Source organism: Eurosta solidaginis, chromosome 3, assembly GCF_040869045.1.
Source record: "Eurosta solidaginis isolate ZX-2024a chromosome 3, ASM4086904v1, whole genome shotgun sequence".
Lineage (NCBI taxonomy): Eukaryota > Metazoa > Arthropoda > Insecta > Diptera > Tephritidae > Eurosta > Eurosta solidaginis.
The window spans coordinates 80,383,443-80,444,733 of NC_090321.1; the positions used below are offsets into that span (position 1 = coordinate 80,383,443).

The 61,291-nt window shown below is 40.0% G+C and overlaps 1 protein-coding gene across 9 annotated transcripts; it reads left to right on the forward strand.

Moving 5' to 3' along the window:
* The first annotated feature begins 14,190 nt into the window (after positions 1-14,190).
* On the forward strand, positions 14,191-60,580 carry LOC137244066 (serine/arginine repetitive matrix protein 1). Of its 9 annotated transcripts, XM_067772570.1 has the most exons (8): positions 14,191-14,332; positions 15,417-15,719; positions 15,900-16,591; positions 57,988-58,079; positions 58,147-58,528; positions 58,599-59,009; positions 60,076-60,178; positions 60,249-60,580. In XM_067772570.1, exons 2-8 carry the CDS (start codon positions 15,638-15,640, stop codon positions 60,251-60,253), a joined length of 1,767 nt encoding a protein of 588 aa, XP_067628671.1. In that variant the 5' UTR covers positions 14,191-14,332; positions 15,417-15,637; the 3' UTR covers positions 60,254-60,580. The 9 variants fall into 9 exon arrangements, with proteins under 9 accessions (XP_067628671.1, XP_067628664.1, XP_067628669.1 ...); XM_067772563.1 differs by having other exon boundaries at positions 60,076-60,580; XM_067772568.1 differs by having other exon boundaries at positions 15,918-16,591; positions 60,076-60,580.
* The last annotated feature ends 711 nt before the right edge of the window (positions 60,581-61,291 follow it).

The window sequence follows — 61,291 nt, forward strand, 5'->3', positions numbered from 1 at the left end:
GATGGGAATGTCTAGATACAGAGTACCGATTTTGCGATTTCGCGTATTTTTTCTTTCGCATCGCAATACAGAGTAGGCCCACTGGACTTATTTGGTTCAAGACGTTGTTGCATCTACATGCAAAATTATTTATCTGGGTCTGGATCTTTGGGATCTACGGCTTCTATTTTAGTTGAAACCATGGTACAATTATTGGTAATGGTACAAATAATGGTAATTGTATCATGGTTGAAACGGTGCAAAATGGTTCCGTCAGATGAGTTATAGATAATTTGTTCTCTGAAGGAAGAGTTGAGCCAAATGAAAGAAAAAGATTTCCGCGAATAACTTTTAAACGAGATAAAAAATATAGTTTCTGCTTTCGGATTCTGAATCTTGACGCAAATACGCGTCTTTTGATACCGCTATCGACATGTGCGACCCGAATTTTAAGTGCAGGACTTAAGTTGAAATTTTACTAAATTTGGAAATTAAAGAGCTTATATTTCATAAACTAAGGGTTTCCTAGAGTTGCGGACGATAATGTTGTGAATTTTAGGACCCCCTCCACCACTCGAAAAAAAAGTTGGAAAATCGTGGCACCCCTGCAAAAATTGTTGGATTACGTGTTCCATTTTCTTGTTGGAGTACTCTAACAATACTCCTTTGCAATGCGTTTGCGGACCACCATCAGCCGATCATTGCTCGTTTTTTAATGATAATGATCACGACACGATAACGATCGAACAGAGTTGCCAAAAGTAAAATATTGCATGCAAATAACTAATGTTACGGGTTTTAATAAATGTATCCCTAGATTGCCAAACGAATAAATCGTAAATAAAATTTATGTAAGAAAAATTGATTCTTTATTAACGAACGAATTCAAAAACTAAACTAATTAATTTTCACAATGACATATATTTCAAAGTTCAGTTTCCAAAAATATTTTCGTCACATTACCCTCCTCCTAAGTCTGATCGCCCCGATCAGACTCATTATTCACTCCCAATGGTGCCAGTCTTTCTAAATGGACCACTTTCATTTTAGTTCTGGTTCCTCCAAGTTTCTTAATTCTATACACTACGTCGTTTATTGCTTTTATAATTTTATAAGGCCCTTCCCAATTGGACTGTAGCTTGGGCGATAACCCCTTCCTACGCTGAGGATTGTAGAGCAGGACCAAATCACCTTGCCCAAATCCTTCCGGATTGATTGCTTTCATTTTTTCGCTCATGATTTTTGTTCGTTTTCTCACTTGATCGTGGATTTCATTCATTGTTTCTCTTAGCTTTTTAACATAATCATTGCTGTCATTGCTCGGTATGACACTTGAACCAAATTTTAAATCCGAAGGTAAACGAAGATCACTGCCAAAGATCACCGTGGCTGGAGTCTGACCGGTGGTCTCATGTACTGCAGAACGATATGCCCACTGCAGAATGATATACGCTCGCTGTTCTTTTCCACCACTTTCCTCAAATGCTCTTCCAGTGTCCTATTAAATCTTTCCACCATGCCATCGGATTGAGGATGAAGGGCTGTTGTACGAGTCCATAACCACAAGCACATACTTATTACCAGAGCTACTGGTTGGAAACGGTCCGGCTACATCCATGGCGATTCGGTCAAAAGGAGCTCCTGAATTAAATTGCTTCATCTGTCCACGACTTCTATGCTTCGGGCCCTTAGCTGCCATACATTCACTGCAATTACCAATCCATTCATCAACGGATGAATGACAGTCAACCCAAAAAAATCTCTGCTTAATTTTGGCTAATGTTTTAGTGATTCCCAGTAATTCCTGAAGAACGTCTGGTATTCGCACTTTTGGGACAACAATTAACGATTTGGAGCTTTGGCCGTCTTCGCTTTCCCATATTCGATAAAGGCAGCCAGATACCATCCTTAAACTACTCCACTGCGCCCAATATGCTTTTGCAATAGAATTTTCCGATAGCATCTCCTCTTTTGTTGGCCGTTTGTTTATGTCCATGCCCTTCATTAACGAAGCCAAATCAACGTCTTCTTGTTGGGATTTACGCAAATTCGTCGCATTCCATTCTTCAGTTGCTTCGATACTCATTAACCGCACATCAATAACATCTTCTTTAACTTCGGCTCTCGAACAATGTTTACATTCCAGATTGCATGGTCGACGGGACATTGCATCCGCATTCCCATGTGAGCTACCCGCACGGTTTTCTATGGAAAAGTCATAAGTTTGCAGTCTTTCAAGCCATCTCGCTAATTGTCCCTCGGGGTTTTTGAACTGAAGTAGCCACTTTAATGCTGCATGATCGGTCCGTACATGGAAACGTTGTTTATAAAGATACTTGTGAAAATGTTTAATAGATTCGACTAAAGCAAGTAATTATCTGCGCGTAACACAGTAATTTCTCTCGGGCTTTCCTATAGTTGTGCTATAATAAGCAATAACTCTTTCCTGCCCACTTTTCACTTGCGACAAGACTCCTCCAATACCATAACCACTCGCATCAGTGTCTAATATAAACCTCTCTCCAGGAATAGGGTATGCCAACATTGGTGCAGTACATAATCGCTCCTTCAAGGTCTGAAAGGCAACTTCCTGATCTTCTCCCCACTTGAAGTGCTGGTTCTTCTTAGTCAGATCATGAAGACTACTAGCTACATCCGCGAAGTTTGGAACAAATCGACGATAATACGTGCACAATCCAAGGAAGCTTCTTAGATCATGCAGATTCGCTGGCCTGGGCCATTCCTTTACCACTTTGATTTTATCATCGTCATTAAATACTCCTTCTGCCGTTACCTTATGTGCTAAATAGTTTACCTCTCTCTTGAAAAACGAACACTTGTCTGGATTTCACTTTAAGCTATTCTTTGCAATACATCTTCCAAATTCTTTAGATGATCATCAAAGCTTTTCCCTAGGACGATTATATCATCGAGGTAAACCAAGCAAGTTTTCCAGTGAAGTCCTTTAAGAACGTGCTCCATAAGCCTCTCAAAAGTGGCACGGGCATTGCATAAGCCGAAAGGCATAACTGAAAATTGCCACAAACCCTCGCCTACACTAAATGCTGTCTTTTCCCTATCTGCCTCGTCAACCTCTACTTGCCAATAGCCACTCTTTAAATCAAGAGTTGAAAACCATTCCGTTCCAGTTAGTGAATCCAGTGTATCATCTATTCTCGGCAAAGGGTAACTATCTTTCTTGGTCACATCATTGAGTTTACGGTAGTCGACGCAGAACCTAATTTGTCCATCTTTTTTTTTACGAGTACTACGGGTGAGCACCAAGGACTGGCTGATGGTTCGATAACACCATTCCCACTCATATCACTAATTATTTGGCTGACAACTTCACGTTTCGCTAAGGGTATGCTTCGCAGAGGCTGTCGAATTGGTCTTGCGTCACCGGTATCAATACGATGTTTTACGATATTAGTTCTACCTGGATTAGTACCCTTATCAAATATACTACAATATTTGCGTAGGAGTTGTTTGGCTTTACTAACGTCTAGCAACTCTAACCCTTTTGCCCAATTGCTTATCTCTTTACACATTTTACTTTCAGAAACATTTACATTTTTTGGGATTCCATCACAATTGACTATAACCTCGACTTCGTGACATTCCGCCAACAAAGCTCCTTTCAAAAGATTTTTAGGTGATTTAAATTCATTCAGAACTCTTACCGGAATTAGTCCGTCGTTATTTGAATTTACTAAAGTTTTAGCAACCAATACGTTTGGTGTAGAATTTTGTACAGCTTCAATCATCCATAACTTGTTTCCGCCTAAATTCCCATTAATTTTCGCCCAAATAACTGCCTCAGATACGGCTGGAATCTCTTGACTATCAACCACATGTACTTGCTGAACTCTGTGAGATCTGTCGTAACCGTAATCTAGCTTCACTTCGATATTGTTATACTTCATCATCATACTTCCCAAATCGATCTTGATCCCATGAGCCATCAAGAAATCGACGCCAATTATAATTTCGTCAGCAATATCCGCCACAATGAAATCATGTAAAGCTGTCATATTCCCAATCGTCACATCACAAGTAAGTTCACCTATTAAAAATGATTCCTCACCAGTGGCAGTACGCAGTTTTGCTCCAATAAGTGGCTTCACATTCTTTTTAACTAACCTGTTATGGATTCGCATCTATGATGGAAGCAGTAAGGAAGGCGGTCGGCATGATGTGTTAGTGCACAGTGGCTAGTCATTGTCGGCTGGGGCGGGTCCTTGCCAACCTTACTGTTCCTGCGCCATAATCAGAGAAAAGTTCCTATCATGCCTATCAAAAAACTCAGCTGTCAGATTCAAAAAAAACTGACAGAAGCGCAGAGACCGACTCAAAACGATTATCAATACAAATTAAAACGACATCCGGTCGAACCGGATGCCACGGACAGACCGTTAAATTCAATTCAAAATTCAAAAAAAACTAACCGCAAAAAAATTACCGAACCGGACATGACCGGTTACTAGCTCTAAGGTCAAAATTCAAAAAAAACTGCTGAAAAATAAAATTGCAAAAAAAAAAGCTGAAAATTAAAATGAAAAAAAAAACAAAAACGGCCGAATATAAATTGGGGCGCCGCGGGTGCTGTTGCGACGCCCGGTGCATATACCCACCCTCAAAATCCATGGCCACCGACGCACCTGAATTTCGGTGGCCCCTTACCTGGTAACCCTACGTGCCTTCTAAATAAATGGCGACGCCAGTATTCCCATTTTAATTACAATTTTATTGACAATTCATTTTAATAAACACTTATTCCGTACTTATGGCTAATATAGGTTATAATACTAAACATTATTCAAACAAATATAAGGGAGACCCTAAGCAAAAAAATTCAAGGTTAGGCTAATCTCATGTTCCTTTCAAGAAGAAATTTTAGTTCCAAAGTTAGCGGAAGGCCATAGATATAATTAAGTATGGGGGCGGAAGTAAAAAAAAACAATTGCTGTAATTTAGCTTATTTCGTTGTATCCTATTCTATTATAGTTTATTTTATTGTACTTTATTTTATTTGTATGTTTTTCTTATTTTAGTCTATCTCATTTTGTTTTATTGTATTTTATGCTTTCTCTTGAAGAATTAGTTTAACTTTACTGTGTCTTTTTCTTTTATTTTTATTATTATTATTTATAAACTTTATTATTTTATTATAATTTATTTTATTTTTGGTATATTTAATTTAATTTAATTGAGCTGTATTTTATTCTATCCGCGAAAAAAAAAAATTGTTTCTGAACATATACGACTAATTTATTTAGATTGTAATATCTATTTGTATCGGTGTTTGACAGTTTCAGAAACTGTCTTTGATTTGCCTACTTTTAATATTATGTATCATAAGGTTTGCATGTCTGTGAACATATGCACTTTATGTATGTCATTTCAGGTATGTATGCCTATTCGTATTCTTGCGAACAGCGCAAGTGCTATAGATTCTAAGCTTATTAACGTTTCTTACGCTTTTCAAAACCATTTAAGCACTCCTTTTATGTATAATCTACGTTTAAAGTTCGTATGTATTTACGTAGTAATAGGCTTATCATACTTCAGCCGCTGACATTAATTCTTTAACTATGTTAACCTTAGCTTAAAAGTGAATAATCCAAGATTTCAAATTGGGTATACCGTAACTATTTACGCTTCTATAATGACCCTAGTTCACGCCTCTAAATTTTATACATGAAAAATCTTAAATGGAGTTCATACCCACCCAGCATCTGGATGACGAATTTACCTCCGTATCAATAAGCTTTGATTACTCCTTGCGACTAAATACCGATTTTTGTTAAACAGTTGAACCAACTTTCCATTGAAAATCCGATTGCCTTCCTATGCTCACACTTCTCGATAAATAAATTCACAAAAAAAAATTATGACTACATAAAAATGTGGTCGAGACCTAAGGAAATGTGTATGCTGTCCCTAGACTACGATGTCCGATAGCATTTCTGCCGAAACGTCAAAAAAAAAACCAGGTTACAGTGTAAGAACCCGTTGTTCGGAAGCTCCGATGTGTTGAACCGCTGGTAATAATAGGTTTATAATATAGTATTGAATTACGCACTAAATAGGATGGAAAAATGAATCGTAATCGTGTTCACAAATGATTCCAAAACATTATTCCATATGAGGGATAATCGTTTTTAAATATGATAAAAAAAAAATGATGGTGGAAGCGAATCAAATGTAATATCGAAAATGATGATAAAGCGAATAAAAAGGGAAAGAAAATATGACTTACAAATGATTATTCGAGAATAATCCCGTCCAGGGTACACCCTTCTCCCGACGACACATTGATTTTCAAATACAAATAATACTTTTAAATTTGAGCGTTTTCAATCAACTTTCAGATACGACTTCCCAAAATGCTGGCTGGGTATAACTACAAGTATCCTCTCCCCCCCCCCCCCCCCTTTTTACAGCTCATCTATATACATAATTTTAAGCATATTTTAAATAGTATTATTTTATGAATCTAACATAAGTTTATCAAATTAATGGTAGGTACAAAAAATTGGTTCTCCGTTTCCGAAACGAACTCACCGCCTTCGTGCTGGTCTTAGTGTCACGGCTGGATCTGTTGGTTGTTGTTGCTGCAGTTGATGTTGCTGAGTTCAATTGAATCATTTAGTTGAATAGTCGGCCCCCCTTTTTACTGTTCCATACACCGAAATCCAAAGTAATGTAACGAAGAGCAAACAAGCTGCCGAAAAAATAGCAGGTGATTAGCAATGAGGATACAAAATGGAGCCACTTGGTTATAGTTGTTGATGAAGTTATAGTGGATAATTTGCTAACTGCTGCTGTCGTTGTTGTTGTTATAAAGACGACTGGCGGTAACGAGTTTGAGCTAGTGTCTCTTGCCAACTATTGGTGGGCGTTATAGCGCTGCTCATGGTTTACCAATATATTATCTGTTGTATAGATTTGTGGTTTGCTGACAGGCGCATTCATCGACAAATTGTGAAGTTAACGACGACGAGGTGCTGGCTGCTGTATTCAATAATTTCTTTAATATTTTGCTGCTCGAAATGTGGGTGCGGTGCTACTTCTCGTTGTTATTTTTCGGTGCGTCACACGATTTGGTTAACATGATGATTTGCCCGAGCTGTTGTGGTTATTGCCAAAATGCCAAGTAGCTCTTCGCATACGAAATTGCAACCATTTTCATGCTTTTTTAAATTTTTCTCTAAGCACAAATGTGGGGTGTGTATATGAGTAATTACAACCACTGGCTGGCGTCCTGTTTCCAATTCCAAAATTCAACCACATATGCGCCCTGCTCTGCTGCTGCTGGCGCTTAATGACTTTGCGTTCGAAAATAAGTCCTGATTTGTCCAAAAATATAATCAATTGACAAAGAGGTAGTTCGCAAGTAAATTGTTTTGTTTTTTTGTTTGGCGAAATATTAACGCAGAATTTATTAATCTGTTGAAAATCCAGTTTAAGAATTTCCTCGCTAATAAAATTCTCTCTCCCTTCGCCAAATTTTTTCCGGAAACTCGTGGCAATTTTCGCTAGTAATCGCCTAATTTTTATTTCTTTGTTTCGATACTTTTGTATCGCAACTTTCGCCCCATCACTAGGTGTGCTCGCGCGAACACGCTCCCAAGTGGACCGTAACCGTAGACCGTAGCAGCAGACCGTAACAAACCCTGCCTTTATTATGGAATGTGATGCTCCTGTGTCCAACGTCAGCATACGTTCTTCTCCGTCTATATATCCTCTCACCGTTATGTTACTGGATTCTCTACCTATTTGCGAAATTGTGATAATGGGGTACCCAAATGAGGGAACCAGCTTGACCCCCCTGCAGCTGGTTCGATTTAGTTTAACGAAATGTCTGCTGTGCTGTCAGTGCATGCTCTGTTTTGCTGTGGATTCGATAGCTCTTTTCCTACAACAAAACAACTTCGAGCCATATGTCCTTTCCTGCCACACTTAAAACAATTACCTTCAAACTTCCTCTGAGCCCCCGACGTTGGTAGAACAGATTTTAGAGCATTGCAAACTGTCTGCAACTCGTTTTCCTCAACATCTACCCGACGTGCGCGATACGAAGGTCTGCTCAAAAGTGTGGCTGTTTCTTGAGTCAATGCATGTGCAACTGTCTCCGCAAACGTTTTCTTTGGCATAGCATACGTTGCGCGCTTAGTTTCAATGTCCCGAATGCCATTCATGAACGCTTGAATTTTAGTACGTTCAATAAACTCACTGGAAGCATCCTCGTTTGCTAAATGAGTCTACCGTTCAATTTCTGCGGCTAAATCCTGTAACGTCTCCCCTTGCTTCTGCCACCGATTCAACAATTCCATTTGAAAAATCTGTTTCCGGTGTCCACGGCCGAATTTCCTCTCGAGTGCATTCATTATGGCCGTAAAACTGCGCTGTTCCCCCGTAGGTACTATGTTCAAAACCTCTGTTGCAGAGCCTTTTAACGAACGGATCAAATCCGTTGCTTTATCAGCGTCACCCCAGTTATTACTCTTTGCTGCCGACTCAAACTGCTTCTCAAAAGTCTTAAAAGGAATAGTCCCATCATAAGGAGGAAATTTAAATTTCATTCCACCAGAAACCATCGTTGTCGCTGCCCGAGTATTATCACGGATATGGTTTTCTAAACAACCAACTCTTTCTTCAATAGATTGAACCTTCTCGACGACTCTTTCCTCAACAGATTTGACCTGCTCATCAATTGCTGAAACTTTCTCACCAATTTCCGCTATATGTTTGTTGAAAGAAGCTAACATTTTCGATAAACTCTCAGATAACCTTTCAGCCAGCCGAGTTTCCAGGCTTTCAACCATTTCCTTAGAGTTTTCAGCCAAATGGCCTTGAATATCCATGAGCAAATCGTCGAAGTTTGTACTTACTGAAGGCGACGTTCCTTCTGCCCTCTCAGGTTTGGTGGTTAAATCTGAAACGTGAAAATTAAAAGCGTCCACATCCAAACCATCGGCTTCTACAGCTCCCCTTAACTGTGTCTGTAGCTCTGGTTTATTTCCGTTTGTTGGAAAACCACGAATTTCGAGTTCTGCTTTAAGCTGTTGAATTCGCAATTCTTCGAATTTTACCATCTTGCAATTCTTATTCTTTTAGCAATCTCACTTCCGACACCAATTGTTACGGGTTTTAATAAATGTATCCCTAGATTGCCAATCGAATAAATCGTAAACAAAATTTATGTAAGAAAAATTGATTCTTTATTAACGAACGAATTCAAAATTTTATTCACGCAAATGCTAAATAACATAAGAATATTCGTAGTATAAAATATAAAAGTTGTATTGCCCCCTTCATTTACTTTCATTTTAAATTAAATTCACTTCGATAATTCTTTCCGACACAATTCCTTTTTAGTACTTTGGCATATGATCCTCTGTGGGTGCTCCATGTAGTACTACAGTGAAAATACTTTGGAAAGGACTCTCACGTTTGTACTCTATGGAATACTCACAAACAAAACGAGAGTGAGATCACCTACTCCTCTCCTAGGACATCGTAATGTTAATTGGAGCACATTTTTTATATGAATACAGATTAGACTTGGAGCAGTCCTACACTCCCAAAGGAGTATTCCTTACATTTTATAGAGTACTCGCGTTTGACCTTATTCAAAATATTCCCCCTCCACGATTACTCAACATTTGTGGTTGCTGAAAGCGCCTAATGAAGGGAGGAATGTGTATATGTTGTTGTTGTTGTTGTTGTTGTTGTTGTAGCAATGCTCGCCCCACCTAATAGCCGTGACCGATCACAAATTGTCATCAATATCCTATAACGGGAGTCCAAGGAAACTTGCCGTTTCCACAGGGGTGGACCATAAGGAAAGGGGTGTTAGAGGTGTTGGTTCCACATTACAATTGAAGAGATGGTTGGTGTCATGTGGGGACACATTGCAAGCGGGGCATACATTTTGTATGTCAGGGTTGATTATGGATAGGTAAGAGTTTAACCTGTTACAGTATCCAGATCGAAGTTGAGCAAGAGTGACACGCGTTTCCCTGGGGAGTAGGCGTTCATCTTCCGCAAGTTTTGGATAATTTTCGTTAAGTATTGGATTCACCGGGCAATTCCCGGCATAAAGGTCCGACGCCTGTCTATGGAGTTCACCAAGGACCTGCTTGTGTTTTTTCACTTCATACGGCTGGGTTCTCAGGTGCCGCACTTCCTCAAAATGCCCACGGAGATGACTCCTTAAGCCCCTAGGCGGTGCTGGTTCATCAATCAGATGTCTGTTGGGATGCCCAGGTTTCTGGGTATTCAACAGGAACTGTTTGGTCAGCATCTCATTTCTCTCCCTGATGGGGAGTATTCTCGCCTCATTATGCAGATGGTGTTCTGGGGACATAAGAAGACAGCCCGTGGCGATTCTGAGAGCAGTATTTTGGCAGGCCTGTAGTTTCTTCCAGTGGGTGATTTTTAGACTTGGCGACCATATGGGTGATGCGCAGCACGTAATCGGCTGGCTAATTGCTTTGTATGTAGTCATGAGCGTTTCTTTATCTTTTCCCCAAGTACTGCCAGCGAGGGATTTGAGGATTTTGTAACGCTCTGAATTCTCGGAACAATTGCGGCTGCGTGCTCACCAAAATGTAGATCCTGATCAAACGTCACACCCAAGATTTTGGGGTGTCGGACAGTCGGTAGCGTAGTGCCACCGTCGTGGATGTTCAAAATGGTCGACATTTGGGGCGTCCATGTTGTAAATAAGGTCGCGGAAGATTTAGTCGGTGACAATGCCAGGTTTCGCGAGGCGAAAAAACTGGAGAGATCAGGGAAGTAGCCGTTTATTTTATTGCATAGCGCATCGATCTTTGGGCCTGGGCCTGTGGCCATTATTGTGCAGTCATCGGCGTAGGAAACGATTGTGACTCCTTCCGGTGGTGAAGGTAGCTTAGATATGTAGAAATTAAACAAAAGTGGGGATAGGACACCACCCTGTGGCACCCCTTGTTTAATTCTCCTTGGTTTTGATGTTTCGTTTCTAAATTGCACCGATGCCTGCCGACCACCCAGATAATTTGCGGTCCACCTTTTAAGACATGGGGGAAGGGTAGACCCTTCCAGGTCCTGCAGTAACGAGCCATGGTTGACCGTATCAAAAACTTTGGATAGGTCTAGCGCTACGAGTACGCTATGGTGGGGGTATTGATTTAAACCGCAATTTATCTGTGTGCCAATGGCACTCAGCGCGGTGGTAGTGCTATGGAGTTTTCTGAAGCCATGCTGATGAGGGGCTAGCTGCAAATTTGCTTGGAAATAAGGGAGCAGAATGGCTTCAAGCGTCTTTGCCACTGGCGATAGGAGAGATATCGGACGATACGACTCACCTATGTTAGCTGGTTTCCCAGGCTTTAGTAGCGGGACCACCTTGGCCATTTTCCATTTCTCAGGTATGACAAAGGTGGAAAGAGATAGATTCAAGACATGTGCTAAATATTTGAACCCCTCTTTCCCTAGGTTTTTAAGCATCGGCATGGATATGCCGTCTGGGCCCACTGCTTTGGATGGTTTAGCACGACCAATGGCGTCCTCAACCTCTTTAGCGGTGATGGTGATTGGTGACGCGCTGAATTTGTGTTTATGTGCGCGTCTATTGGCTCTCCGTCTATCTTTGTCGACCGTAGGATGCATTATATATTGTCGGCAGAAAGCGCTCGCGCATTTTTTCGCGTCCGACAGAACTTTGTCGCCAAAGGCGATGGAAACTTTGTCTTTGTGCTTAGTCGGATTCGATAGGGACTTTACGGTGGACCAAAGTTTACCCACACCGGTAGAGAGGTTACAACCTCTTAGGTGCTCCTCCCATTTCGCCCGCTTGTGTTCATCTACAAGCAATCTGATGCGTTGGTTTATATCCCTTATTTGGGGGTCGCCTGGGTCAAGCTGTCTTATAAGGTCACGTTCTCTCGCTAAGTTTGCGGCGTCCGCCGGGAAGTGGGCTGGATTTCGGGAATTCTCCCGGCGGGAATAAAATGTGCCGAGGCGGACTTAATGACCTTACGGAAGGCACGCTCCCCTTGGCGGGCATCAGTCGGGATAGGGAGGGCAGCTAGGCGGCTGTCTGTAAAGGATTTATATTCTTCCCACTTTCCTTTTTTGAAGTTTATGAAAGTGCGTTTTTCAGTGACGATGAAGTCGGCGTTACGCTCAAGCGAAATAAGTATGGGCAGGTGGTCGGATGCCAATGTTACCATCGGCTGCCAGTTGACGCAGTTTACGAGTTCTGCGCTCACGATTGAGATATCTGGCGAGCTGTGACAGCTTCCTACCATACGTGTGGGGGCGTCTCCGTTTATTGTGCATAACGTCGTTTCTTCTATTTGATCCACCAACATCTCACCCCTACTGTCCGCACGCAAGTTTGAATGCCATAGATCATGATGGGCATTGAAATCGCCTAAGATAATGCGATTGTTGCCAGTGAGTAAGGCCCTGATATTAGGGCGGTATCCACTGGGGCAACAGGTGGCAGGAGGGATGTAGATGTTGATGATTTCTAGGTTTGCATCGCCTGACCGGACAGATAGGCCTTGACGTTCTAAGACATTGTCTCTGCGGTCGATGCCAGAATCAAATATACAAGAATTCACAGAGTGGTGTATGATAAACGCGAGACCGCCTGCATTTCCGCTTTCGCGGTCTTTCTTGTGGACGTTATACCCAGAGCAGGTCTGCAATGCAGATCTTGCTGTGAGTTTAGTCTCTTGAATCGCAGCAATGCGGATGTTATGCCGCTTCATGAAATCGACTATCTCCGTAATCTTCCCAGTTAGTCCATTACAGTTTAACTGTAGAATTCTGAAGTGCATAAGGGGAGACGTCGCCACTCTGGGGGTAAGTGACGGGTGACTACGCCTGGGTTGGGGAAGGCCAGGACGCAATTGCTGTTGTGGCCCTAGGACTGAGCGTCCTTGGGCAAGCATTGGGGTATCCGGATGATTTGGGTTTGCGGCCTGGCAACATGGCGCGATGAAACCCGTCCGGGGTTGCCGTCGCGGAGACCAGAACATCTAGGGAAGTGGCACCACCCAAGGCAGGAGCTGCATTGGGCGGATGTCGCAAACATATATATTCTGTGCTGGCAAACGGTGCAAACGGAGGTAGGGACTAAGAGTCTGTTTCCCTGACCTACACGATTGCTGCCGGAAAAGAGGGGGGGGGGGGGAGAAGACGGGGGCAGGGGCTGCTGCTCAGCATTGCTTCCGACTCTACAACGAAGATTGTAGTTATGAGTGGTAGCAGCTGTTTGAGTTGTTGGCGCCGTGGGGCGCGAGCAGCAGCGGGTACTTGTTGTGGCTTGCTGAGCAGCGGGGCTGCTGGAAGGTAGTGGGGGGCGCTTATACGTAGACTACGGGACGCCCTTGGGCGTGAACAGCAAGGAGCCACAAAAGATTTATAAAAGTTACGTGGACGTCGGGTTTTGGGATCAAGCCCAGAACAACCTGTCCGATGCAACCATCCCTTGCACGAGACACACTGAACAGAGTATGACCGTCCTAAAAAGATTCTTTTCCGACAGATGCAGCAAACCCATTTCTCAGGACCGGGGTCAGGAGACGGACCCGGATTGGATTCGATGCCTTCCCGGAGTAAGAGAATATGGAGCAGTCCTGCTGCAAGGAGCTGCTGGAAGGACGACAATTTGTGGGAGGGACGAAACAAATTAGATGGGGTCACACTGAAATGACAGTCCTTGGTCGGGAAAAAGGGTTGGATTTTATATAAGGTGCCACGATTTTCAAACTTTTGCCAATTTGTAGGGGTAGAGGGGGTCCTAAAAATCACAAAATTATCATCCGCAACTCTAGGAAACTCTTAGTTTATGAAATATGAGCTTTTTAATTTCCAAATTTAGTAAAATTTCAACTTAAGTCCTGCACTTAAAATTCGGGTCACACATGTCGATAGCGATATCAGAAGACGTGTATATGCGTCAAGATTCAGAATCCGAAAGCAGAAACTAAATTTTTTATCTCGTTTAAAAGTTATTCGCGGAAAACTAGTCGGTACTATTGTCCGTCACCCCTCAAAAAAAAGAAAAGTTTGAAAATCGAGGCACATTATTCTAAATATTCCCCAACCCGCCTCTACGTATCGTGTGAACAGCCCTTTACTACAACAAGGCAGCACTGGAACACCGGTTCCCAAAATATCGATTACTAACGACGATATCTACGCTTGGTGAAAATTTCTATTTCTAAAATGGACGTCTAGCTCTGTTAAGGTGTTTTATTTGCGGTTTGTTAATAGATTTTGGAAAGTTGTTTGATCAAATATTAAGGCAATATTATTGAGAAACTACATAAAGTTGTGTGCTTAAAATGTACGTAAACAAATTGAGCGAAAAAATGTTATTTAAAAGAGTTGGACTGATGAAAAATTGTGCATTTGCTCGTCAGGTGAAAAATATGTATCGGTTGCATTCGTCGCATGAATACGGTTCGGCCGCTGTCGTGGTTGCTTTATTAAAGTTGCAATTGATATTGGTTATTGCACGAAAATATATCTGTAATAACAATACTTATGGAATATTGTAAAAAGATATTGATTAAATTGAGTGCGTTCCTAAAAGCATTTATATGAAAGGGAACTGATAAAAAATCTGCACAATTAACAAAATTCTGCTCATAAAATCTGCCAGCGCAAGCAGAACCTTCATAGTGTTGCAGCAGTTGCTGTGCGGTAAGCGGATCCGGTTACTTTATCAAATCCCAGTTTGACTGAAATCATATCAGCGTTCGAAAACACATTCTAAGCTGACCAAAAGACATTTGAGTACAATTGGCGTGTGCGTCCGCCGGATATCTTCTGAACGTATTTTGTCTATGTGTACATTCGAAAGGCTGACGTGTCGGTGTTCGTAGTGAATACATATCGAGTTGAAGTCTTTGCAATTGGCAACGTAATGGTATTCCATATATGGATTGTCTCGCGGCGGTCGGAACGGTTACGGGGCATATGAATACGGCGAGTTTGATATCTTTGTGCTAATTGTCGTGGACTCTTCTAACAGCATTAAGTAGTGCATTGTCGGGTATCGTCGTTTCGGTATTTCATGTCATACGTTATGTATAAATCGTGTCATTGTGCTTGTCGGGAATTGATAACGTTCACTCACTAGCCGGTAGAGGATTTAGAGCACGATACCAATTTTTTTTACAGCAACTGCCTCTACGTCATTTCTGCGTCGCATAACCAATACTCAACAGACAAACGAAGCCAAATACTAAAAACTTCACCTACACTTTCTATTCGTATTGTAATCACACTTCCCCAAATTAATGTAATGTATGTCTATGTACCATAGCTACCGGCCTCTAAAATGCTTAAAGAAAACTGTATTTAAATTTTTGCATTGCTTTATTGAGTGCTATTCACTTATATTTTATTTAAAATTTTCCTTGCAGCTATTTTGTGTAAGTGCTTAATACGCGTTTTTGTATAAAGCTTTGCAGCTTTATTTAGTTGGATATATACCGACTTCCGGGCTTAATACATACAATATATATGAATGTATGTACGTTGACAACTCGACAATAATTTTCCAAATCGCCTCGGTATCTATTATAAATCCTTAAAAGCAAATATCTCGCTTTCGTTTTACCTCTTGAATTAAACAACTGACAGCATGTCAAATTCGCGCAGACGTGGCGAATTAAACTCTAAACAACTTCACATGGATAGACAGCCTACAGTTGCACGTATTACAGGTATATTTATTGCTTTATTTTATTTGTCATCACACGGTATCATCTCTTCTTTAGGAAAGTTGTCTACAAATTGATATCTCCAAAATACATTATGCCTAAAGAGAAAATAAAATTTAAACCACCCCCATTACTGCACATATGCTTAAAATTTTCATTTCCTTTAATAAAAATTTATTATAGATCCATCACTTCCCGCAGGAAAACGTCGAGAAATTGACAACGTTATGAAAAAAGCACGTGCTAATACCAACGATTATTGGGATAAGAAATTGCTGGAAGTGGAGGAAAAGGATCCTAACCGATGGCGCCATACTGGTTACAAAAAAATGTATATTCAAGGTGAAAGCAGCTCTGGAGAAAGTGATCACAATGGTGGGTTTCGTTACAATACTTCCGGCGGTCCAGTAGGTGGACCTGTTGGCGGTCCACCACCACATTCGGGTCGCTATGGTCGTTCACGTTCGCCGCGGTCACGTAGTCGCTCACGTATAAGAAAATCGCCTCCAATGTCTCCTCATATGCGTAGGCGTCCGTCTATGGATATGGGAGCTCGTCGTATGTCGCCACCGCCTATCGATGGCATTCGTGGGCGTCCTCGGTCGCCGCCACCACGTGGTGGTATACCGCCTCGTTCACCATCTGATATGGGTCGTGGTCGTATGCCATTAGGTGGTGGAGGTGGTTTAAATAACCGTCCTCGTTCGCCACTTAATCCACCAATGCGTAGAAAGCTGTCGCGTTCGCCTTTAGGTAGACGTCGGTCACCTCCGGGAATGAGTCGTAGGCGTACGCCACCGCCACCGGTTGTAGCAAATAAAAGAGGGGGTCAAATATTGCCCCGCTCGAAACGCCCACCGTCGCCTCCACCGAGGGTAAGTTCTTATTTATAAAATTTCTTGTTACAATCTAGAGAGCTAAGTATATAGTATACATATATTTACGTTAGTATAAAAATAATAAAGCAACTCACTCTTAATTAGCAAATGCCCCTAACATATTGAAAAAATGCCTCCACAGAAAAGGTAATTGATGTTCTACCTCTGCTTCCATAGGCGGGTTCCGATAAAAGCACTTTCTTAGTCGGAGCATCATCTTCCACTCGCATAACATGGCCTAGCCAGCGCAGCCGCTACGTTTTAATTCGCTGGACTATGTTGATGTCTGCGTACAGCTCGTACAGCTCATCATTAAACCTTCGGTACTCGCCATCGCCAACGGGTAGAGGTCCATAAATCTTTCGAGAACGTTTCTCTCGAACACTCCCTAAGATGCTTCATCTACTGTTGTTGTTGTTGTTGTTGTTGTAGCGATTAGGTTACTCCCCGAAGGCTTTGGGGAGTGTTATCGATGTGATGGTCCTTTGTCGGATACAGATACGATACGCTCCGATAACACAGCACCATTAAGGTGCTGGCCCGACCATCTCGGGAACGATTTATATGGCCACATTGAACCTTCAGGCCATCCCTCCCTCCCCACCCCCAAGTTCCATGAGGAGCTTGGGGTCGCCAGAGCCTCGTCTGTTAGTGAAACGGGATTCGCCGCTCGAAGGTGAGGTTGACAATTGGGTTGGAGAAGCTATATGTTGCGCTACACAACCCCTTGAATCCCTACTACTGTTGTCATGGTCCATGCTTCTTCCCCATATAGCAGGACGGGTACGATAAGTGACTTGTAGGGTATGATTTTCGTTCGCCGAGAGAGGACTTTACTTTTCAATTGCCTACCTTGTCCAAAGTAGCATTTATTGGCAAGATTGATTCTTCGCTGGATTTCAGTGCTGATGTTGTTGCTAGTGTTGATGGTGGTTCCCAAATAAACGAAGTCTTTTACTATTTCAAAATTATGGCTGCAAACAGTTGCGTGGTTGCCAAGGCGCGTATGCGGTGAAGTTCTGCAAGCTTGTATAATTTCTCCAGCATCAAATTAAAGAAATCACACGATAGGGGGTCACCCTGTCTGAAACCTCGTTTAGTTTCGAACGGCTCGGAGAGGTCCTTCCCAATTCTGAGTGAGCTTATGGTGTTGCTTAACGTCATTTTTCACAGCCGTATAAGTTTTGCGGGGAAACCAAATTCAGACATAGCGGCATATAGGCAGCTCCTTTTCGTGCTGACGAAGGCGGCTTTAAAGTCGACGAAGAGGTGATGGGTGTCGATTTTCTTTTCACGGGTTTTTTCCAAGATTTTGCGCATTGTGAAAATTTTGTCGATGGTAGATTTACCAGGTCTGAAGCCGCACTGATAAGGTCCAATCAGCCGGTTCACGGTGGGCTTCAATCTTTTGCACAATACACTTGAAAGGACCTTAAATGCGATATTAAGAAAGCTGATTCCACGATAGAGGGTGGAGCCGTGTGTAGAAGTCCACGAAAGTGGGGAAAGCTTCTGACCGCCATTCACTGGGAATGGCCAGATCGACTCTTTTGCATGCGGTTCAAGGAGCTCACTACTACCGGTCGCTTGCGGCCAAGGATCCTCTGGGTAGCTGCTAAACGTCCGTTTAGCGGTGAGCTACTGTGAGAAGGCGACAACCTGGCTAGGCCAGTCTGACATAATCGGTTTAAGGGCTAGCCGGGGGGAGATCTCATCGGCAGCGTCTGCACACCTCTATGTGCGGCTGCAAGCGGGCGTCTGTTTTGGAGCAAGTGGCTCGCTATATAAACGTGCATCTAATATTTTCACCCCCGCTGATCGGGTTGTGCGCTGGGCTTGGGACCCGCCACGTAAAACCATACTCCAATGAAATATAACAACAAGCCTCGGATAAATACACTCTCTATTGATGACGACCATGGCAAACGTTTGAAGGACAATGAATTGAGGGCATGCACCTGGAACGTCCGCTCCCTGAATGGGATAGGTGCAGATGCCCGGCTGGTTGATGTCCTCGTCAAAGCAAAATCTGACATCACCGCCATCCAAGAAACGCGTTCGACGAAGCAAGGGAGAAAGAAGATCAAAAATTGGGACATCTATTGGAGTGGCCATACAAATAAGCGCAGTTTCGGCATCGGATTCACGGTGGGAGAGAGACTTCGTCGCCAAGTTCTGGCGTTCACACCTGTGGACGACGTCTCGCCGCTATCAGAATAAAAGCAACATTTTTTAATATATCATTCATCTGCGCCCATGCGCCGACAGAGGAGAAAGACGATGAGGTGAAAGATACTTTTTAAGAACAATTAGAACGCACTTACGAGCGCTGCCCCCGTCACGATATAAAAGTCGTCCTTGGTGACTTTAACGCCAGGGTGGGCAAAGAAGGTGTTTTTGGCCCTACAGTCGGAAAGTTCAGCCTACACAATGAAACTTCTCCTAACGGACTGAGGCTGATTGACCTTGCCGGTATTCGAAACATGGTCATATCCACCACGAGGTTCATGCATAAAAAGATACATCAAGCTACATGGCTGTCTCCTGATTGAAATACTCGCAATCAGACCGATCACGTTGTGATAGACGGGCGGCATGCCTCCAGTGTTTTAGATGTGCGCACGATCCGATGACCTAACATCGACTCGAACCATTATCTCGTTGCAGCCAAAATACGCACCCGCCTCAGCGCGGCTAAAACTAAGGAACAAACAACACAAGGAAAGCTAGACGTCGAAAAGCTTCAATCACAGCAGACTGCCAATGATTACGCAACTCGACTCTCATACCTGCTCTCTGAGAGTACAACTCATCCTGAAGGAATACAGGAGCAGTGGGAGCATATCTCCAAAGCACTTCGTACTGCCGCCGAGGAAAAAATTGGTTGCCGGCGGCCACGAAAAAACAACTGGTACGAAGAAGAATGCCGCGTTGCATCCAAAAGAAAAGACCCTGCCTACAGGGCTACGTTAAAAGCGAGCGCGACAAGGAGTGTGTGAACGCTATCGTGATTTGAAAAGGGAAGCGAGGGGCCTTTTCAGGAAGAAAAAAGCAGAAGCAGAAAGGCGCGAGTGCGAGGAGCTTGAGCTGCTAGCCATCAGGAATAACGCCCGAAAATTTTACTAAAAAATAGGGCGACAGACGGAAGGTTTTAAGACCGGGGCAAACTCCTGTAGAAACGAAAACGGCGACCTTGTAACTGATGTCCACAGAGTGCTTAGATTATGGTGCGAACACTTCTCTGCTCTCCTAAATGGAGGCAGCAATTCGCCGCGCAGAGATGAAGAGCCCGATCCCGCAATAGATGATGATGAGTTGGTAAGGCGCATGCAGCAGCTTCCTAGCAAAATATGGGCGGACGAGTGCATACCCGACGGTTGGAATCTAAGTGTTCTTTGACCAGTCCACAAGAAGGGGGATACTGCAAAATGCACCAACTATCGTGGAATCAGCCTTCTTAATATCGCATATAAGGTCCTTTCAAGTGTATTGTGCGAAAGATTGAAGCCCACCGTGAACCGGCTGATTGGACCTTATCAGTGAGGCTTCAGACCTGGTAAATCTACCATCGACCAGATTTTCACAATGCGCCAAATCTTGGAAAAAACCTGTGAAAAGAGAATCGACACACATCACCTCTTTGCCGACTTTAAAGCCGCCTTCGATAGCACGAAAAGGAGCTGCCTGTATATGTATGTATGTATATGTTTATTAAGTCTATGATCGAAAAGAATCTTACAGACTAGATACAAATGAATAGAAAGATATAAAAACTATATAGTCAAACTTATATATGTAATTACCGTGTAAATAATAAAAAAGAAAAAAGATAACAATGAGTTGAATAAATAATTAAAATAAATTACAGCCACAAATTCAGAGAAGACTTGAACGTACTTCTCGACAAAGATAAATCAAGAAGGAAACTCCCTGAGAGTCTATTAAATTCAGTAAATGCGCGGAAAATCGGGTCAAACATGCAATAGTTGGGCCTACCGACACGCAAGTAAATGGGCAAGAAGGTACGAAGACACCTATTAGGTACATTAAAATTAACTTTAGCTAGAAGAGCTGAACAATCCAAAGAGCCAGTGATGAGATCATAAACAAACATTAGTAGATGCGCAGCTCTCCGGATTTCAAGAGACTGGAGATTGATAAGTATGCATCGCGAGTGATAGGATGGGGTTGGATCTTCAAAGTTAATAGAAATTAAGCAAAATCTAATGAATTTTCTTTGAACCCTCTCTATTCTGGCAGAGTGGCCACTATAGATAGGATTCCAGACAACTGAGGCGTATTATAATTTTGAGCGAACTAAAGAGATAAAAAGTGCCTTCCTGGTATAGGGATCTTTAAAGTCTTTTGCATATCTGCGAAGGAAGGCAAGGTTTCTGTAAGCCTTCGGAAGGACATAACAGATATGACTAACGAAGGAGAAAGAGGTGTCGAAGACAACACCTAGATCAATAACTTCTTTGACAGAAGCCAGTGGAACACCTGAAATACCATAGGGCGTGAAAAAGACATTTGAAAGCATTTTTTGACATTTAAGTAGAGACTATTGGCATTACACCAAGCAACAAGATTATTTAGATCATTTTGCAGGAGCACTGCATCTGACGGGCCACTGCATATGCCGATATGTATGAATTTGGTTTCCCCGCAAAACTGATACGGCTGTGCAAAATGACGTTGAGCAACACCATCAGCTCAGTCAGAATTGGGAAGGACCTCTCCGAGCCGTTCGAAACTAAACGAGGTTTCAGGCAGGGTGACCCACTATCGTGCGATTTCTTTAATTAGATGCTGGAGAAAATTATACTAGCTGCAGAACTTAACCGGGTTGGGAAGAATATAAATCTGCAACAGACAGCAGCTTTGCTGCCCTCCCTATCCCGACTGATGCCCGCCAAGGGGAGGGTGCCTTCCGTAAGGTCATTGAATCCGCCTCGGCACATTTCATTCCCGCCGGGAGAATTCCCGAAATCCGGCCCACTTACCGGCGGAGGTCGCGAGCTTAGCGAGGGAACGCGACCTTATAAGACAGCTTGATCCAGGCGACCCCCAAATAAGGGATATAAACTAACGCATCAGATTGCTTGTGGACGAACACAAGCGGGCGAAATGGGAAGAGCACCTAAGAGGTTGTAACCTCTCTACCGGTGTAGGTAAACTTTGGTCCACCGTAAAGTCCCTATCGAATCCGACTAAGCACAAAGACAAATTTTCCATCGCCTTTGGCGATAAGGTGCTGTCGGATGCGAAAAAATGCGCGAGCGCTTTCTGCCGACAATATATAATGCATCATACGGTCGACAAAGATAGACGGACAGCCAATAGACACGCAAATAAACACAAATTCAGCGCGTCACCAATCACAATCACCGCTAGAGAGGTTGAGGACGCCATTGGTCGCGCTAAACCATCCAAAGCAGTGGGCCCAGACGGCATAGCCATGCCGATGCTTAAAAACCTAGGGAAAGAGGGTTTCAAATATTTAGCGCATGTCTTCAACCTGTCTCTCTCCACCTTTGCCATACCCGAGAAATGGAAAATGGCCAAGGTGGTCCCGCTACTAAAGCCTGGGAAACCAGCTAACGTAGGTGAGTCATATCGTCCGATATCTCTCCTATCGCCAGTGGCAAAGACGCTTGAAGCCATTTTGCTCCCTTATTTCCAAGCACATTTGCAGCTAGCTCCTCATCAGCATGGCTTCAGAAAACTCCATAGCACTACCTCCGCGCTAAATGTCATTAGCACCCAGATAAATTGCGGTTTGAATCAATACCCCCACCATAGAACAGTACTCGTAGCGCTAGACCTATCAAAAGCCTTTGATACGGTCAACCATGGCTCATTACTGCAAGACCTGGAAGGGTCTACCATTCCCCCATGTCTTAAAAGGTGGACCGCAAATTATCTGGGTGGTCGGCAGGCATCGGTGCAATTCAGAAAGAAACATCAAAACCAAGGAGAATTAAACAAGGGGTGCCACAGGGTGGTGTCCTTTTCCCACTTTTGTTTAATTTCTATATATCTAAGTTACCTTCACCACCGGAAGGAGTCACAATCGTTTCCTACGCCGATGACTGCACAATAATGGCCACAGGCCCAGGCCCAGAGATCGATGAGCTATGCAATAAAATAAACGGCTATCTCCCTGATCTCTCCAGTTCTTTCGCCTCGAGAAACCTGGCATTGTCACCGACTAAATCTTCCGCGACCTTATTTACAACATGGACGCTCCAAATGTCGACCATATAGAACATCCACGTCGATGGCACTACGCTACCGACTGCCCTACACCCCAAAATCTTGGGTGTGACGTTTGATCAGGACCTACATTTTGGTGCGCACGCAACCGCAATTGTTCCGAGAATTCAGAGCCGTAATAAAATCCTCAAATCCCTTGCTGGCAGTACCTGGGGAAAAGATAAAGAAACGCTCATGACCACATACAAAGCAATTAGCCAGCCGATTACGTGCTACGCGTCACCCATATGGCCGCCAAGCCTAAAAACTTCCCACTGGAAGAAACTACAGGCCTGCCAAAATACTGCTCTCAGAATCGCCACGGGCTGTCTTCTTATGTCCCCAGAACGCCATCTGCATAATGAGGCGAGAATACTCCCCATCAGGGAGAGAAATGAGATGCTGACCAAACAGTTTCTGTTGAATACCCAGAAACCTGGGCATCCCAACAGACATCTGATTGACGAACCAGCACCGCCTAGGGGCCTAAGGAGTCATCTCCGTAAGCATTTTGAGGAAATACGGCACCTGAGAACCCAGCCGTATGAAGCGAAAAAACACAACAGGTCCTTGGTGAACTCCATAGACAGGCGTCGGACCTTTATGTCGGGAATTGCCCGGTGAATCCAGTACTTGAAGAAAAATATCCAGAACTCGCGGAAGAGGAACGCATACTCCCCAGGGAAACGCTTGTCACTCTTGCTCAACTTCGTTCTGGATACTGTAACAGGTTAAACTCTTACCTATCCAGAATCAACCCCGACATACAAAATGTATGCCCCGCTTGCAATGTGTCCCCACATGACACCAACCATCTCTTTAATTGTAATGTGGAACCAACGCCTCTAACACCCCTTTCCTTATGGTCCACCCCTGTTGAAAACTCCCGTTAGAGGATATTGATGACAATTTGTGATCGGTCGCGGCTATTAGGTGGGGCGAGCATTGCTACAACAACAACAACAACAACCGCACTAGAAAAATATTCTATAAAAGCGTGCAATTACTGGTATATGCTGATGACATTGATATCATCGGCTTAAACACCCGCGCTGTCAGTTCTGCTTACTCCAAACTGGAAAAAGAAGCGGTAAAGATGGGTTTGATGGTGAATGAGGACAAAACGAAGTACCTGCTGTCATCGAGCAAAGAGTCAGCGCATATGCGCCTTGGCATCCACGCTACTGTTGGCAGTCATACTTTCGAAATAGTAAAAGGCTTCGTTTATTTGGAAACCAACATTAACACTGCCAACAAAATCAGCTCTGAAATCCAACGAAGAATGATTATACTAGGTAGGCAATTTAAAAGTAAAGTCCTCTCTCGGCAAACGAAAATCAAATCATGCAGAAGCATGGACCATGACAACAGCAGATGAAGCGGCTTTGGGAGTGTTCGAGAGGAATGTTCTTCGAAAGATTTTTGGACCTCTACGCGTTGGCGATGGCGAGTACCGAAGGAGCGACTGGCTCGCCTTGTTGGACGCCCATAACCGTTTAGACGGTTAAGCGCCAATTAAGTAAGTAAGATTCCACGATAGTTGGTGCATTTAAAACAAGTACGGAAGGCTAAATTCGGGTGTAATCGACCATTACATACTCAGCTAAGAACTTTGGAGACAAAATTATCTTTTTCATGGATACATACAAATGCTAATACTAAAAATTATCACCCGATTTCGTACATTTTAAATAGCGATCTGAGATGAGTGCCAAAGAACTTACATACCAAATTTCATTAAGGACCTCAAAATTTACTTAAGTCGTCGTGTTTACGGGCAGACGGTAGGACGAACATGGTTTAATGAATTTCTTTTTCACCCTGATAATTTTGATACATGGAAGTCTAAATTTATCTGCCCAGCTGAGTATAACAATTTCAAATTTAGCGAACATTTACTTTGGTGAGACTCATGCTTAAAATATTTTGAAACGGCATATAGGCACACAGTCCTATTTACATATATGGGACTTCTCATGTCAAGTGTTCCCACTTGAAAAACTTGATATCTCCATTACCTGTGCAAAAGGAGTGACCAAATATGAGCGGATTGCGATGATACATCATCATAAATTGGCGCTTATACCTGTTGCCCAACAACTGACGCCAATTGCGAGCACCAGGGAAGCCAAGTCTTCCTCCACCTGCCTCTCCCAACTCAGTGGACGTCTCCACCTTCCTACAAAGTAACACTTGTTGGTTGTTGCTGTTAGAGCGATAACGTTACTCCCCGAAAGCTTTGGGGAGTGTTATCGGTATGATGGTCCTTTGCCGGCTACAAATCCGGTACGCTCCGGTAACACAGCACTATTGAGGTGTTGGTCCGACCATCTCGGGAACGATTTATATGACCACATTAAACCTTCAGGCCATCCCTCCCTCCCCACTCCCAAGTTCCATGACCCGACCATTTCGGGAACGATTATATGGCCACATTAAACCTTCAGGCCAACCCTCGCTCCCCACGCCCATGTTCCACGAGGGGCTTGGGGTCGCCAGAGCCTCGTTTGTTAGTGAAACAGGATTCGCAACGGATAGGTGAGGTTGGCAATTGGGTTTGGATAAGCTATATGTTGAGCTGGCAACCTGAAAAGGTTGCGCTACACAACCCCTTGAATCTGGTATTGTTAGTCGCTTCTTACGATAGGCATACCTACCGCGGGTATATTCTGACCCCCTAAGCCGCTTAGTAGGAGTTATTCTCAGTTTATTTTCTAAGCTGAAGTTGGTTTTTAGTTTAGTTTATTAATTCAGTGTTTGATCAAAAATCTTACAGACTAGATACAATAACATATTAAAAACAAGTAAGGAAGGCTAAGTTCGGGTGTAACCGAACATTACGTACTCAGTTAAAAGCTATGGAGACAAAATAAGGGAAAATCACCATGTAGGAAAATGAACTAGGGTAACCCTGGAATGTGTTTGTATTACATGTGTATCCAATGGAAGGTATGAAAGAGTATTTTAAGAGGGAGTGGGGCATAGTTCTATAGGTAGATGCCATTTAAGGATATCATCATAAAGGTGGACCAGGGCTGACTTCAGAATTTGTTTGTACGATATGGGTATCAAATGAAAGGTGTTAATGAGTATTTTAAAAGGGCGCTGGGCCTTAGATCTATAGGTGAACGCCTTTTCGAGATATCGCTGTAAAGGTGGACCAGGGGTGACGCTAGAATTTGTTTGTATAATATGGGTATCAAATGAAAGGTGTTAATGAGTTTTTTAAAAGGGCGTGGACCTTAGTCCTATAGGTGGACGCCTTTTCGAGATATCGCCATAAAGGTAGACCAGGGCTGACTTTAGAATTTGTTTGTACGATATGGGTATCAAATGAAACGTGTTAATGAGTTTTTTAAAAGAGCGTGGGCCTTAGTCCTATAGGTGGACACCTTTTCGAGATATCGCCATAAAGGTGGACCAGGGGTGACTCTAGAATTTGTTTGTACAATATGGGAATCAAATGAAAGGTGTTAAGGAGTATTTTAAAAGGGAGTGGACCTTAATTCTATAGGTGGACGCCTTTTCGAGATATCGCCATAAAGGTGGACCAGGGGTGACTCTATAATGTGTTTGTACGATATGGGTATCAAATTAAAGGTATTAATGACGGTTTGAAAAGGGAGTGGTGGTAGTTGCATATGTGAAGGCGTTTTCGAGATATCGACCAAAATGTGGACCAGGGTGACCCAGACCATCATCTGTCGGGTACCGCTAATTTATTTATTTATGTAATACTACGAACAGTATTCCTGCCAAGATTCCAAGGGTTTTTGTTTTCGCCCTGCAGAACTTTTTCATTTTCTTCTACTTAATATGGTAAGTGTCACACCCATTTTACAAATTTTTTTTCTAAAGTTATATTTTGCGTCAATAAACCAATCCAATTACCTACCATGTTTCATCTGTTTTTTCGTATTCGGTATAGAATTATGGCATTTTTTTCATTTTTCGAAATTTTCGATATCGAAAAAGTGGGCGTGGTCATAGTCAGATTTCGGCCATTTTTTATACCAATACAAAATGAGTTCAGATAATTTCGTGAACTGAGTTTAGTAAAGATATATCGATTTTTGCTCAAGTTATCGTGTTAACGGTTATAGTTGGCAACCCTGGTTTGTGAAAGCTAAAGTAATTTGTGCTCCTCTTTAAATTTTCAAATTCATTGTTTATTGTGAGTCTTAATTCTTACAACCTGTGTCTAAACATTAACAAACGTGACATTTATCTGTGGAAAATAAGATCCTCTGTCCAGGTGATCTCCAATTCAACTTTACTAACTTTGCAGTATATTGCGATTGGTGTTTCTGCTTTGTTGTTGTCAGTCAACTTGTTTTTCACACCTTCATCAACTGTGTATCTTCCCGCCAAAAGTTTTATAGTCACTGAAGTTTGTTTGTGCTTCTAGCTTTATTTTGTGGTTTGCGTCTATGCTAAACTTGAACCTGCGTCATAATAATCTAAGCTGCGTTAGAGCCGCCACCCAGTTTCTTCGAGCATTATTTTTGGCCCGTTTTTTTCGAACACCATGGATCAAGTCAATGGTAAGCGTCGTGGTGACGACCTTAATAACGAGGTTGATAGCGCCAAAAAGGTGCAACGGATCAGCGGCTTCTCTCCTAGTTTAATGCAAAGCATGGATCAGCGATTTGCTAAGTTCAACGATCTGATTGCTAAGCAAATTTTGGACTCGGAAAAAAGGCTCATTGAATTCGTATGCAAAAAACTAGAAGACAAATTTGTGGTGCTGAAGAAAGAGGTCAGTGAGCTTAATGCAAGAGTTACTCAGCTGGAGAGCGTGTTGGAGCGCGTTGGTTATCTCGAAGAGGAAGTAAAAACACTCAAAAACAATGCGTCAAAGCAAAAGAGCCATATTGCCGCAAGTGAAGCCCGTGTACACGGAATTCCCTTTAAGGAAGGAGAAAACTTAACAAGTGTCTTTCATTACCTCTGTTCCACTCTTAGATTGCAACCAATTCCTATAATGAGCATTTTTCGGCTACGGAAACTAGACAACAGCGTGACAGATCCGGCCGTAATAATCAAATTTCACCTTTAGGCGCCAAAACAATCCAAACATCAAGGGTCTGCAATTAGTTCATGTGGGCGTAAATTCAAATGCTCCGATTTATGTAAATGCTTCGCTGTCCAGGCAAAACTATGCGATCTTCAGGGAGCAATCCGACTAAAGAAGAAAAGGAAGGTAGTAGCGGTTTTTTCTAAGAAGGGTCTGGTACATATCAGACGAACAGCCAACGCCAGCCCTGTAGCAATACATAGCTTGGATTTTCTAGAGCGTCTTGAGAATACCGGCGATGAAAGCGCGAGTTCCTTTCGAGTTGATGATGCGCCAACGAATAATAATCAATAAATTAATTTCTATGTATGGTATATTACTTAAGTTCTTGAGTCTCTTCGTTTCCGTCTTTATCTCTCCCTATCATACTTGTAAACAATCATTTATGTTGTCTTTATTGTAACGCATCGCAGAGCATTCTTTATATCCCATAGATAGTGATGGTCCTAGACTATAGGTTGTCTAGTTCCAAAGACTGCTTACATACACTGTTGCGCGTATTCAGCAAACGTACTAAAGAGCTCAAAGTCATTCATCTCAATGCGCAAAGCCTATATAAAAAGCTGGATGAATTGAGATTCATATCTGAGGGTTCTGATATAGATGTTATATGTATTTCCGAAACCTGGTTTTCTTCATGTCACAAAAATAATTTGGTGCTACTAAATGGATATCAACTTTTCAGGGCTGATAGACGTGGTCATGGTGGTGGTGTTGCTATATATGTTAAAAGTAGTTTATCCTGTAAACTTTGCTGCAGTGCTAGTCCAAGTGATTCTGTCGAATATGTGTTCGTAGACGTGTTCTCTGTAAATAATGAAAGGCTTCTTATCGGCAGTGCATACAGACCTAATCGTGGAGTTGACTTCTATGGCTTTATTGAATTTCTCGAGCCTCTACTTATAAGCTATGATAATATAATCATCGCAACTCAACTCTAAAGCTAAGTATGGAGTCTCTTGGACTTTTTCCCACCAATTGAACTTCACCTACACACTTTACTGACTCAAATTCTTCTTTGCTGGATTTATTTTTTGTGAATGATCCCCTGAAATTGCTCCACTACGATCAATTGTCGGCATCTTGCCTTTCAAAACACGATCTGATATTTCTTAGTTACAACTTTCAAACGTCACACATCCAATGTTCCTTTACGTATCGTGATTTTAGGAGCATAGATTACAGTTCCCTTAATGCAGCGGTGGAGTCGGTCGAATGGAGCTTGATTCGTACGCTGACATCGGTCGATGATCAGCCATCATTCCTACAGAACCATATTATTAGGCTTTTCGACAACCATGTGCCAGTGAAACTCAAAGCTGCTACACACAATAATACCCCTTGGTTCAGTGCCAATCTAAAACACTAAATTCACCAGCGTAACCTTGCTTACTCACGATGGAAAAGATACAAAACCCTGGAGGCTCACAACTGCTTCAAAGCAGCTACAAACAAAGCCATTAGGTGAGCTAAGCAGAAATTTTATAATAACAAGTTTAGTGCTGCTTTGAGTTCGAAGGAAACCTGGAAGTCGATTAAACATATTGGTATCGGAAAATCCAAATGCGATATTTCTGTCCTCCCTGATGTAGACATTAACGAGGTAAATATAAATTTTGTAAATCTGCCAATCTCAACTGACAATATATGTGCTGACAATTATTGTATTCGCGCTAATGTTGATTTTGGTCCTCTTGAGTTTGCTAGTGTCGATGATTGTGATGTCGTTCAAGCCATTCTTTCAGTAAAGTCTAATGCTATGGGGTTCGATGGTATATGTCCGAAATTTTTAAAAATAATTCTTCCTAAAATCCTTCCTTACTTAAGCTACTTGGTTAACTCTGTGCTGACGTCCTGTGTATTTCCCAAATGTTGGAAAGTTGCTAAGGTAATCCCAATCCCCAAGCAAAACAAGGAGTATAGACCTATAGCTATTCTGCCTTTCCTTTCCAAGGTCGTCGAACGAATTTTGCACTGCCAGATAAATACTTATGTGCAGAATAATAACCTTCTCACAGATTCCCAGTCTGAATTCAGGTCAAATCGTAGCTGTAAAACGGTGCACCTATCGGTGATAGAGGATATTCGAGAACAAGTTGACAAAAATTTTACTGCTTTCCTGACTCTTCTCGACCATTCAAAAGCGTTTGACTCGGTCGACCACACCGTTCTCTGCAAGAAGCTGGACAACCTATTTAATTTCTCCAACTGTGCAACAGCCCTAATCAGATCGTATTTGGCCGACCGAACTCAGGCAGTAAGTGTTGGTAGCAGAAAGTCTGACTTCCTCAGTGTTTTAAGAGGAGTCCCACAAGGCTCAATCCTTGGTCCCCTGTTTGTTTTGTATATAAACGATTTGCCTGGTGTTCTCAAGTATTGTAATATTCACTTTTATTCTGACGACGTACAATTGTATATGTGCTGTCCTAGTGATCGTACCAGTTCATGTATTAAAAACTTAAATTACGATTTGTGTCAAATTGGTACGTGGGCTTCTATGAACGGCTTATGTCTTAACCCTAAGAAGTCGAAATGTTTAGTCATTCATAGAAGGTCAATGGATAAAAGTGGAATGGAAAATTTAATTTTACGTTGACACGGCAAAAAATCTAGGTGTAGTTTTTAACAAAACCTTGACATCGAAAGATCACATCTTCCGCACAGTGGGAAAAGTGTATGGGATGCTTCGTACACTCTGGCTTACACAATATTTTACTCCGTTACACATTCGTCTACTAATAGCAAAAGCGTACTTAATACCTACGCTCCTTTATGGTTGTGAGGTTTACTCTAATTGTGACTATGTATGTAATAGGAAACTTAATGTTGTTTATAACAACATTGCTAGATACGTCTATGGGTTGAAAATACTTGATCACGTCTCTCATCATGCTTACAGGTTGCTAAACATTTCTTTCGATAACCTTATTAAACTTAAAACGCTCACTACGCTACATAAATTAATATATATGAAGGAACCTGACTATCTGTATCGGAGGCTAAATTTTCTCCAGTCGTCTAGATCTGTTCTCCTTACCCACTTCAGACATCGTATGCTAATATCTGATCGCCAGTTCTTTATTACTTCCATACGTCTTTGGAACTCGCTCCCTTCTAAATTTAGGCTTATAAGCAATGCTCTGCTCTTCAATAAAGAATTAACAAGTTTCTATAATAACCTAGACAATTAAAATATTGATTTCTTCTAAGCAAATGTACTCTATCATTCGTTTATTTATTTATTTACTATTTATTAAATATATTATTTATTGTAACCTTTTCTTAGCCATATTCATTAGCTTTAAGTTTCAAGTTTAAATTGTTCCTATGTTATGCCTTTTACCGACTAGCACTATAAAATAATTTTCGCCAAATTGTTGTGCTGGGATGAATTGCCTAATAAATACAAATACAAATACAAACGGCCGAGCGGAAGGATATACGGTTGACTGTGTATAAAAACTGGGCGTGGCTTCAACCGATTTCGCCCTTTTTCACAGAAAACAGTTATCCTAGAATCTAAGCCCCTACCAAATTTCACAATGATTGGTAAATTTTTGTTCGACTCATGGCATTAAAAGTATCCTAGACAAATTAAATGAAAAGGGCATGGCCACGCCTATTTTGAAATTTTCTTTTATTTTTGTATTTTGTTGCACCATATCATTACTGGAGTTGAAAGTTGACATAATTTATGTATATACTGTAAAGATATTAACTTTTTATACTCAGTTGAGCAGAGCTCACAGAATATATTAACTTTGATTGGATAACGGTTGGTTGTACAGGTATAAAAGAATCGAGATAGATATAGACTACCATATATCAAAATCATCAGTATCGAAAAAACATTCGATTGATCCGTCCGTCCGTCCGTCCGTTAACACTATAACTTGAGTAAATTTTGAGGTATCTTGATGAAATTTGGTATGTAGGTTCCTGGGCACTCATCTCAGATCGCTATTTAAAACAAAACGATATCGAAAAAGTGCTATAATTCATTACCAAATACGGATTAAGCGATGAAACTTGGTAGGTGAGTTGAACTTATGACGCAGAATAGAAAACTAGTAAAATTTTGGACAATGGGCGTGGAACTGGCCACTTTTAAAAGAAGGTAATTTGGAAGTTTTGCAAGCTGTAATTTGGCAGTCGTTGAAGATATGATGAAATTTGGCAGGAACGTTACTCCTATTACTATATGTACGCTTAATAAAAATTAGCAAAATCGGAGAAGGACCACGCCCACTTTTAAAAAAAATGTTTTTTAAATTCAAATTTTAAAAGAAAAGTTAATATCTTTACAGTATATAAGTAAACTATGTCAACATTCAACTCGAGTAATGATATGTTGCAACAAAATACAAAAACAAAAGAAAATTTCAAAATGGGCGTGGCTCCGCCCTTTTTAATTTAATTTGTCTAGGATACTTTTAATGCCATAAGTCGAACAAAAATTTACCAATCCTTGTGAAATTTGGTAGAGGCTTAGATTCTAGGACGATAACTGTTTTCTGTGAAAAAGGGCGAAATCGGTTGAAGCCACGCCCAGTTTTTATACACAGTCGACCGTCTGCCCTTCCGCTCGGCCGTTAACACGATAACTTGAGCAAAAATCGATATATCTTTACTAAACTCAGTTCACGTACTTATCTGAACTCACTTTGTATTGGAGTAAAAAATGGCCGAAATCCGACTATGACCACGCCAACTTTTTCGATATCGAAAATTACGAAAAATTAAAAAAATGCCATAATTATATGCCAAATACGAAAAAAGGGATGAAACATGGTAATTGTATTGGTCTATTGACGCAAAATATAACTTTAGAAAAAAAACTTGGTAAAATGGGTGTGACACCTACCATATTAAGTACAAGAAAATGACAAAGTTTTGCAGGGCGAAATCAAAAGCCCTTGGAATCTTGGAAGGAATACTGTTCGTGGTATTACATATATAAATAAATTAGCGGTACCCGACAGATGATGTTCTGTCCCTTTTGATGTCCCTTTTAAAACCCTCATTAATACCTTTAATTTGATACCCATATCGTACAAACTCATTCTAGAGTCACCCCTGGCCCACGTTTATGGCGATATCTCGAAAAGGCGTCCACATATAGAACTAATGCCCACTCCCTTTTAAAATACTCATTTTTCAACTCATAATTCATTTGATACCCATATCGTACAAACAAATTCTAGAGTCACCCCTGGTCCACCTTTATGGCGATATCTCGAAAAGGCGTCCACATATAGAACTAAGGCCCACGCCCTCTTAAAATACTCATTAACACCTTTCATTTGATACTCATATCCTACAAACAAATTCTAGAGTCACCCCTGGTTCATCTTTATGGCGATATATCGAATAGGCGCCCATCTATAGAACTTAGGCCCACGCCCTTTTAAAATACTCATTAATACCTTTCATTTGATACCCATATCGTACAAAATAAATTCTACTCACCCCTGGTCCACCTTTATGGCGATATCTCGCAAAGGCGTCCACCTATAGAACTTAGGCCCACTCCCTTTTAAAATTATCATTAACACATTTCATTTGATACCCATATCGTACAAACAAATTCTAGAGTCAGACCTGGTCCACCTTTATGGCGATATCCCTAAATGGCGTCCATCTATAGAACTATGGCCCACTTCGTCTTAAAATACTCTTTAATACATTCCATTTGATACACATGTCATACAAACACATTCCAGGGTTACCCTAGGTTCTTTTTACAACATGGTGATTTTCCCTTACTTTGTCTCCACAGCTCTCAACTGAGTATGTAATGTTCGGTTACACCCGAACTTAGCCTTACTCGTTTTTTTTAAATTTGACTTTAAACAAATTTTCTTTTTAAAAGTGGGCGTGATCGTTCTCCGATTTTTCTAATTTTTCTTAAGCATACATATAGTAATAGGAGTAACGTTCCTGCCAAATTGCATCATGATATCTTCAACGACTGCTAAATTACAGCTTGCAAAACTTCTATATTACCTTCTTTTAAAAGTGGACGTTGCCACGCCCATTGTCCAAAATTTTACTAGTTTTCTATTCTGCGTCATAAGTTTAACTCACCTACCAAGTTTCATCGCTTTATCCGTCTTTGGTAATGAATTATCGCACTTTTTCGATTTTTCGAAATTTTCGATATCGAAAAAGTGGGCGTGGTTATAGTCCGATATCGTTCATTTTAAATAGCGATCAGAGATGAGTGCCCAGGAATCTACATACCAAATTTCATCTAGATACCTCAAAATTTACTCAAGTTATCGTGTTAACGGACGGACGGACATGGCTCAATAAAATTTTTTTTCGATACTGATGAGTTTGATATATGGAAGTCTATATCTATCTCGATTCCTTTATACCTGTACAACCAACCGTTATCCAATCAAAGTTAATATACTCTGTGAGCTCTGCTTAACTGAGTATAATAAATATTGTCACGGATATTAGCATCACTAAACTATACCATCACTAAGGCGATGCTAAGGCCATGCCAAGCAGTATTTACGTCAATAATCAAATCATGTATACACATATATAAGGCAGCCGAAAGAGATGTCACACACATATGCATTTACTTATACGCCTATGTGTGTGCGAGAGACTGTAAACTACAAACTCACATACATCTGAGAGACGCTGAAAAGTAGAAAATTGTAAACCAAGTAGAAACTATATGAGAACTATAAACACTCGAAATAGTTGGTAAGTTCTGGAAATCGAAGAGCCTAGAAGTATGCAGCGTAAACTATAAAAGCGGGGCAGGCGAGTAAGAAGTAATTCAGTTTGATTTGAGTTGTCAAGCAGTTTGATTAAGACGATATCTAGCGAGCAATAGCAGTGTTATTTTGAATAGTAGAGTTTCATTGAGCTATCAATCAGTGTGGTTATTAAGCAAGCTATTCGTTGCACAGTTTGTTATTGTGAAGTACTTTAATAAAGGCCATTTTGCATTATTACAAATTGGAGTTATTTATTCAACAGTTTAGTGATTCGAACTTAGCAGAGGATTGCAAATAAGAGGATTTGCAAGCAAAATCGTTACAATTGGTGTCAGAAGAGGAATTGTTGAATAAATTCCAGAGGACAACAAGGACATGGCAAAGTTCAGTGAATTGAAGATCCAGCAACTGAAGAGGGAGTTGGAGAGCCGTGGATTGAATACAAGCGGCGTTAAACTCGAACTTCAGACACGGCTACGAGAAGCAATGGAAGCAGAAGGAATTGATGTGGAAGAGCATGTCTTTCATCTTGATGGCGAGGAGACAACAAAAATTGAAGAGAAAAACGAAACACCGCAGACAATGGCGAACACAGACCTGAGCATGATATTGGCTGCAATATCGGCACAAATGTCCGAAATGTCATCACAAATATCTACCAACATGTCATCACAATTGGAAGAACAGAAAACACGTATAACAGAAATGTCATCACAAATATCCACAAATATGTCATCACAGCTGGAAGAACAAAAGACTTATATGGCAACCCAACTGAAAGAACAAGAGACACGCATAACAGTACAACTAGAAGCACAAGGGGCGCGTATATCATCAAAACTCGAAGCGCGCATGGACGAAAAAATAATGCAGTTTGAAGAAAAATTCGAGGCAGAGGTGGATGCGTTGAGAGGTCGTATACAGGAATTGCAACTTAATCGGCCGGCTGCTTCAGCGAGTAATACAAAGGTAAAAACCCCATCTTTTGACGGTTCTGTTCCTTTCCAGGTCTTCAAGCTTCAGTTTGAGAAGATCGCAGCAGTGAACAACTGGAATGCGGAAGATAAAGTTGCTGCATTGTTCGTGGCATTGAAGTGGCCAGCAGCGGAAATCCTACAGACGATTCCCGAAGGAGAGCGGAACAATTATGAAGCATTGATGGCTGCTGTAGAACGACGTTATGGAAGCGAGCATAGAAAACAGATATTCCAAATTGAGTTGCAAAACCGCTACCAAAAAGCAAATGAGACATTGCAGGAGTTTGCTTCAGATGTTGAAAGGTTGGCTCATCTCGCAAATGCGGACGCACCCGTGGAATACACCGAGAGGGTAAAAATCCAGAGTTTTATAAATGGCATACGAGACGTGGAAACGAAGCGAGCTACATACGCGAACCCAAAACTGAAATTTGCTGAAACGGTATCACATGCATTGACCCAGGAAACTGCCTCCCTATTAAGTAAACCAGCATATAAGGCTCATCGTGTAGAAGTAGAAAGGCCAGAATGGGTAGACACAATTCTGGAAGCACTGAAGGGATCACAACAGAAAAATGCCGGAGTTATTAAATGTTTCAAGTGCGGCAACCCAGGTCATATTGCACGACATTGCAGCACCGGTCCCAATAGCTCCAACAATGTGGGTGGCCGTAAACGCGGAGCTGAAGGAGATGAGCAAATCTCCAAGTCCACTCAATCGTTAAACTAAAGCGAGTCAGCCGCAAGGGGCGACAGCTGGCTCCCTCAATTGAATGCCCCATAATCTCTATCTCACAAATTGGAAGAAGGTCAAACAATCTTACTGTCGGAGGACATGTGGATGGAAAGGAACGTTTACTGACTGTAGATACGGGGGCATCTCATTCCTTAATTCGATCTGATTTGGTCTACTGGAGAGTAAAGTCATTACCTGGAGCAAGGTTGCGTACGGTCACAGGCGAGTATAATCAAGTCCAAGGCGAAGTGGTATGTGAGGTATTAATTGCGAAAGTCATGGTTCTACACAAATTCGTTGTGGCGGAGATCGTTGATGAAGTCATATTGGGAGTGGACTTCTTGGTTGACCATGACGTCAGGATCGATATGCGGAGAAAAATTATGCGCTATAAGAACCAGGACATACCACTTAACTTTAGTCTGGAAAAAGGGTTCAGCAGTAATCGGGTACTGGTGGAAAAGACTCGACAAAGACCACGAAAGTCAGAGGCAAAAGTTGATAGATCGAATGGGCCAAATAAATCAAAATCAAAAGTACCTGCGAGAGAAACACTGGCATTGACAAAACCTAAAAGACGCAGGAAAACGAAGCAACGAATTTCCGAGAAAGAATGCGAGGGTAGTTTCAAGCCGAAGCACACTACTGTTGTGAAATGTGGGAACGATACCGATTATGCAAAGCAAATCCGTCCAGCGCAAGCTCTACGAAGTGGTTCATTGACCAAACAACAGAGTGTGAAAGAACGGCCCAGGGTAACGAGTAGTAAGATGAAACACTGGCATGACAAGAACTTTAATTCGGAAGGTTTCTTGGCGGGAGATTTGGTACTGTTAAACAACCCTCACCGGCGAAAAGGTGTTCCAGCCAAATTTCGGTGCAGTTGGGAAGGCCCGTACAAAGTTGTGAAGAAGATCAGTGATACCATCTACCGCATACAAACCACTGGGAAACCACGGATTAGAAGAGTGGTACATTTGGAGATGCTAGCGGCAGTTAGATCGGGAGATTTGTCTGATCGGGACGATCAGACTTAGGTGGAGGGCAGTGTCACGGATATTAGCATCACTAAACTATACCATCACTAAGGCGATGCTAAAGCCATGCCAAGCAGTATTTACGTCAATAATCAAATCATGTATACACATATATAAGGCAGCCGAAAGAGATGTCACACACATATGCATTTACTTATACGCCTATGTGTGTGCGAGAGACTAAACTACAAACTCACATACATCTGAGAGACGCTGAAAAGTAGAAAATTGTAAACAAGTAGAAACTATATGAGAACTATAAACACTCGAAATAGTTGGTAAGTTCTGGAAATCGAAGAGCCTAGAAGTATGCAGCGTAAACTATAAAAGCGGGGCAGGCGAGTAAGAAGTAATTCAGTTTGATTTGAGTTGTCAAGCAGTTTGATTAAGACGATATCTAGCGAGCAATAGCAGTGTTATTTTGAATAGTAGAGTTTCATTGAGCTATCAATCAGTGTGGTTATTAAGCAAGCTATTCGTTGCACAGTTTGTTATTGTGAAGTACTTTAATAAAGGCCATTTTGCATTACTACAAATTGGAGTTATTTATTCAACAGTTTAGTGATTCGAACTTAGCAGAGGATTGCAAATAAGAGGATTTGCAAGCAAATTCGTTACAATATAAACAATAGGTACACCATTATGTAAAGAGTAAGTCAATGGAAGCCTTGAATGTATCTCTGGACGCAGAAAAATCAATATTTAATCTAGTAGAGAGCTTATTTAATTCTGTAAGGGCGCGGTAACTTAGGCTAAAATTAAAGTAATTTGCTCTACAGGAACTCAAAAAGGCAAGAATGCGCGCAGATTTTTTTGCGCACATTACACGATATTTTCGCAAGAAGAGTCCCACAGTCCAAAGAGCCCACAATTAAGTCGTACACAAACATAACCAAGTGCACCGTTCTCCTCGCTTCAAGTGATTGCAGATTTATCAATTGACAACGAGAAGAATGAGAAGGCAGCGGGTTATCAAAATGTATGGAGTTCAAAGCAAAACGGACAAACTTAATTTAAACTCTTTCTATTCTGGCCGAATGATTGCTGTAGATGGTGTTCCAGATATTGGAAGCAAATTCCAGTTTGGAGCGCACTAACGATATATATAGGGCTTTCTTAGTATACAGATCTTTAAAGTCCCTTGCATATCTGCGAATAAAAGCAAGGTTCCTGTAAGCCATTGGGAGCACATAACATATGTGATTGGTGAATGTGAAATTTGAGTCAAAGACAACGCCTAGATCAACATATTCGTTAATTGACGCCAACTGGATGCCTGAAATAGAGTACAACGAAGAATAGGAGCTCATGGATTTTGAGAAAGACACACTAAAGCATTTTTTAACATTTAAGAAAAGATTATTGGCGCGACACCAATCATCCACATTATTAAGGTCACTTTGCAGAAGGCGGGAATCTGAAGGGGCATTGATTGTACGGAAAAATTTAAGACCACCCGCAAATAGCAGAGAACTGGAGTAGAAGCAGGAACCAATATCATTTATGAAAAGCACAAACAGTAGTGGATCAAGAATACTGCCCTGAGGTACTCCACGGTTTTATTTAGCTTGACTTAATTACAGTTTAATGCTGGTTCCCATATAAACGAAATGCTTCCCATTCTTGATTTTATACCCCCAGCAGGAGGTCTTTAGAACTTTAGACTTCGTCTTGTCCGCATTTACGGCAAGACCACTGTTGATGCTTCCCAATCCTTACGGAGCTGGGGGTTGTTGTTGTAGCAGTGCTTCGCCCCATCCAATAGGTGCTAGAGGCGTTGGTTCAAAATTACAGTCAAAGAGATGGTTGGTGTCATGTGGGGACACATTGCAAGCGGGGCATACATGTTGTATGTCGGGGTTGATTCTGAATAGGTAACGAGTTTGGCCTGTTACAGTATCCAGAACGAAGTAGAGCTAGAGTGACTAGCGTTTCCCTGGGAAGTATGCGTTCCTCTTCCGCAAGTTTTGGGTACTGTTATTTGAGTACTGGATTCACCGGGCAATTTCTGGCATAAAGGTCCGACGCCTGTTTGTGGAGTTCACTGAGGACCTGCTTGTGTTTTTTTGCTTCATACGATACCTTCCCCGAGCAAGAGAATATGGAGCAGTCCCGCTGCAAGGAGCTGCTGGGAGGATGAAAATTTGTGGGAGGGATGCAACAAATTAAATGGGGTTACACTGAAATGGCAGTCCTTGGCCGGGAAAAATCCCGAGTCGCTCCGGTACATAGAACTGACGGCCTTGGGAAGCGATTTTTTACTCTTCTTTCAATTTTGTTAAGCACGTTAACTTACCGAAGGCTTATGTTAATTTAGCTTTTTTAAGGCGGTACGCGAAGTACTTTAAGGACCCATATACTAGGAAAATTTTGTATGTTTTTGTTGTTGTAGCGATGTTGATGGTTCTTTGCCGGATGCAGATCCGGTACGTTCCGGTACCAAGCACCATAAAGATACTAGTCCGACCATCGTGGGAACGATTTGGTATGACCACATGAAACCTTCTATGCCATAACGCATTCCCACCCCCTAGAGCCATCATGAGTTCGGGGTCGCCAAAGCCTCTTCTGTTAATCAAACAGGATTCGCAACGGCTAGGTTAGGTTGACAATTGGGTTGGAGAAGCTATATATTGCGCTGGCAACCCCTTGAATCAATTTGGTATTTTAGTCGCCTCTTACGACAGGCATACCTACCGCTGGTATATTCTAAGCCCCCTAGCCCGCTGGGGAGAAAATTGTGTATAATTCTTTAGTGAAATCTAAGTTAGAGTATGGAAAAGGTTCAACCTCAATTCATTCGATTTGCTCTTCAATTTGATAATCCGTTCTTTCGCTATATTGCTAGGTGCAAGCTTATCCACATTTTGCTGCTCGAAGTCAGACTTTCTGTTCAAAACTTAACGTTTATTTTCGACATTATCGCTGGGGAAATTATGGATATTAAATGAAACTCTTTTCCGAGATATAGACGAAAAAGAGACGACGAAAGGCATGAGTAAGTACTTTTGCATTGGGTTGAGTTCAGTGCAATGTTCTAATTAATACAATAATTAAACTGACGCAATATAACTCAGAGGAGACTTAGGCGGATCTTATCTTCTAATTTGCGGCGTACTTTTCATTTCGCATAGGCTTTGAAAATTTTATCCAAATTTCATAAAGCAGTACAGCGCCCACGCGCAAAATTAACGATTTTCAATCGTGAGTTACCCAATTATATCGACCCAGGCAGCTTATAATTTCGAGGGCGGCATCTCTGGTCGAACGTTTTAAGGTTCCCTTAGTCTCTTATAGGCTACGTAGCTCGGCAGCATAGAGGAGCATCTAGGAAAGTGACGTCGACGAAGGCAGAAAGGCGGCCTGTCACCTCCCAGTTGAAAAGATTGGCCACATCCCTTAATTGTGGTAATCTAAATTGCTTCTAATGAAATCTAAAGTGTGGCTCAAAGGCTAAAGTTGTGTCTTATAGTGGGAGATGATATTTCCTCAAAAAGACGGATAACCCCCCAAGGCAAAAAGAAGATGGCACAGTCTTATAAGTTTTGTGTTGGAACACGGTGAACACGGAGGTCCGCAGCTTATGGTCTTGTCTCACACGAATGCTCGTGCTAGGAACTAAACTAGGTCTTAAAGACCGTGAATAAATAAAAAAAAAGGGGGAGAGGTGCGAAAAAAAACCTATTTAGGAATATTTCGACTACACTGGCCACAAACATTCAACTGTGTGCAATATACCTGGCGAATCAGGATATTGCACTGAAAAAGCCGTCCATTCCTTTCATTTGATAGCTATATCATAAAAACACATGCGATCCACATTTTTCCTTACATTTGTTCATTTATGTAGCAATAAAATTTAATATGTATTGAATCTCTATTAAGCGGCTGTCAATTGACATCCAATCAAATACTCCCCGGGTCCATACTTCGAGTCTTAAAACTCTGTATATATGTATTCTGAACTGTAAGTCGGCCATACTCGGTACAAAGGTGAAAGTGCATTGAAAAAATTATATACTGATAACTTAATTAAATAATATCGGGCCGGGGTTTCAGTACGAGTTTAAACTCCAGTTAAAGTTGACTAAAGTTTTACTCTGCCATTTCGGCCGCTGAGATGAGCAGCAGAGTGCTCAGGTTAAACTGAACAAGTGAAGGTGTCTAAGTTCGGGTGTTCGAACATTATATACTCAGCGTGAGCTTCAATTGTACATTTCATTTCAGATAACCCGTGTTTCTACATAACACGTGGCACCGCCCGTTTAAAAAAAATGTCTCCCCATTTCCTCTTACAATAAAACTTGATAAGTGAAATATCATTGATTCAAAACTTTTTTTACTAAGTTATAGCTTATTGTTCTAGTTTACGACCTTTTTATTTAAACTTGTTTTATATCTAAGTTGCCGTGGTCTTTAACCGATCCCGTCCATTTTTACTAGAAATATTTTCTGCTATAAGGAAAATTTGTGTACACAATTTCATTTCATTTCATTTCATTTTTTTATACTCAGTTGAGCAGAGCTCACAGAGTATATTAAGTTTGATTGGATAACGGTTGGTTGTACATATATAAAGGAATCGAGATAGATATAGACTTCCATATATAAAAATAATCAGGATCGAAAAAAAATTTGATTGAGCCATGTCCGTCCGTCCGTTAACACGATAACTTGAGTAAATTTTGAGGTATCTTGATGAAATTTGGTATGTGGGTTCCTGAACACTCATCTCAGATCGCTATTTAAAATGAACGATATCGGACTATAACCACGCCCACTTTTTCGATATCGAAAATTTCGAAAAACCGAAAAAGTGCGATAATTCATTACAAAAGACAGATAAAGCGACGAAACTTGGTAGATGGGTTGACGTTATGACGCAGAATAGAAAATTAGAAAGATTTTGGACAATGGGCGTGGCACCGCCCACTTTTACAAGAAGGTAATTTAAAAGTTTTGCAAGCTGTAATTTGGCAGTCGTTGAAGATATCATGATGAAATTTGGCAGGAACGTTACTACTATTACTGTATATGTGCTAAATAAAAATTAGCAAAATTGGATGAAGAACACGCCCACTTTTTAAAAAAAAATTTTTTTTAATTCAAATTTTAACAAAAAATTTAATATCTTTACTGTATATAAGTAAATTAAGTCAAAATTCAACTCCAATAATGATAAGATGCAACAAAATACAAAAATAAAAGAAAATTTCAAAATGGGCGTGGCTCCGCCCATTTTCATTTAGTTTGTCTAGAATACTTTTATTGCCATAAGTCGAACAAAAATTTACCAATCCTTCTCAAATTTGGTAGGAGCATAGATTCTATGACGGTAACTGTTCTCTGTGAAAATGGGCGAAATCGGTGGAAGCCACGCCCAGTTTTTATACACAGTCCACCGTCTGTCCTTCCGCTCGGTCGTTAACACAATAACTTGAGCAAAATCCGATATATCTTTACTAAACTTAGCCCACGTACTTACCTGAACTCACTTTTTCTTGGTATAAAAAATGGGCGAAATCTGACCATAACCACGCCCACTTTATCGATATCGAAAATTACGAAAAATGAAAAAAATGCCATAATTCTATACCAAATACGAAAAAAGGGATGAAACATGGTAACTGGATTGGTTTATTGACGCAAAATATAACTTTGGAAAAAACTTTGTAAAATGGGTGTGACACCTACCATATTAAGTAGAAGAAAATGAAAAAGTTCTACAAGGCGAAATCAACAGCCCTTGGAATCTTGGCAGGAATACTGTTAGTGGTATTGCATATATAAATAAATTAGCAGTACCCGACAGATGATTTTCTGGATCACCTGGTCCACATTTTGGTCGATATCGCGAGAACGCCTTCACATATACATCTAAGGGCCACTCGCTTTTAAAACCCTCATTAATACCTTTAATTTGATATCCATATCGTACAAAAACATACCAGAGTCACCCCTGTCCCACCCTAATGGCGATATCTCGAAAAGGCGTCTACCTATAGACCTAATGCCCACTCCCTCTTAAAATGCTCAGTAACACCTTTCGTTTGATACCCATATCGTACAAACATTCTAGAGTCACCCCTGGCCCACCCTAATGGCGATATCTCGAAAAGGCGTCCACCTATAGACCTAGTGTCCACTCCCTCTTAAAATGCTCAGTAACACCTTTCGTTTGATACCCATATCGTACAAACATTCTAGAGTCACCACTGGCCCACCCTAATGGCGATATCTCGAAAAGGCGTCCACCTATAGACCTAATGCCCACTCCCTCTTAAAATGCTCAGTAACACCTTTCGTTTGATACCCATATCGTACAAACATTCTAGAGTCACACCTGGCCCACCCTAATGGCGATATTTCGAAAAGGCGTCCACCTATAGAACTAAGGATTACTCCCTTTTAAAATACTCATTACCACCTTTCATTTGATACCCATATCGTACAAACACATTCTAGAGTCACCCTGGCCCACCCTAATGGCGATATCTCGAAAATGCGTCCACCTATAGACCTAATGCCCACTCCCTCTTAAAATGCTCAGTAACACCTTTCGTTTGATACCCATATCGTACAAACATTCTAGAGTCACCCTTGGTCCACCTTTATGGCGATATCTCGAAAAGGCGTCCACCTATAGAACTAAGGATTACTCCCTTTTAAAATACTCCTTACCGCCTTTCATTTGATACCCATATCGTACAAACACATTCTAGAGTCACCCCTGGCCCACCCTAATGGCGATATCTCGAAAGGGCGTCCACCTATAGACCTAATGCCCACTCCCTCTTAAAATGCTCAGTAACACCTTTCGTTTGATACCCATATCGTACAAACATTCTAGAGTCACCCCTGGCCCACCCTAATGGCGATATCTCGAAAGGGCGTCCACCTATAGACCTAATGCCCACTCCCTCTTAAAATGCTCAGTAACACCTTTCGTTTGATGCACATATCGTACAAACACATTCTAGAGTCACCCCTGGCCCACCCTAATGACGATATCTCGAAAAGGCGTCCACCTATAGACCTCATGCCCACTCCCTATTAAAATGCTCAGTAACACCTTTCGTTTGATACCCATACCGTACAAACATTCTAGAGTCACCCCTGACCCACCCTAATGGCGATATCTCGAAAAGGCGTCCACCTATAGACCTAATGCCCACTCCCTCTTAAAATGCTCAGTAACACCTTTCATTTGATTACCATATCGTACAAACACATTCTAGAGACACCCCTGGTCCACCTTTATGGCGATATCTCGAAACGGCGTCCACCTATGGAACTAAGGATCACTCCTTTTCAAAATACTCATTAACAGCTTTCATTTGATACCCATATCGTACAAACATATTCTAGAGTCACCCCTGGTCCACCTTTATGGCGATTTCTCGAAAAGGCGTTCACCTATAGAACTAAAGCCCATTCCCTTTTAAAGTACTCATTACCACCTTTCATTTGATACCCATATCGTACAAACACATTATAGAATCACCCCTGGTCCACCTTAATGGGGACATCTCGAAAAGGCGTCCACCGATAGACCTAAGGCCCACTCCCTCTTAAAATGCTCAGTAACACCTTTCATTTGATACCCATATCGTACAAACAAATTCTAGAGTCAGCCCTGGTCCACCTTTATGGCGATATCCCTAAATGGCGTTCATCCATAGAACTATGGCCTACTCTATCTTAAAATACTCTTTAATACCTTTCATTTGATACACATGTTATACAACCACATTCCAGGGTTACCCCAGATTGATTTTCCTTATTTTGTCTCCATAGCTCTCAACTGAGTATGTTATGTTCGGTTACACCCGAACTTAGCCTTCCTTACTTGTTATTTTATCATTTCATTTATTTAATTTTAGTGTTTTCCAATTTAATGTTATAATTCAATTTAGAAAGTAAAATTCTATTGACACAAAGCTCTTTTTCGCTAAGATATAGCTTATTATTTTCGTCTACGATCCTTTCAAAAATCTTTTATATAAAAGTGGGCGTGGCCTTTAACCGATCTAGTCCACTTTTCCTAGAAATATTTCCTGCTATAGGGAAAATTTGTGTACCCAATTTTATTACGATCGGTTAATTTTTCTTCGAGTTATGGCTCCCGAAACATAGAAAATTGCTTAGTCATAAAAGGGGCGGTGCCACGCCCATTTTTTTAAATTTGAAGTTTTTCCTATTTATTGTTATAAATCCACTAGGGAAATGAAATACCATTGATATAAAGTTCTTTTTTGAAAAAGATATAGCATATTTTATTCGTCCACGACCCTTTTAAAATTCTTTTATATAAAAGTTGGCGTGGTCCTTAACCGATTTCGTAAATTTTTCTTCAAAGTGTAAAGTGGCATGCTGATGCCACTCAACTTTGGGCTCGCAGCCACACGCACACACACACACACGACAATAAAAATATATTCTTTTCTTTGTTTAATTTAATGGTTAATTTTATTTGGTTTATGTTTGTTTTATTTAGTTTTTAATTTCCAATATATGTGAAGTTTTCGTTTGTTTATTTATATAACTATTATTAAACTTGTACCCGTTAACATAACAGTTTCAGTCTTTTAGTTTCTGTTCAAAACTTTTATTTCTTTTACGTTTCATTTTTCGCGTGTTCGTGTCGTGCCGGCTCAATCCAAACTCAAACTGTAGAAAAAATACTGACGCCTCAAAGCAACTTTGCCGGTATGCAAAAACGCTTAACGGGAAAATCTTATGATGCGATGGCGTGATAGAGTCGACTAACGGAGGATTCAGCCAATCAGAATTCTCCGTCATTCGACTCTCTCACCCAGTAATGCCAAGTGCATACATGCATGGCTGCATCTTTTTTTATTAGAGGGGGAGTTGCCAGATTTAAATGCAGTAACCCAATTTGACACTACATCATCCCCCTTTAGAAAAGAAGAATTTGGCAAGGTGATCAGTCTTGCCACATTCTTCTTTAGGCTTTACTAGGATTAAAGATTTAAATTTATAAGAAAATTAAATATGTAAAAAAATAATGTTTTTAGTTTGAAGTGAGCCGTTACTATTTTTTTTAAATGTATGCTTATTATTAAATTGAGTAAAATATATATTTATTAAGTATTACAATTTAACATATAAATATTGTACATTAGGCCGTATTAAAAATTAACATTAACAGGTTGTTTAGTTTGGCCTTCATTGGCGTGTTCTTAAAGTAGGTTTATATTTAAAGATTATTTTCGGCTATCAATTTAATTAATTTTTTGTATACGATTTTTGTGTACAATTTTTTCAATTTTATTAGTTTCATCAAAAATTTTTACATTTGGTCCATCGATATTCTTTATTATGTAGGGACCTTGATATATATTTCTATGTTTATTTCTCGGTTCTGTTTCCACTAAAACCCTATCATTAATTTTAATTTCTAAAGGCTTAGCAGTTTTATCGTATAATTCTTTATTTCTAATTTTATGTTTATTAATCAAATTTCTTGCCATTTTATGAGATTTTTGCATTCTATATTTTAGTTCTTTTGTATAATTTTCTACATTATAGATCGGATCGATTTGTTCCTTTTGTAATTCATGTGGCATTGTAGATTTTCTGCCAAATATTAATTCGAAAGGAGTAAATTTATTATCAAAAACCGAACTACTTGTAGTATTATGTAAAAATGTAAAATACTTCAAATACGTATCCCAATCTGAATACGTTTCATCTAGATATGCACGTAAATATTCGTTAAAGACTCTATGGTTTCTTTCAACAGTACCAACAGTTTCGTGGTGATAAGCTGTTGAGAAATCATGATTAATTTTTAAAAGTTTTGTTAATTCGGAGAATAATTCATTTTTGTATTCCGTCCCTAAATCGGATCTAATGGCTCTCATTGTACCATATGTTAGTATAAAGGTTTCAAAAATAGCACATGCGATAGTTTTTGCTGATTTATCTGGTACAGCTACTGTTACCAGGTATTTAGAAAAGTCACAAATCATAGTAACAGCGAACTTGTTACCATAGTTTGATTCTGGAAGTGGACCTATTGTATCGATAATCACTATGTCAAATGGTTTACAGGGTGTTGGAGTAAGGACAAGATTTTCTTTTGTTTTTGGTCTCACTTTATTTAAAAGACATTTATTGCAATTTTTCACAAATTTCGCTATATCACGTGTCATGTTTTTCCAGTAATATTTAGTTCTTAATTTGGCATATAACCTTTTTGTTCCGTAATGGCCTCCTAACAGTGGATCTTCGTGATAAATTGTCATAAGTTTTTGTTTCTGTTCATTGTCTGTTACGGTCTCTACAGGGTCCGTCAATATTATTTGTAATGATTTTAAAATTTCATTTCCGCGGATTTTAAAATTCGTAATTGAAAAATTATTGAAAAATAAATCATTTTTTGGCCATTCTAATTGTTTAATATTGTGATTGTCGGCTGCTTTTTCCAGCCTCGAAAGTAACTCATCTAAATTCGTTATTTCGTTAGCAGTCACGATATTAAGTAAATTATATTTTTTATGTTTTAAATGCGCATAAATTTGTAAATTGGAGATCTCCTTATGTTTATTATATTGTATTGTTGATTTTACTCGCGGTATCTTTTTTGAAAAATCGTATGAAAATTTATCATAAACTTGTACTTTATTATCGTTAGAGGTCGTATCATTTAAACTTATTTTTTCATTTTGTAATTCTTGTTGTTTAGTTTGTGATCGCGTTTTAACGGCTAAAACGTGTTTTGTCGAATCTTTAATCTCGTCTATACTTATACGCGAAAGAGCATCAGCCACAACATTCGATTTTCCTTTGATATATTCAATTGTAAAATTGTATTCTGATAAATCTAATCTGATTCTAGAGAGTTTCGAGGAAGGATCTTTCATATTGAATAGATAAACTAATGGTCTATGGTCTGATTTTACCGTGAAATGTGTACCGTAGACATACGGCCGAAAATGTTTTATAGCAAAATGTATTGCTAAAAGTTCTAATTCTATGATTGCCTTTTTCTGTTCGGCTTTATTGAAAGATTTTGATGCAAAGCAAATCGGTAAGTCATTATCTCCATGCTTTTGGCTTAATATAGCGCCACAACCACTCTTAGATGCATCTACAGTGATAATAAATTCTTTTGAAAAATCAGGGTATTGTAATAATTGAGGAGACATTAATGATAATCTTAATTTTTCGAAAGCATTTTCGCAAGCATCATCCCAAACAAATTCAACTTTTTTTCGATTTAGACGATTTAAAGGGGCTGCCAGTGACGCAAAGTTAGGTATAAAACGCCTATAATAATTTGCAAATGCAACGAATCGCCTAACAGCGTCTTTGTCTTTTGGCTTATTGTATTTTTTAATTGCGTCTATTTTTGAGTCATCTGGCAGCAGGCCTTTGGAGGTGCATTTATGGCCTAAAAAAGTTACTTCAGAACGAAGGAAATTGCATTTGTTGGGATTTAACTTTAAATTGAATTTTCTACAGGTTTCGAAAACTTTTTCTAAATTTTTGAGGTGATGTGTCTCGCTACATCCGATGACGATAACATCGTCAATGTACATAAAAGCTTGATTTGGCGAAATGCCTGAAAATGCTAATGACATCATACGTGAAAAAGAGTTTGGTGCTATATTTAAACCGAAAGGTAAAACTTTCCAACGAAAAGCTCCTCGATCTGTACTGAAAGATGTAATGTCTCTAGAATTAACATGAAGTGGTATTTGGTGAAAACCAGAAAAAAGATCTAAAGTCGAAAAATATTTGGCTCTGCCAAGATTGTCGAGTATGTCGTCTACGCGTGCCAACGGAAATTTGTCTGCGATAAGCTTTTTGTTGACTGCTCTGAAATCAACGCACATACGGTAAGACTTTTGGCCTGTAGGATCCTTTTTCGGCACCAAAATTAAAGGGCTGTTATAATTAGAAAAGCTGGGTTCTATTAAATCATTTCGCATTAAATCTTCGACTTGTTTATTAATTTCTTCAGGTTGTGTATATGGTAAACGATAATTTTTTATATAGACTGGATTTTTATCAGTTAAACGTAGCTTTTGTTCGTAAAAGTTATTTAAAGTCATACGATCAGTTTTTAAAGCGAATACATCGGCATATTTTAAGCATAAATCTAGTAATTGTTTTTGAGCATAACCCGGCATTTGATTTTTCAAAATTTTCTTTAATTCCTCTAAGCGTTTTTGATCTTTTGAAGTTTCATTGATTTTGTAGACATTGTAGTTGGTGACATCTTCCGTTACGATATTGCAATTGTTGACATGTTTTACTTCGTCAGTAATATTTAAAATTTTTATAACTGGATTATTTGTGTCAACAATGCACTTTGCCGTAAAAACACCATTACAGATTTCTTGCGAGTCTACAAAAACAGGATTATCGCATTTTGGTAATTTAAATAACCGATAAACTTCACATCTCGGAGGAATAACTAAAGAATCGTTACTTGTGCCGTGTAAAATTGGTATATTTGCGTTATCTAATCCGGTATTAATGGTTATACTATCGCTTGCGTAATTAATAATGCATTTATTAAATTTTAAAAAGTCTTTGCCGAGTATTCCGTCTGAAGGTATATTGAAATCGTCGTTAACTACATGTAAAGTATGCGGTATTAAGGATTTATATGCAATTAAGTTGGTTTTTAAGGTTCCTAAAGTTGAAATTGTTTCAGGCGTTACGCCTGTTATGTTTGTTATTTCGTTAGTATTAAAGTTACAATTTTGATATAAACTTGAAATTTTGATTAAAGAAATATCTGCTTGTGAATCTACTAGAAAAGTACATGGTTTGTAGGAATCGCTACATTGAAGTTCAATAAAATCTGAATAATTAAGGTTCAAGCAGTAGATGGATTTTAATATTTTTGAAGAAGATTCGTTTAATTGTCTAAATCGTGATTCCGATCCCCCAGTGTTCGCTCCTGAGGGTCGTTCACGTTTAAAGCGCGTACATTGGCATTACTTCGTGAATTTGAACGTCTATTATTATTAGCCAGATCGTTACTACTACTAGGCTGATTGTTTCTATTAGTGCTATATCTGTCATTATTACCTCTATTAGAATTATTGTACCCGTAATTATTATTGTTGTAATTATTTCTATTTTTATTGTTGAATCTCGCATTTGGATTGTTGTACCTATTATTGAAGTTATTACCTCTATAATTTCCTCGAAAACCTGTTTGCCAATTACCACGAGTACGGAATGCTAGTACTTGTCTTTCTTTTACCTCATTATTACGTTCGACTATCATTTTTGCAACTACGTCTTTTGAATCACTGAAGGTAGTTGAAGCCAGGATGGATTTGACCAATTCTGAACGAGTGTTCAACCTGCACACATTCACTGTTTGCTCTACGGCCATTTCATGTGCCTTGGCTTGTGTCATACCTTCAATAATCAAAGAACGTTCCAATGCGTCGGATAGTTCTTCAACGCGCTTAGCAAAGTCTGAGTAGTTATTATTGATGACATGTAAAGACGCGATTTTACCAGAAACAACTTTCGAGTTGTCGGGTTTTATTCTATTTCTCAAGGCAGTCTTTATGTCATCGACTGAATTTATTACGGTTGGTAATGCTTCGCGTGCTTTTCCCTCAAGTTTGGATTTCAAAAATGCAATAAAAGTACTATTTAAATTTTCATCTGAGAAGATTTCAATTAATTTTATTTTGTCGATAAAAGATTCTAATGCCAGTGGATCGCCGCTGTAGTTGTCCCTAATAATTGAGGCGCAACTGGTAATGAACACCTTTTTCTGTTCTGAGGTTGCCATGATTGAAATATTGTTATTCGATTGTAAATCTGAAGAATTATTTGTTGAAGGCAAATTGGAAGAATTTGAAGTAGAGTGAGAATCGGAAAAGTCAGTTCCTGACTGAAAATTTGAAGTATTATTTTCTGCGATATCTGAGTCATTAAATCCTAAAAAATCTTCTTGACGAGCTAGTGAACACCTTCCTTTAGGGCTTGATTTATCGCTGGAATTGCCCTCAGAATCGGACATGTGTTTGAAACAGGGTAATTTTATTGAAAATTATTTTAAGAGAAAAAATTTTGTAAATCAGGTAAATATTTTGTAAATATTATTTGAAAATCCTGTTAATATTTGTCGCGTTTGGTATGAATTTTATAAAATGGTAAGTCTGGTTAAGAAAATTATATAATTTGTTTTTTTTTTTTGAAAACAAAGGAACATCCGGTCTGCGGATTTTCTCTAAATTATAGGCTAGAGAAATGCCTACCCCCCTTCCGTGCCGAACTTAGTCGGACTTACCGACTGTCCCCCACTAGGTTAGCCCCGCTAGCTAACCAATGGACAGGCTGTCCTAAAAAGGACACTTGGTCTGTGGTTTCTCGCCCCCCAGAATGGGCTTTGCAAAAGGAAATAGGCAAGCGTGTTCCGGTTTTCTTTTATTTTGTGAAAACCGAAACAGGCTGGTATATTTTTTTTTTGGACTATTGGAAAAAATATAAAAAACCGCACTTGTTTTCACAAGCCTAACCAAAATTTTTCCGAATATACGGCGATGTTTACGACCACATCGCTTTATATTGAAGGTATGAAAAGTATAACGTATATTATATCACGGACGCACCGCTTTTAATAAAATTTCCAAAATGTTTCTATAATTCCTATAGCAATCGAACGAAATGAATGAAAATATTTTATTGTTTCCAAGTTAAATTCAATTTTGTATATGAAGGCAAAAATTTCATTTCCTGGCATGTCAGAGGACGATTTTATTATAAAAATAATAAATTTTTGATTTAAAGAGGCTTAGAAACGGATTTGCTGTGATAAATTCAATATTATTTTAATTTTTCTCAAAACCATTTCGTAGGCGTTTCTAAATGACTTATAAACAAAAATTCACGGTTTTATAAGCTTAATGCAATTTCCATATTATTATAACCACTAAATTTCAAATATTTCCGAAAAGTAACTGGTTTAAATATTGCCAAAACACTAAAGTTTCAAGTAAATTTGCAACGCAAATCAATAGCTGAATATTTGTATCGTTAGGGCATTTGAAATTTATTAGTAGGCACCTTAAAATATATAGTTGTTTATTGCTATGATCGGCCTTATGGCAAAACGCAAAACTCGAAATTTAAAATTTAGTTTACTTTGAATTATTATTCAAATTTTAATCAATGTTAGTAGAAATATATGTAAGAATAATTAGAAATAGAAATAAATGGTTACATACATACATTTACGGCAGTTACCCCTTTCTGCTGCCGTTCTGGTACTGCTTTTTCATGGTGCTGCACTGCTGCCAATATACCCTCCGCTGCTGCTTTTTTGTTGGAGATGCCTCTGTCGGCGTTTGCTATCCCGGACTTTCTCTGCTGATAAAGTTGATTTCACGGCTTTAGCGCCATTATTTATTCGCCGTTATATTAAATTGTTTCTGGCGTGATTATGTGCCGTTAACCATGCGATTGGCTTTAGCGCTTTTGTTAGCTGTACACACCAGCATATATGTATATGTATATAAGCCAAAACTGCCGTGGCTTTATTATATTTAAAAGTTTTACGAAAATTTGTTTGTAGATAATTTGTTAAGTAGTTTGTATAAATTTCGTGATATTTATGACATATTTGCATTTTTTGCGTAGGGTTAAGTTTCCATGTATTTAGTTGAAAATGTCGAAATTTGTTAGGATTTAATATTAAGTAATGTAGTAAATTTTCGTAGTTTGAGTAGAAATTTTGATTTGTTTTCGCCAGTATTTCGGACTTGAACAATTTTTGTAATTTATTGATTTTATGCTTTTGTAGTAATTTTTTGAAAATGGTCCAATAAAGGAGTCCAATGATGAGGCATATACCCACACATTTTGGGTTTCACTCTACGGCACTTCATAGTGTTTTTTTTTTTTTTCAGCACATTTATTACAATCTTCACGCATTTTACATATGTAAAATTTTAGACTGTCCAGTTTTTCCACTATATTACAATCTGCAGATTGTGTCACGGTCGCCATGTAAAGTGGCATGCTGATGCCACTCAACTTTGGGCTCGCAGCCACACGCACACACACACACACGACAATAAAAATATATTCTTTTCTTTGTTTAATTTAATGGTTAATTTTATTTGGTTTATGTTTGTTTTATTTAGTTTTTAATTTCCAATATATGTGAAGTTTTCGTTTGTTTATTTATATAACTATTATTAAACTTGTACCCGTTAACATAACAGTTTCAGTCTTTTAGTTTCTGTTCAAAACTTTTATTTCTTTTACGTTTCATTTTTCGCGTGTTCATGTCGTGCCGGCTCAATCCAAACTCAAACTGTAGAAAAAATACTGACGCCTCAAAGCAACTTTGCCGGTATGCAAAAACGCATAACGGGAAAATCTTATGATGCGATGGCGTGATAGAGTCGACTAACGGAGGATTCAGCCAATCAGAATTCTCCGTCATTCGACTCTCTCACCCAGTAATGCCAAGTGCATACATGCATGGCTGCATCTTTTTTTTATTAGAGGGGGAGTTGCCAGATTTAAATGCAGTAACCCAATTTGACACTACAAAAGCATTCCTTATAGTAAAGGCAACCTCTCTGCCGAATTTTGTTACGATAGGTTTAACAATTTTTGATTTATGTTTAATAATAATATTTGTAAAATTGATTTTATCATAAGTGGGCGGTGCCACACCCATTTTGAAAAATGTTTCCAAATTTTTATCAAGAGTCTTAATATCAGTCCACATGTCAAATTTCAACATTCTAGGTGTATCATTTACTGAATTATCAGGTTTTTTGTGTTTTCCAAAATTTTATATATATAAAAAGTGGGCGTGGTTATCATCCGATTTCGCTCATTTTCAATACCAATCTATTCTGGGTCCAGATAAGCTAGTGTACCAAATTTGGTGAAGATATCTCAATATTTACTCAAGTTATCGTGCTAACGGACGGACGGACGCACATGGCTCAAACAAATTTTTTTTCGGTACTGATGATTTTGATATATGGAAGTCTATATCTATCTCGATTCCTTTATACCTCAGTTTTCGTGGCTGTGTTTATATCAGGCAAGGTAGCGACAAAGCCATGCAGCCCACAAAGATCTCATGTGAAGAGGATCTGGAGCAGTTTTGGTAGCCCTAAGCTTATATATTTGTTTGTTTTTTTTTTTTGTATTCTATTTATTTTTATTTTTGTTATGTGAAGATAGCGCAAATTTTCTGTTCGTATTTGTTTTTACGGTATTTGTGTTTTCAATCATTTAAAGTTGCTTTAGCCCCTACTTCCTCTCCTTTTAGTGTTTGGAAACAATATATATTCGAATAGCATTGAAGACAATAGCATTGCTATGCTAAACATATTATGCAAATGCCAAAAAGGGTTTAATGTTGTTCATTTCAATGCGAATGCAATGAACATCGAAAAAATGGATATTATTAGAGCTGTGTTCGAACCGTCGTGCGTTGAGGTTATTTGCGTATCCGAAACCTGGTTTAGACCTGAAGTCAAGGACGCCCATTTTGACATAAAGGACTACGTACTGTATAGGATGGATAGGAAGGATAAAAAGGGTGATGGTGTAGTTATATATTGTAGAAAGTATCTTAGGAGTCGGTTAATATCAGGTATATCTGATAGCGGTACTGAGCATTTCTTAGTTGAAGTGTCTGGTCCATTGTCAAAAGTTCTTTTATCGTGTGTGTTACCGCCGTCTAAGGTCTAGTTAAGGATGCAGTACTTTACTTTATTTAATTTAACTAATAACGCTATACACATTCATTTAACTAATATACATACACATGGACATACGTATTAAGTCTTTATCCTATTTTCTCCTTTCACGTTATTCTTTATCCATATGTATATACATAAAGTTAATAGCTGTTAATAGGAAACTAAAACGGCAGTAGTCATTTTGTCCTCAGCTGATATTTGAAATTAAAAGCACAGTGTTCTATTAAAAATTTGACTTTTATTTATCCGCTTGGCTACGTGCATAACTGCAACGACGGTAACAGTGTGTTTATAATCCTCATAAATGTTGTAGTGTTAAGGAATACTTTACAATGTTGTCCTCAGTCGCTGTTGATTTTACTGATATTATTATATGTGGATATTTTAATGTAAACCTTTTAACATGTCTGTTCCCACAAGGTTCGGGCAAAATTGCTGTCCTAGTCTTCTCGATTATTTCATTGTGTATGATGAGTCAATTGTTCTAAAGTTTGATCAAATGTCGTTTGTCTCGGACCATGACCTAATTTTCTGTTCGTTTGACATTAAGTTTAATGACAATGATATAGTTTTTAGTCCGCCCCTTTTCCCAGATTACCGAATGCTGAACGTAAATAAGCTATTAAATGACATTGCTCAAATTAACTGGTCGGTTTGTTGGGGTCTAAGCTCGGTACATGAAAAATTAAGATTTTTGAACGGTATCCTGGGATGTCTATACAGCTCATGTTCCGGTACGTGCCTATCAGGGTAAACCCTCTTGCCCTTGGTTCAACAGATCAGTTCGAGCAATGATCATCAAGCGTAATAAAAGATACTCCGTTTGGAAAAGGAACCGCAATGAAACCAATTGGCGGAATACAAGCTTATCCGGAACGAGACCACTGCTATTATAAAGCGAGAGAAGTGTAAATATTTTAGTAAAATGTTGGACACATCATTGCCGAATCATGTTTTGTGGCGTAATTTAAAAAATCTTCGTGTACATGTGACAGTTCTGATTGTTCCCTCTGCCCCGACCTCCTAAATAATGCATTTGTTTGCCGCGTGTTGTTGTTGTTGTAGCAGTGCTTCGCCCCACCTAACACCCGCGACCGATCACAAATTGTCATCAATATCCTCTAACGGGAGTCCAAGGAAACTTGCTGTTTCAACAGGGGTGGACCATAAGGAAAGGGGTGTTAGAGGCGTTGGTTCCACATTACAATTAAAGAGATGGTTGGTGTCATGTGGGGACACATTGCAAGCGGGGCATACATTTTGGATGTCGGGGTTGATTCTGAATAGGTAAGAGTTTGACCTGTAACAGTATCCAGAACGAAGTTGAGCAAGAGTGATACGAGTTTCTCTGGGGAGTATGCGTTCCTCTTCCTCGAGTTTTGGAGACTTTTCTTTGAGTACTGGATTCACCGGGCTATTCCCGGCATAAAGGTCCGACGCCTGTTTATGGAGTTCACCAAGGATCTGCTTGTGTTTTTTTGCTTCATACGGCTGGGTTCTCAGGTGCCGTATTTCCTCAAAATGCGTACGGAGATGACTCCTTAAGCCCCTAGGCGGTGCTGGTTCATCAATCAGATGTCTGTTGAGATGCTCAGGTTTCTGGGTATTCAACAGGAACTGTTTGGTCAGCATCTCATTTCTCTCCCTGATGGGGAGTATTCTCGCCTCATTATGCAGATGGTGTTCTGGGGACATAAGAAGACAGCCCGTGGCGATTCTGAGAGCAGTATTTTGGCAGGCCTGTAGTTTCTTCCAGTGGGAAGTTTTTAGGCTTGGCGACCATATGGGTGACGCGTAGCACGTAATCGGCTGGCTAATTGCTTTGTGTGTGGTCATGAGCGTTTCTTTATCCAGCAAGGGATTTGAGGATTTTATTACGGCTCTGAATTCTCGGAACAATTGCGGTTGCGTGCGTACCAAAATGTAGATACTGATCAAACGTCACACCCAAGATTTTGGGGTGTAGGACAGTCGGTAGCGTAGTGCCATCGACGTGGATGTTCAATATGGTCGACATTTTTGGGCGTCCATGTTGTAAATAAGGTCGCGGAAGATTTAGTCGGTGACAATGCCAGGTTTCGCGAGGCGAAAAAACTGGAGAGATCAGGGAGATAGCCTTTTATTTTATTGCATAGCTCATCGATCTCTGGGCCTGGGCCTGTGGCCATTATTGTGCAGTCATCGGCGTAGGAAACGATTGTGACTCCTTCCGGTGGTGAAGGTAGCTTAGATATGTAGAAATTAAACAAAAGTGGGGATAGGACACCACCCTGTGGCACCCCTTGTTTAATTCTCCTTGGTTTTGATGTTTCGTTTCTGAATTGCACCGATGCCTGCCGACCACCCAGATAATTTGCGGTCCACCTTTTAAGACATGGGGGAAGGGTAGACCCTTCCAGGTCTTGCAGTAACGAGCCATGGTTGACCGTATCAAAGGCTTTTGATAGGTCTAGCGCTACGAGTACTGTTCTATGGTGGAGGTATTGATTCAAACCGCAATTTATCTGGGTGCTAATGATATTTAGCGCGGAGGTAGTGCTATGGAGTTTTCTGAAGCCATGCTGATGAGGGGCTAGCTGCAAATGTGCTTGGAAATAAGTGAGCAATATGGCTTCAAGCGTCTTTGCCACTGGCGATAGAAGAGATATCGGACGATGTGACTCACCTACGTTAGCTGGTTTCCCAGGCTTTAGTAGCGGGACCAACTTGGTCCTTGGAACCTTCTAACCAAATAATATTACGAGCTTTAACTACTTTAATACTTTTTACACATAGAGCTAAGCTACCTCAGCAGATTGCCACAGATATTGAATGAACTCTTCTTTCTCCCTAGAATTCGTGTCGTTCGCGTTCTAACAGTTCTGTAAGCAGCTGCTCCGATGATTCATGCTCAGTTTGTTCACCAAAACCTCATCATAGATCACGGTATGTATATACAAAGCTCAACTAGATACAATAACTATGGTACTTACTCATGATGTTCTTTTTGCAGGTCACATTCTTTGCCGCATACGCGTTTACCAGGTGGTCCGCGTTCGCCTCCGCCGAAATCGTCGTCGCGTTCCTTACAATATCGTGGAGGTCAGCCACCTCCCGGTGGTCACACCTCGTCTCGTATGAATGCTCGTCCAAATACTCCACCTCCGGTAAATCCGCGTCCCGTAGAAAAATTCCGTGAAGAAAAAAATCGTCGTTTTAGTCATGATCGTAGTTTAGATCGGGCACCAACAGACGGCCGTTTAAAACTTGCACGACCAAGTCGTCGTTCACCATCTGCTGATACGCGTGTTAAGAATCGTCCGCCAGAGCCTCCAGAGCCTCCCACTACTTCAACAGCAGTTGCAGCGTCTAAGAAAAAGAAGAAAGATAGAGAAGTAGGAAATCGAATATTATTTCAATAATTGGAAATGCAATAAAATTGCAATTTGTTTACTTTACTCATAGGTACGTCCGCGTATTAAAGTTGAAGGGGAAAAGCGCAAGAAGCAGCATTCATCATCGGACTCCGATGATTCGGGTGGCTCAGAAAGTGATAGTTCCCTGCCGACGTTTATTGCTGCCACCGGTTTAACACTTTCCGAGCGTTTTGGCAAAATGGCACAATGGAGTATTGACCGCAGTAATATGGAAAATATGCGCATAACTAAAGACTCCACCGGGGGGGCTTTAAAAGTTATGATCGAAGAGGGACTCGGCTCTCCACCGCGTCGTTATTCGTATTCGCCAGCGCCGGCTGGACATTTTCCGGAAGAACTTGCAACCACAGCACCGTCGGGTATGCTGTCTTGGGATGACGTGCGCGTTCGATATGACTATTACAAAAGTCGTGGCTATTTACGCGATTTAGATTTAAAGGTATGTAAGGATGTTATCAAATTTGTTCGGTATTTAACACAATAAAAAAATATTCATTTTATAACAATAACATAATCAGCCCAATTCTAAACCAAAATTCCGTGCGAGTTTTTCCCTTCTCCCATTCCTCGTATTCTAAATAAAAATTCCTTGTGAGTTTTTTCACTTCTCCCTTTCCTCCTATTCTGAACAATGTTCGAAAAAGCGGAAACCGGTTATGGGAGAAAAGTAGGTATTATGAATGTGAGGGAGAGGGAGATTTCTCTGCCATTTCATAGGAGTTTTTTCACTAGTTAAATTAAAGGGAATGCATCAAAATAGTTAAAGGAAATTGGTTATTTTAAGAAAGAACACTTATTTGTACAAATTTGTGCTAAAATATGTATTTACATTCTACCACAATATTCTAACTGTTAACACAACAACAACTACAACCACAATATTCTTTATTTTAAGTCGAAAAGTATATCATAAGCAACGGTAGAGCTTTTGGTATACATATTTGATGCAGCCATCCAGAAATTGGCCAAGGATTTTTTAATAAGGCTTAAATAGATTATGGCATATGACGAAGGACGAATTCAACTCAACTTGGACGCCAGAAAATTGCCTTGCTGAATGAAAGCAGGCAACTCCGGCAGATTTGTGTTATGCGGCCGTCTTCTTCTTATGTTCCGCTGTTGATGTTGCTGTGGCACCAATTCATTACTCATTTCAGTGAATACCACATGAAATGCTATAAATACTGTGCATTGTTTATATTTTATTTCTTAATTTCCAACAAATTTGCAACAATAAATAAACTTTTCAATTTTTTAAACAAAAGAAGAAATGTGCAACGAAATTTCAATTGACAAAACAGCTGACTTCGAAAATTCGAAATTCCTATTCCCCAATTATTGTTCTCCCTAGGAGAACAGAATTGGAGGAATTTTTCCGCGGGAATAAAAAAATCCGCGAGAACAAAATTCCGCGAGAATATTTAGAATTGGTCTGATTATAAATCGGTGTAAAGCTCATAAGAACCAAGTCAAAATTTATATTTGTTTAAACTATCTTTTTATAGGACTACATAAAATGGGAGGAATGGTGGTATAAATACCAAGAATGGTTAAAACAAGAACGCTATTACGAGTATTGGGAACGTCAGCAGATGGCCCGTCGTCGACGTAAGAAGCTACCTATTTCGCATCGCCTAAATTAGCTATACTTATTTTTGTATTCATTCGTTTATCGCAGATTAAGAAGTTATTTTAGAACTTCTAACGTGCACACGCGCATATGCCTAGTTCATCAAAAAGTGATGGTAGCTTGTTAGAATAGAATAAAGTTTCTATTCATTGTGTTGCTACCTGCGCTCTTTCATTAATAATATGGTACATTTAAAATGTATAGAGTCTTAAACAACTACATAAGTAAGTAACTTATAAATATCAATAAATATAAACTTAGAATGTTTTAGGTATATACTTAAATAAATATTTTGAAATTATTAATGTTATAATGATTATGTATTTTTATGTATGATATGAAACCGTGTAATAATCAAAATAAACTAGTAAACAAGTTCACAATAAGTCATGACGTTTAAACAAACAGGTCCTTGGTGAACTCCACAAACAGGCGTCGGACCTTTATGCCGGGAATTGCCCGGTGAATCCAGTACTCAAAGAAAAGTATCCAAAACTCGCGGAAGAGGAACGCATACTCCCCAGGGAAACGCGTGTCACTCTTGCTCAACTTCGTTCTGGATACTGTAACAGGTTAAACTCTTACCTATCCAGAATCAACCCCGACATACAAACACATACGGTACCGGGTGCCATCAATATATTCACGGATGGTTCTAAGCTTGACGGGAAGGTGGGAGCAGGCCTCTTTTCGCCGGATCTGGGTCTAAAGGGTCTCTTTTCGCCTACCAGATTACTGTAGTGTTTACCAAGCGGAAATGCTGGCAATACACGGGGCTGTGAACCATCTAGGGTCTATGCCTAAGGATGGTAAACGGGTGTTTATTTTCTCAGACAGCCAAGCTGCAAACAGGGTATTGCTTAATAGGCACGCATGGTGCTAGAATGGGGGTAACGACCTTCGACTATTGTCGCAGCTGCAGATGTGCAGAAGAGGAAGAGAGCGTCCAGCACCTCTGTCACTGTCCAGCGCTTAGTAGGCGTAGGATGGCTATCCTTGGTAAACCTTTTCTACATGACCTCGCTGAGGTCTTTTGCTATGAAGTAAAGGCTCAAGCAAAATTTATAATTTCCACGAGGTGGTTTGACGCG

Bases quoted from the DNA above. Each gene is read 5' to 3' on its own strand.
- LOC137244066 (XM_067772563.1), top strand. From the start codon at position 15,638: ATGTCAAATTCGCGCAGACGTGGCGAATTAAACTCTAAACAACTTCAC. The intron at 58,080-58,146 runs GTATGTATATAC...TTCTTTTTGCAG, and splicing joins AAACCTCATCATAGATCACG to GTCACATTCTTTGCCGCATA. The intron at 59,010-60,075 runs GTATGTAAGGAT...ATCTTTTTATAG, and splicing joins TACGCGATTTAGATTTAAAG to GACTACATAAAATGGGAGGA.